This window comes from Haliotis asinina, chromosome 12, assembly GCF_037392515.1.
Source record: "Haliotis asinina isolate JCU_RB_2024 chromosome 12, JCU_Hal_asi_v2, whole genome shotgun sequence".
NCBI classification, from domain to species: Eukaryota; Metazoa; Mollusca; class Gastropoda; order Lepetellida; family Haliotidae; genus Haliotis; species Haliotis asinina.
Window position 1 is genome coordinate 49,186,736 of NC_090291.1, and position 72,089 is coordinate 49,258,824.

At 39.2% G+C, this 72,089-nt stretch overlaps 3 protein-coding genes and 1 non-coding gene across 4 annotated transcripts in view; 2 read left to right on the top strand and 2 right to left on the bottom strand.

Annotated features, from left to right (window-relative positions):
* Window positions 1–1,426, top strand: part of LOC137258345 (uncharacterized) — an 8,467-nt gene extending 7,041 nt beyond the window's left edge. The window contains exon 16 of the mRNA XM_067795993.1: window positions 1–1,426. This exon is cut by the window's left edge and continues 251 nt beyond it. The gene's annotated coding sequence lies outside the window, so the exon portion shown is untranslated.
* Window positions 1,427–11,112: 9,686 nt separating this feature from the next.
* Window positions 11,113–12,404, bottom strand: LOC137258745 (guanine nucleotide exchange factor MSS4-like). The gene is made up of 2 exons (XM_067796434.1): window positions 12,194–12,404; window positions 11,113–11,390 (listed from the first exon to the last, which is right to left on the bottom strand). The coding sequence occupies exons 1-2, from the start codon at window positions 12,332–12,334 to the stop codon at window positions 11,151–11,153; spliced, it is 381 nt and encodes a 126-aa protein (XP_067652535.1). The 5' UTR covers window positions 12,335–12,404; the 3' UTR covers window positions 11,113–11,150.
* Window positions 12,405–12,699: 295 nt separating this feature from the next.
* LOC137258818 (PSME3-interacting protein-like) lies at window positions 12,700–41,098 on the top strand. Its single transcript, XM_067796514.1, has 7 exons — window positions 12,700–12,773; window positions 16,357–16,503; window positions 17,675–17,767; window positions 19,255–19,375; window positions 20,481–20,627; window positions 32,721–32,761; window positions 39,068–41,098. Exons 2-7 carry the CDS (start codon window positions 16,371–16,373, stop codon window positions 39,283–39,285), a joined length of 753 nt encoding a protein of 250 aa, XP_067652615.1. The 5' UTR covers window positions 12,700–12,773; window positions 16,357–16,370; the 3' UTR covers window positions 39,286–41,098.
* Window positions 41,099–49,502: 8,404 nt separating this feature from the next.
* LOC137259088 (U6 spliceosomal RNA) lies at window positions 49,503–49,608 on the bottom strand. Its single transcript, XR_010954695.1, has one exon. It is a non-coding gene; the product is annotated as a U6 spliceosomal RNA (small nuclear RNA).
* Between the last annotated feature and the right edge of the window lie 22,481 nt (window positions 49,609–72,089).

Sequence of the window (72,089 nt, forward strand, 5' to 3'; positions counted from 1 at the left end):
AGTATTGTCAGCACCAAGGTGATCATGATAACCACTGGTGAATGAATATTTATGTCGCAGCAGTTCATAAACATGTGTGGGGCCAAGCAAAAATCACCATGACACAGAACCACTCAGATCACACACTGTAGCCACGTCTTCACCCAGCAATGCTGGACTAATGCTAACTCTCTGAATATGTATAATATTGATAGAAACAAAGAATTCTTTTAAATTTATAAACAGCCCCATTGAGAATGGAGATTCAGCACCTTGAGAAATCAGGACTATGAGACAGACTGCTATGACAAGGACTACAGAAACCCCAAATCTCCACTGAAATAACCATAACCTCTTTTAATAATTCCAGTCACAATTTTTAATTTATTTAGTGTATGTCATCTTAAATACACTTATCTGTCTACCTACTACACATGCTACCACACATTACTGCAATGAACGGAGTCCCATTGACTTGATGAAATGAACAATTCAGTATGGGTAAAACTTTACTCAAGTTTCAAGCCCATCATCAGGAGAAACTAATATTGGCAGCTGGTTCCGAGTAAGTCAAAGAAATGCAGTTGATACTGTTCCCAGTCTGACCAGAATACTATTTAGTCAGTGTGCACTGCTTGTTTTGGGACATCACTCCTGAGCAGGTGTTTGGCATATCCTTTCATATTGCATATAGCAATAGTGTTGAGTGACAGGTTTCACCGTCCACATGATGTACATTACAGAGTGAGTGTGTGTTTTAAATCAGTGATGACATTACCATTGTTTCTGTTCTAACTTATGGTTTACCTTTTACTCATAAAGATGTTTTTACATACTTATTTATCTTTGTTGAGAATCTATTTAATTGAATTTAATTATTTATACAGTACTTTCAATGTGAAATTTTTTGTCATGTCAAACTATTGAAGTTATGTGTCTTATACAAAATGTTATTTTTTAGATTTGTAGAAACTGATGCAATTTTTTTGCATAAATTATGTGATAATTGTTAAACATTGTAACTGGTAGCCATCCAGTTCTGTTGAAAAGTGCCATAAGTATTTATTTTGTATAATTATACTTAAGTTCTGAATCCTTTACCAGTCCTAAAAAGTGACCTTGAACTTTAATCTGTATATCTGCTTCACGTAAGTGTAGAGTTGAGACAGTTGCATGGCTTGGTTTGATTTCATGGAACTTAAAAGCATAATAAACTACAAATGTGATAATGATTTACTGAATCTGTTTTGGGGGGTAACTGTGTTTGTGATATTGTGCGTGATACTGGTACGAAAGTATTTTACATTTACCACCATATTTCATTATTTATGGAAGAAGAGAATGTGTTGTAGAATAACCAAATAACATCATCTGCTTGAGTTGATGCAATTTTTACTATCATATTCGTTTTTTAATGTATTTTTTATGAATAAACTGACTGAACAAAGCCTCAAGTCTTTGATACTTCTTGTTTAACCATGAAAACGTAGGAACCTATTTTATCATTTAGATTAGTTCAATTCACTGTGGAGTTTAGTTTTGCACCACTTTTAGCAATGGCAGGGGACACCATAAATGAGCTCCCGATATTGTGCCCATATCCAGAATCGAACCCGTGACGAGCCAACACTGTAAACACTGGGCTGCCCCATCATCCCAGTTTAATTCAGATGAAGAGAAGCACTACTACATCAGAGGGCACTTAGGCACTTAGGATGCATCTCAAGCTCCCTGGGACCTGTGAAGATCTGGTGTAGAATAGGTCTTCAGCAACTATGCTTGCCATAAAAGGCGACTATGCTTGTCATAAGAGGCGACTAATGGGATCAGGTGGTCAGACTTGCTGACTTGGTTGACACATGTCATCGGTTCCCTATAGCGCAGACCGGTGCTCATGCTGTTGATCACAGGATTGTCAGTCTAATACAGACCACCAGCATATAGCTGGAATATTGCTGAGTGCGGCACTAAGCTAAGCTCACTCACTCACTCACTCAAGCTCCCTGGGACGTATCCATCCCAAGCTGTCAGCAAGGTGTCACATTATCATTTGATTATTACAGGTACCCATTCACAGATAAGTAAAACTGTCTGTTGCCCTGGGAAACCATGTGCAACATGTGCTTCAGTGTTGGCCAGCATCGAAAACTCAGTAACTCTGAGGAGACAAGCATGGCGAGGAAGTTGTCAGGGAACTTTAAAATCAGATGATTCTAAATATTAATTTTAAAGTTCCCAATGGATACAAACTGTGGCTCTCAGCTCTCAGTGTGATGACTCCAAGCTTTCTGGGAGTCAAACAAGGACAAGTGCCACTGCAACAACGACATTAGCATTGTGATGTAATTGCGGTGAAATCTTATGACGTCATACATCTAATGGTATTACACTTGCATAATATTGCCATAAAAATATTAGACAGCAGTATCTTCCATGGGCAAGTAATAAGAGAACAAGCCATACATCGTCATATTGTGGCATTCAAAGTCTGTAAAGTGTACTAACATAACTAGCTCTAGCAGTGTCCTCATATCGTGACACAGAGAGCTGCCACAGCTGAGAAACAGACCCACTATTAACACAACTTCTTAACACCCCTTGACATTTTCTCTACCCAGAGTAATTAGTACAGCATAAATAACCATGTATCAAAGATGAGACAAAAACATCAGTATTTCCACAGGTTTAATGTTCTTGAGGTTTGGGACAAACAAACATGTTAAGTTAATCCTTATCAGTATATCTTCAACAAACAGGATGTACATTCATGTAGAAACTGTGGCAGCATTTATACACCCACAGGGAACAAGACATTAACTAGATGTAAATAAAGCATCGCTTTCCTCCTGCATACTCTCTACCTCTCACACCGAAACAAACACAGAGCAGCCCCTCCACCATTCTGTCAGTCATGGACAAAGGTCAGTCTTATCGGCCACACACCCACTTGTATGTTTCTTGAGTTAAGTGACTTGAATTAAGCACTACTTTGACTGAGTGAGATTTGCTTTATGTCCCAATCAGCAATATTACAGCTATGTGGCAGCAGTTTGTAAATAATTGAGTCTGGACCAGACAATCCAGTGATCAACGCATGAGCACTGATCTACACAATTGTGATATGAAGACATGTCAGCCAGTTCAGAGACCCTACCATTCAATCCCGTTAGTCACCTCATACGACAAGCAAAGACTACTGAAGACTAATTCTAGCCAGTCTTCACACGTCCAGCACTACTGTGAACAATAGTTAACATTGTATTATGGCATGTGACCTATATGACACTTCTTTAGACTTTAACTACTATTGTGAAACACGATGGCATGGTGTTAACAAACTAAGATAAATCTGTGACTAGGTCACAGCAAAGGGAGGCGACTCTGCAGTGAATTTTGACACTTAGACTGCATTGATGACGTGTTCTGTTTCCTCAGCTCACAAGATCCATGGGCTCTCATGTTAAAAATATGGACAATCTCTCAAATATCATCCTTCTTACTACAATATGCAAGAATGAAAGTCTTACATGCACAAGAATGAAGACAGGGATTTACTGGATGCAAATTCCTGCGTCCTATACGTATAAACATTGACAATGGACACTATGAAATAGATTAGCACATCCACAGGGATGTAGAAAAAGTCCAAATATGCCAAATGAGTGACTACTAGCCAGGTTATGATATCATTTGCAGTTTAATTACTGTACCGATCATGATACACGACAGAATAACAGTAACTGATTTGCAACATTATTATGACATAGTATTAATAATATTATTTATGTGACTGGGACCCCAATTTTGTAGTCCATGATCCCTGAAAACTGACAGTATGAGTACCAGGGGCCCTCAGCCACAGGACTCAAGATAAATCCCTGTAAAGGTCCATTACATTATTAATACAGGATGAAAACATGGTACATACCAAGAACTACGTACTTCTCCAACCCACTCCTCTTTCCGGTCATCTCTCAAGTCTCACTTGCAATTGTTCCACCAAGCATTTGGCTGATAACTCCTTTTCTTCCCTAGTGTAAACAAGGTATTCTTCCTGGAATGGTGCTATTAAAACAGACTATTATCATTACATTTCAACAAAAGTGTCAACAGGTTTAACAGTCTGTCTGTCTCAATAACCTGTCATATTTGCTTATGGTCAGTGGGTGAATGGCTAACTCTCAGAAATAGTGCCCAAACAAGGAAAAATGACTTGTCCCATCAGTCATGGTTTGTATCAAGGGGACAGTGAAAGCTTCCTAATGCTTTATGTCCATAATGATTTTGTGAAATCTGTTTTGATGTCTGCTGCTTGCAGATATGACTAGCATTAAACATCAACCACAGTTATCTCCCTTTACACATTACACTCAGTCACTTCTGAGACTGTCACACTTTTTATCTTGTGTTTGTGATTAAAATAGTCAAATAATGATAAAAAAGTCACAAATCATATAGTTTTGAGAAGGGTCTTTCATTAACCCAACATGGGCGGGTCAACTTGACATTCTGATTATCCTAATTATTGAGTAAACCTGGATACAACATCATATCAGGTGATACATCAACCTGGATACAACATCATATCAGGTAAGACATCAACCTGGATACAACATCATATCAGGTAAGACATCAACCTGGATACAACATCATATCAGGTGATACATCAACCTGGATACAACATCATATCAGGTAAGACATCAACCTGGATACAACATCATATCAGGTGATACATCAACCTGGATACAACATCATATCAGGTGAGGCATCAACCTGGATACAACATCATATCAAGTAAGGCATCAACCTGGATACAACATCATATCAGGTGATACATCAACCTGGATACAACATCATATCCGGTGATACATCAACCTGGATACAACATCATATCAGGTGATACATCATCATGGATACAACATCATATCAGGTAAGGCATCAACCTGGATACAACATCATATCAGGTGAGACATCAACCTGGATACAACATCATATCAGGTGATACATCAACCTGGATACAACATCATATCAGGTGATACATCATCATGGATACAACACCATATCAGGTAAGGCATCAACCTGGATACAACATCATATCAGGTGAGACATCAACCTGGATACAACATCATATCAGGTGAGACATCAACCTGGATACAACATCATATCAGGTAAGGCATCAACCTGGATACAACATCATATCAGGTAAGGCATCAACCTGGATACAACATCATATCAGGTAAGACATCAACCTGGATACAACATCATATCAGGTGATACATCAACCTGGATACAACATCATATCAGGTAAGACATCAACCTGGATACAACATCATATCAGGTGATACATCAACCTGGATACAACATCATATCAGGTGAGGCATCAACCTGGATACAACATCATATCAAGTAAGGCATCAACCTGGATACAACATCATATCAGGTGATACATCAACCTGGATACAACATCATATCCGGTGATACATCAACCTGGATACAACATCATATCAGGTGATACATCATCATGGATACAACATCATATCAGGTAAGGCATCAACCTGGATACAACATCATATCAGGTGAGACATCAACCTGGATACATCATATCAGGTGATACATCAACCTGGATACAACATCATATCAGGTGATACATCATCATGGATACAACATCATATCAGGTAAGGCATCAACCTGGATACAACATCATATCAGGTGAGACATCAACCTGGATACAACATCATATCAGGTGAGACATCAACCTGGATACAACATCATATCAGGTAAGGCATCAACCTGGATACAACATCATATCAGGTAAGGCATCAACCTGGATACAACATCATATCAGGTAAGACATCAACCTGGATACAACATCATATCAGGTGAGACATCAACCTGGATACAACATCATATCAGGTGATACATCAACCCGGATACAACATCAGATCACGTGAGACATCAACCTGGATACAACATCATATCAGGTGATACATCAACCCGGATACAACATCATATCAGGTGAGACATCAACCTGGATACAACATCATATCAGGTGATACATCATCATGGATACAATATCACATTAAGTGAGACATAAACCTGGATGCAACATCATATCAGGTGAGACATCAACCTGGATACAACATCATATCAGGTGATACATCATCATGGATACAACATCACATTAAGTGAGACATCAACCTGGATACAACATCATATCAGGTGAGACATCAACCTGGATACAACATCATATCAGGTGATACATCATCATGGATACAACATCATATCAGGTAAGGCATCAACCTGGATACAACATCAAATCAGGTGATACATCATCATGGATACAATATCACATTAAGTGAGACATCAACCTGGATACAACATCATATCAGGTGAGACATCAACCTGGATACAACATCATATCAGGTGAGACATCAACCTGGATACAACATCATATCAGGTGAGACATCAACCTGGATACAACATCATATCAGGTAAGACATCAACCTGGATACAACATCATATCAGGTGATACATCATCATGGATACAATATCACATTAAGTGAGACATAAACCTGGATGCAACATCATATCAGGTGATACATCATCATGGATACAATATCACATTAAGTGAGACATCAACCTGGATACAACATCATATCAGGTGATACATCATCATGGATACAACATCATATCAGGTGATACATCATCATGGATACAACATCACATTAAGTGAGGCATAAACCTGGATGCAACATCATATCAGGTGATACATCATCATGGATACAACATCACATTAAGTGAGACATCAACCTGGATACAACATCATATCAGGTGAGACATCAACCTGGATACAACATCATATCAGGTGATACATCATCATGGATACAATATCACATTAAGTGAGACATAAACCTGGATGCAACATCATATCAGGTGATACATCATCATGGATACAACATCACATTAAGTGAGACATCAACCTGGATACAACATCATATCAGGTGATACATCATCATGGATACAACATCATATCAGGTGATACATCATCATGGATACAACATCATATCAGGTGATACATCATCATGGATACAACATCACATTAAGTGAGACATCAACCTGGATACAACATCATATCAGGTGATACATCATCATGGATACAATATCATATCAGGTGATACATCATCATGGATACAATATCACATTAAGTGAGACATAAACCTGGATGCAACATCATATCAGGTGATACATCATCATGGATACAATATCATATCAGGTGATACATCATCATGGATACAATATCACATTAAGTGAGACATCAACCTGGATACAACATCATATCAGGTGATACATCATCATGGATACAATATCATATCAGGTGATACATCATCATGGATACAATATCACATTAAGTGAGACATAAACCTGGATGCAACATCATATGAAGATGAACATCACCTTGACCATGACATCACCTTGACCATGACATCACCTTGGGTATGGCATTATATTAATGCTGCGCATATACATTTCTCTGACAGACAACAGACAAGCTATCAATGAACATATAATATCTCATTGTATTCAATACTGGCAGTTTACAGGACTAGGTACAACCAGTTTACAACTGTGCCCACACAAAAACACAGCACTATCCTGAACAGACTTTAGGATATAATGTGGTCTAAACATCCAGCAGTTTCCCTGGCCTGCCTGGACAATTACTGGAACACTGAAGGATATTGTTCACTGCATGATTACCTCATTGATATATGACTGTAAAACACAGTAAAACGCTCAACCCAGGGCTCATTGTCTTAGATGTTAAGCTACTTGCACAAGGTGCAACCTTAAATAAAAGCCTAGATGCACCAGCCAAGTTCCAGTTGCACTTATTGCAACATGTAATGAAACAAGTGTGGTATTGAGATGATGTCATATTCATAAGTTTACTTACTAAAAAAAATGTTTTGCACATAATGTAAGTTAGACTAATAACTAGGTTGCATTTTGAAATATTAGGTTGCATCCCTGCAGGTAACGAAACACTAAATCGAGCCCTGCCACTTAATACAAGAGGAATGTCAAAAGTGCAGCAAGTCATTTTTTCCTTTGGTGAAGCCAAAGAAAAGGCATGTCGTACTCGTAGATACGGAATCATGATCAATGAGAAACTATTAACATGTGATGTGGGGATCCTGGCATGACTAGGGGAGGCAACTCAGAATTGCAAATTTCAATGCCCTAAAACTAAAATGCCGCCAATATCCAAGGGTCAGCAATATACAACAATTTATCAGTAAATAGAAACAGTTTTATTATCTCCCAGTTTGGTATTCCTGTTATCAGGGTTAGTTGTTCACAAACAGAAAAAAGCAAAACTGATTGGCACATAAAGAAGCATTTGGCAGACATCATTTCATTACAGATGGATGTTTATGCAAAGTACATAGGAAACAGAGAGGAACAAAAACCTCACTTATATTTCATAGCCTCAACTATCACAGCTGTCTTCTTTCACTAATAACACACCAGCAGAATGTCCATATTCAAGAAGATAATGCAAGTACACAGGAGGTGGAAAATGACTGACAAATAATCTTTACGGTCAGGCTGTCACTGTAATAATTTCATTGCCCACAACAGAATATAGAACAATACAAGACAGACTTTAGGCAAGTACCCTATTTTAAAATAAACTATATCTTATCCCTTTTTATTTCTTTTTTTTGCACTTAAAAACATCAAAACAACTATCAGCTAGCAGTATCAGAGAGGGAAACACTTCAAAATTTCCCACTAGACCACAAGACCAGTGAGTGGACTATAATTAGTTGTCCTGTGTATACTCCACTGGTCCAGAAAAACATTCGTAGATTTACTTAACTATCAATACAAAATTCACTGGCCACCAGCACCACTGCAAACTTATAATCTAGAGGTCCTGATGAATTTTCACTAGCCACGGACCACAGGATCTGTGGTTATTTTGCAGGCTGACTATAAGCATCAGAAATAGTTGTTTAATTAAAGTCCAGTGAACTTCAACAGTTTCATGTCTATCAGGTTTGATTTAGATGGCAGGAATGCCAAACTGAATCAGATTCTAGACATTCCTGATCTTCTCTCAACCCAAGAATATGAGCTGGAGTAAGGAGGACATAAAACATTTTATTTATTATTTATTTATTATTTATTTATTTATTATAATTTATTCGGATATTTGTTTGAATACTAAATGAAAAATTAATCTCAAAGAAAGTGTCTACACTTGCTAATCATATCATGATTATGATGAGAAAACCTTTTAATCAAACAACTGATTCTCATTAGGCATTAAACTGATTTATCATATGGGAATGATTTCACCTCTTACCAAACAAAACAGCTAATTATCATTAAGTACTATATCCACATATGTATAATGATACTTTTGAGTCTACATATATTTGATGCTTTCTGATACCACAATCTTCATTTCACTCTGCACCAACTATAACGTACAGGGGTATAACAAAAATAACAATCTCCATTTTGAGTGAAGTTGTACATAAACAAGAACACATTGTCATGGTGTTTTGAGGAGTAATATTAGGATGACATCATGAGGGTACTATACTGCATGTAAAACTAACATTTAATCCTTGATAATATGGAAATACTGTAACTATTGACATCGTAAGTTTCAAGTGATCTCAAGATAAACCTATGACAGTTGTATATTACCTTATACAGATGTGATCTACTTTGATGTAGGCTGTGAGTAATGACAGGTAAACTGCCTTATATATTTCAACACTTGTCTCATTGGTGAATAGCAATAACGTTGACCAAATCTTTGGTTATTTCCCTTATCAAAGTGTTATGTAATCAAATACCAAGAATTGACAATCTAAATACTGTACATTGAGATGGAACAGTTAAGAAAAAGCAACAAAAAATAGCTGCGATATACTTATGTGGTTTCAATGCCATGGGGTATAAGAAAATCTTGGTTGGAAGAGGCTTTCTTTCAAAGATCACATCCACTTCGCTTGTTGTTTGGGCGGTGGGGTACACTACCAGCAAAAGCATTCATTGTAATGCTGAAGACCTGGGTCTCCCTCCCTTCTAGATGACATCTCCATGTAGCTACTGTTTCTGACATTTCTGTGCTGCTATTGTCAATAACTCATGCTAATTCAACTGGATGAACAAGATGGTGTAATGGCACTTTTGTTTGGGTCCCAAGATTTCTTCTCAAATCAACCAAACCAGCAGTGCCTTTTCACAAAAACACTTATCAAATATTTATCTACCAAATTTCATTGTGGGAATTATTAAATGGAACTGAATTGTACCAGACCGAGAGCTGTGTACCGTCATACACATGGAACCATGGTATGACATGCCATTGCACACCAGGGATTATCTAGTGATCAATACCATGAGCAACTATCCACACTGTTGAGCATAAGCATATGCTATAAAGTCAACCAAATCAGACCACCCAATTCATTGTATCTTCTCATGACTGAAGCCTCTTCTCACCCAGATTTCCATGTGAAGATCAAATTCTCATATATTTGCTCGAGACAAAAAGCCTCAGGGCATTTTCATTCCTTTTACATGTCATTTCAACATTTAAAAAATATCTTTGCAAATTTGGATGACAATCACTTATCTGTATAAAATAACAATCTGCATTCCAGAAAAAATATATATTAAATGATAAAAGATATACCCTAATACATATAATGGAATAACCTTGTAAAAATTATACTGGTACAGTGGTAGATATGAAGCTTGTACGTGGACATTCCAAATAGTACAAGGCAGTGTCAAGCCCTTTAGTAGCTTCCGTTTTGCAACCAGTCACAAAAGGAAAACAAATGAAAAGTAGCGCTCATATTATTACGAATATCTGATAAGTTAATAAGTAAGGACAGAGAGGAGTAGTCTCAAATTAGACTTCTTACGTTCCATTTGTAATGCCCAGGAAAACTGATACTTCTTTATATGGTGACTGTCTTATAATGAATAACAGTGGATTCTGCATATGATGATCAATGAAAGTAGGGGAATGTATTTCATTTTCATCTTTAACAAGAGTAGACTTCATAATCTGGTTGTTCTTGTTGTTAATTCTGATTCAACAACAGTCTATTACACATGTTCCTAGTTCCAAGCTGGTGTTAAACATGTTGTACTCGGTCAAGTGCAATGTAGAACGCCTTCTTGTTGGTCAAGTCATGCCAGCCTATAGGTCCAATCTCACAGTCTGCACATATAAGATACTTGATGGAGCCCACAGTGTTTGAGAAACCCACATTATCGAAAGTAAACATGTCCTCCACCAACCAGTAATCAGTCAGGGTTTCTCCATCATGAGGCTGGCTTTCTACTTTCTTCTTATACATATATGGCAGGAAAAACTGAAAATAAAAAAAACAATAATACAGGTCATTCATAGTTCTAGAGTTCAGCATTACTGTATGTGCACATTTGTTGCACAACAACACAATTATTAACATGATTAACGTTACAGCTGTTTCATGGACATAGTGGCAGCCTGTAAATAGACCACACAATCCTGTGATTAATGCTACACTTAACTCCTCGATGACACTGATGACCGTAAGGCACAAGCCTAAGTACCTAATTCATTAAGCTGTCTCTTACTGACCATGATGGTGATTGAAAGGGAACACTTCTACCTTTGACGTGTATGAGTATAATATGCATAAGTCTCACTGCAGCACTGACCCTAACAGTTTTTGTGGAGCAGTTTAGAAACCTCATGGAATCAGCTTCTTCATGATTTACATAGATTAAAATAAATATCTGCCAGGCACTTAAAGCCTTTTCTATATTCAGCAGCATACACAGCATTAAACATCTGTCTGGTAGAAAAGACTCAGTATATTTATGCATCACTAAAGTTACCTTTCATTACTGAGAACACTGGAAATTCCCTAATCTGATTAAAGTCTCCTTTAACGTTGTGAGGTTACAGAAAGTCACAAACCGAGGAAAAAGTACACACAAACATAGATGTCTGCTATTACTTTTCATGATATTCAATCAAACCTGATTAAGGTGTATGCAATTGCAATATACAAGCAGTAAGATCTAAAAGTTCATTCTGTAGTTGTTCTGATAATGACATGAAATATAGCAAGAACTTCATGTTCTGAAAGAACATATACATGGTATTAAGCATGACAATACTGTTTACCTCTTTTTCAGTCAATGTTGCTTGCTTAGGTGAAAGAACTAAGCTTGGGCATCTTTTACAGCAAATCTTTGTCTTGTTCTTCCCGTTTTCAATCAAATCACCCTTGCTGCTTGTGACAGAGGATGACCCTTCTGCCATCATGAACGCTCTGATCAAGACTAAAGTATGAATTTATTATCGCAAATACATTCCGCTTCTTTTCATTGACGCAAACGGAAGTCGGAAGTGAAATTCACCTTGCAGCATTACACGCGAAACTTGGTGTTTGTTGATATCTAAAGTTAAGCAAAATATTAAAACGAATTCGATAATAAAATAACAAATAATATTGTGTTTGAGTCAATGCTTTATCAACGAGGTTCTGTGAATTTTGGATGACATATAAATTCTGACAAAGACCGTCACGTGAATATGACTGGATCTGCAGTTGTAATTCTTTCCCTAATATTCGATAAAATATATACCTTCTCGGCGCAGTCCACTACATGCTTCATTTTTTCGAAAGTGAAACCGCGCGAAATGTACTTCCTGTTGTAAACACGACAACGTTTTAGGGATTGTTTCGAAAGGCTGTTCACCGGTATTACTTTTTAATTTTTATCTATTCACATGTGGAGAAATTTGAGAATCGTTTGTAATAGTCACTGAAATCTTTGCTTCTTATTAATTGCGATGACTGGTAGAAACAAGCGCAATAATCTTATCGTCTGATGTGCGAGTGCCACTAGTCCTTGTGACTGGCTTGTCTGCATTCCCTTTCAACCGAACTTAAGGATTGCTAGTACTAGCCATGATATATCGTACATCTTGATATTTGCAGGTTTGCTATATAGGTTGCAATGGATGGACAAGCACTCCGCATTGTGTCCGTGTCCCCGAGGGTCATACTGATTTATCGTTTCGCCCCGAATCTGACAAAAATGATGTGTATCAAAACGTTTTCAAAACCGGTATCGAAAATCAGACAGTTTAGAACAATTATTTGGGGAGGACAGCACATTACTGACCACACCTTTTCAGTTTAATGACAGCTTCAGGGATTCGATGCGTTGCTGGATTACTGTCTTTTATTAATTAGTGACATAATTTGTGGATGATTTATTTCGGGACCACGAAGGTCATCACAGTTAATGAGTTCTTGTGTAACTGTTATTGTCACAGCAATGAGGCCCAAGAGTGAAAATTAAAACAAACCATTAAGCAAATTTGTTTTCATTTCTCATGAGTACAACCCCACCCCACCCCCACCCCGCACCTTTGTTTCTGGGACTGCTCTTACAGGTCCAGGATATGGCAAAATATGTTTCAATTGGATATAATCGAATTAACACTGTTCAAAGGTATGATCTAATCATAAACCCTCAGGATTCGGGAGGGTTGTTTGCCTCTTCCTAAGATGTTAGCTGTCAGCTTCCTAAGGATTGGACAGGGTACCAAACCCTAACCCTAATGACTGGAAAGGGTACCTTACTCTAAATCCTTACCCTACGGAATGGGTGCAAGCCTCTAAGTAACCCTTAAACTAAATTATATCCTAAACAATAACTCGAAGAATCATAAATGGTTCTTTGCCTCTACAAGCCACTGAAAAGTGCTGGATAGTGAGTCAAACAGCGATATAGGAAGACATCAGATGTTCCAAGAGGGCAGACATTGTGGCTTGGGCTGTGCCTAGTTAACTGCCTTCGACCTATAATTTTTTCTTTATCATATATCAATGAGATCAATTACATTTAATTTTTATCCATTTTATTCTTTTATTAAAAACAATACCGCCCAGTGTCATATCTGACATCACTGCCACAAGTCACATCAGGTTAACTAAAGGTGGACAAATCTAAATACATGCACATCTATCAAAAGACACAGACATTCAGACATCACCTTTATTGAGCAGTGTTGTTTTCATTCTTACCACTTTCATTGCTTATAGCTTAAATGCATAAAAAAATAAACATTTTTGAAACACAATTATGATTTATTGAAGACATATATACATTGTTGATTATGAAGAAACAAATAAACAATATCATTAATGTACAGTTGCAAATCAAAAGTGCTAAATTTTGTACTTTTCTTAACTATGTTAACTATGCTTGAAGCAAAGCACCGGGGATACTCGAGTGTAACGAAGAGATTTAGTGGCTGGTTCATTAGCTGAAACCCTCAGAACTCTTTTTTTTTATGGCATATAGTCTGATAGTTGATAAGGTCAAATTTCATGTTATCAGTGATTGAACATTGTGTATTGCGAAAAATCCATTAGCAGACAAGCAGGCAGACACATTGCTGTCAGTAAAACTGACTTTGAGTTTTGTCTGTGACAGAGGCTGCTTATTACAATCAACATGTAGTTTTTTTTGTAACAAGTAGATCATTTACTTGTTTGTGTACACAACCAAGATTAGACTACCATTGCTCATAATCCTGGCATCCCGCTTCAAACTTCGTGAACCTATTCACTGAGCAAGCGCTATGTACGCTGCAAGGCTGTTACACTTTGCACAGATTCATTGAATTGAACCATCGACCTTCATGAATTCAATTTGTTATTCGTGGTCACCAGAAGCAAATATTAATGAATATTTACAAATTTGTGTGTTTTTCTTGAACCATTATGTCATTTTCCAAAGTGAGGTAAGCAACAATGGCCTTGAAGTAGCACAAGTTATGTTAGTTTGCAAACGAGGCACTTGTTTGTTGGGACGACTTAACACTGAGTCTTCCATATTGTACATAAATCACTTAACTGTAATATATGGTATTTGTGAACACATATTTGTATTCATTACACAATATTCACGATACATATCATATTCATCAGATAGTGTATTCATTGCAGCCCTTGTGTACTGTGTGGTGAACTTAGTGAATCGTTTGAATTACAATTTCGCTGTTTTCTTTTTTCATCATATAAGTTTTCATCTTTGTACTTGAATTTACATTTTTGATAATTCATTACCATAAGTCCACACCAAAAGGTATCAGAATGTGCAAGGTTGTGTTTTTCATTGCATGTAAGCTTTAATAAAAGAACGCTCTAACAGTACTAAAAAATGTCTTCAGCGGTATACCTTTTTGTGTGAAGATCCCATTCTGCTCCGATACAACAGGATGAATAAAATATCCATGACAACATAACAGAATCTCCCTTTTTTTACTTTTAGAAGTTCCCAATTTTTTTATCAAAAAGTCAAACGTACATCATGCATCATAAGTCATAAGTGATCATACATCATAAGTCATGCCCCTGAACGCTTCCGATGTTCATATGTAAACAACCTCCAGGGGCATGATTTGTGATGCTTTTTTGCAGTGATGATCTTTTCCTAAAAAAATAATCTATAGCTCCGACAACACCTCATACCTCAGCGCATTCAACACGGATGGTCAAAGATGGATAATTATAAAAATGAAAACAGTAGAAACTAAAAACGAAACTCACGGAGACGGGTGCTCCTTCCAGTGACGCCATGTTTTGATGTGCGAGTTTCAGGACGCGACTGACAAATCACGGAACGGAGCTGAGAAATCTCCGAAGATGGCTGAGCATGTTTCAAGTATTACCAACATTGCTTCCGATGAGGGCGTTGTGTTTATGTTATTACCACTAAACTACCAATAACACTGCAATATGTTTCACGAGTGGGCTTCATTTGTTTACATTTGACTTGAGATGCAATTCCTTCAAATTTGCCGTAATTCCTTCAGTTACTTAGGGGGACCTGAGAATGAATGTGATGATTTCATGCATAAGCTTACACACCAAATTTATACATTATTCATATAGTAGGACAGCACACTGACATGGCATCATCAGATTGTTGTCAAGATTTCATTTAGCCCTGAGCATGCTGGAGGGTATATCAGCCTTTTGCATCTTGATTTGGACTCACAGAGTCCTTAAAGTCACCAACAGTTGCTACTATTTAAATGCTGCTATTCCAGATTGTTCCAGAATCATTTGAGTCCAATTTTGTACTGCTTCATACTTAGCAGAATAACCGTATTCCCACTCTAAGGTTTGTCTTTTTAACGATAGGTGTCTGTAAAGTTTTACTGTTAAAAATGGGAAATTCTGTAGGAAATGTTTGTGATCAGTTCATTATTACTATGAAACTGAATGTCTTTATGAAATAATTTATTTCTTTGTATCTTTTTAGGAATTACATCAACAATGAGTTTTGGCGGACAGAGTACATCGTCTGGCTTTGCTCTAAAGTCATTTGTCACAGAGGATGAAGTGGAGGAGAGAAAACGTATTCGACAAGAACAGTGGGAGAAAGTTCGCAAAGCTGATGACCCTCTAGGTATACGTCATGTACAGGAACTGTTAAGTCAGAATTATATTATAAATTCTGAAGCATGGATGGCGGGGTAGCCTTGAGAAGCTTTCTCTCATCACCTGGAACACCAATCATTCATTTCCAGTGTGGGAATACTTTGTTAAGCCCCTCTGTGGTGTTCAAGTCGCAAGTTTTGCTCAGTCAGTATAGCATCATGCTCATTGAATAACTCACTCAGTAAATGATGCGGAGGGTAGACTAAGCATGTTTGGGTAGAATATGCTTCCAGTGCCTTTTTGGCATACCCAGCTAGCATGATTGTCATTTCAAACTAGTGCTTATGTGAAAAAGATTCCTTGATTTGGGATACAACTACAAGTGCTGGAGCAGTTGATTGAATAATTGGTCAATCAAGCAATCTCACTAATGAGAGCAGTTATAGATTTTTGGGAGGCTGATCAATATTCATAAAAATATAACTTCAGGAGAAAATTTTCTTATTGTTATGTCATGGTTGAGACATATACAAATGATACAGTTTCCTGACTTATAGAATGCAGTGTAAACAACATACTCTCATGTTCATCTGAACAGTTGGTATCCTCGATCGTCTTGATCAGAGTTTTAAACAGTGCCTGTTCCACAATCTTATGCACCGGGGAAGATACGGGGTAGAGTTGGTCTTCAGTAACCCATGCTTGTCATAAGATATGAGTAACGGGATCAGGCGGTCATGCTCACTGACTTAGGTTGATGCTCATGCTGTTGATCACTGGATTGTCAGTCCAAACTCAATTATTTACAGACCACTGTCATATAGGTGGAATATTGATTGCTGAGTGCCGAAGGAAACAACAAACCAAACCCCCATCAAACCACAATGTTACGATTGTGTCCCATTATGGTGAAGGAGTGCAGATTACTGTTGCAATCTGTATCTGGTCCATTACTGAGCTCTGATTAATGCTCTGTATATGCTCTGTCCATTTTTGTGTCCAGACTGTTTGTTATTGTTCATTCATATCTCGTCTACCCACATGGTCAAACATGGCGATAATAACCATATCATGATAGTTGGAATAGTAACTCCTACCAATAGTAAGATAATGTTGCTATGGTTACCTACTTATTTAGAGTGTTTATTTGCTATATTGTTCAGTAAGAAAGGTGAATGATGTGTGTCTGATGTTTGCAGAATGTCCAGAGGAAGACACAAGATCACTGTACGACAAACTCCAGGAACAAAAAGACAAGAAACAACAAGAATATGAAGAGCAATTCAAATTCAGTAAGTCATTTTTAAATCATTTTTATTTTATTTATTTTTTGGTACATGTCTGTGATCTTTTCAATATTGTCTAAGTACCCAAAACCCAGTCACACTGAAGAGGATCCTGCTGCTGGAAACTCCTGCAGGGACATGCAAATGCATGCCATGTCAGGATATCACTTTTTTTTGCACATTTTGACTGATCAAAGTTTTCTATTCAAAATTTTTAAACTGCATAAAAGAAATTTGTGAAAGTCTAATACATGGCTGAGGTTGTATGTCTATGAGTGTGTTATCTGTGTTAGGTGTTTATTGTATTGTACGAGTTGTACATCCCGCAATTTTGAATACACCACTTTGAAGTGCCATTGTTTTTCTGCATCTAATATATACCCTGTTCATGTTTTTGGATTTGTCAGCATCATAACCTATTCTTGTGGGCTTCACCAAGGGGTAAACATGTGTCACCTGCATCAATTTTGTCATTGCTTGCAGATCAGTTGACACAACTTGATATACCGGAAGTCACTTGAACATTAGATACTGTTGTATGCCAGGTACTAGCATTGCAGATCTTATTCCAGCTGTCAGCTGATTGTGTATATGGAGGATCTTTAGGAAAATATCACTAATTGAATTTGGGAATCTCTACATCTCAGTTGATAAAATGTGATAACAGATGGACCCTTCTGGCTTCAGTTTACAGCTTGTTCACCTTGACCCGAGCTACTCATGTATGCATATGTACATATGACCTGGGAAGTGAAATGGCACTGACTGCATTAAAATGGGGGAGCAGAGAGTGTTATTGACGTTGCATTTGTGTGAAATATGTGAAATATGCATACATCAGAAACATGAAATCAACTGTAGCATCGTCTTTAAAGAAAGACAGAACATTGCTGACAATTTCTCAACACTGAGAGTGAGGTGTCAAACAGCAAACTTGTTTTGGCTGTTCGGATATGCTGACAATCAGTTGACAAAGGTGCACCCCTTCACCATAACAGACCCAACCTGTTATGACACAGTCACACAGTGTATTAGTATTCACTTGATCAGGTCAAGTTGAACAAGCTGTAGTGCTTTGTTACTTGCACTGGTGCAACCCAACACTACAAAGTTATTAGTATACTAGTGACTTGAAACAGCTAAATCAAAACAGAATAAATCAACAATAAATATATCATTATAAGCAGAAGTATGTCAGGTCATCTTTATTCAAAACTTTGAATAGCTGTGACACTGAAACATTGCTATTTATAGACCCGTTTCAGCTATGACAGCTCTTATAAACAGGGATCAGATTCGTCTCTGTGGTGCTATGGTTTCATTGGTACTGCTTCACAGAAATATATTTATGTGCACCAAACCTGACATTTTAATACACTACACTGCCACTGGAATTTGGCTGGTGCAACTATTTTGTTGTCTTAGGTTGCACCTGGTGCAAGAAGATTAACATCTCTTAAACATTCATTCAGAAGGTAGAACACTGTTGATAGGTAATGCCGTGAAGGGTCTGGAGGATGATGAAGCAGAGTTCCTTGATGAAGTGTCTCGGCGCCAGATGCAGATTGAAAAGGAGAGGCTAAATGAGGAGACTTCTATATTCAGGGAGATGAGAATATCCTGTATTTAACTGACCAGCTTTGTCAGGATTGACAGTGCTTGCGGTTCAAAAGCCTGATGAGCACCTGTACTGAAATCTATGCTTGTAGGTTTAAACAAACTATAAAACTTCCACAGTTTGCATGTTCTCTTTTTGCTTTTCATCTACATTGCCCTCAAACATCGTGAAATACTTTTCAAATTTGTTTAAGCATACATTCCCTCACATCCTTGTTAACTTGCCAGAGTTGTGTAAAGCAATGTTTTCACAGAGTTGTTCCCCTTGGACTAAGTTGGGCACATGCACTCAGCTCATGTCCTATGACCGGATTTTAAAGTTAATAACTTTTGCTTTGCCATGATGCTAGTGTCACAACACAACTATTAACCAATACCTAAAATGGTTTACAACCATTCATTAATCTCAATATGCGATGAATCATGAGCATTTTCAATATGAAAGGTAACACTGTTTCTCAAATTTATACCATCAGTGGATAAAGAGGATTATAGCAGTTTCAGATATGACAGCTAACATTAGTATGAGAAGTGGTGAACTGTGTTTCAGCTGACAAAATACTTAGAAAGAAAACCTGATGAAAACTAACATCATAGAGATGTCCGTGATGTACACTGATGCATGAAAACTTTCTTTTCATGCTCATGTCAACCCATTAACATGGTAAGGATCCACATTACTGAGTTACTTTAAGCAAATGATGTTGATCTCTCTTTCTTTGATAGAGTGGATCACTGTTCTATGGATAACTGTCGGTGATATTAGAATCTTGTCTCATATTGACCGACCTGTGAAGATCTGGGGTAGAATAGGTCTTAAGCACCCCATGCTTGCCTCAAAAGGCGACTATGCTTCTTGTAAGAAGTGACCTACAGAATCAGGTGATCAGGCCAGCTGACTTTGTTGACACTTGTCATTGGTTCCCAGTTGTGCAGATGGATGCTCATGCTGTTTGTCATTGGATCATCTGGTCCAGATTTGATTATTTACAGACCATGCCATATAGCTTAAATATTGCTAAAAGCAGTGTGAAACTGAACTCTCTTGCTCACTCTGTCACTGTTATTATTATTTCTGAATGTGATTCCTTGACCAACTGTAAGATGCAAATGTGGCCAAACTCACAGAGAAGGCTTCAACAAAAGATGGAGAGAAGTCAACAACGGCAGCAGCAGCAAAGACTGCAGCGATGTCCTCCAGCAGAAAGTCACAACAGTCCTTGTTGTTGGGAGCTGTTAAGAGGAAAAGGTATGTTTCTTCCTCTCAGTTACAATAGATAATACTTATCTTCATTTATTCCAAAGAAGGAAGCAGGTTTAAGTTTTACAACGTTTACAGGTTTGCAGGTAATTTTCATCAGATGGGATAATTTTCATTGGACACTTTGCAGTCTATGAAATATAGCTTATAAATTCCAGCTATTTAAAATGTATATTGTAAGTGTAGGTGTGGTAGACTCGCATTGAAAACATTCACCTGGATTCGAATCCTCCATAGATACAGTGTGTTAAGCTCATTTTCGTGTCCGTAATGACAGTGATAAACTAAAACTATAATCTCTCCACAATCCATCTATCCAACCCTGATCTGTTACATTTTCTACAAGGGACAAAGGGGTAGCCTAGCGGTTAACATAGTTAAAGCATTTGCTCGACACACAGAAGACCACTGTTCAATTCTCTACATGAGTACAATGTGTGAAGCCCATTTCTTGTGTCCCAAGTTGGGATATTGCTAAAAGTGCTGAAAAACCCCCCTCCCTCACTCTACAATTGCCCTGCATCTCATGACAACACCCAAACTTTCCATATCTCTAATCAGTACTCCCCATCACCGGATTATGAAGATGGCTACCATTACCCATCATCAACTTGACTCTAACATTCCCCTGTCTTACGAAGTTCCAGTCATGTCTCCAGGTTGACCTCTAAACCTATGGATCCACTGTCTTATGGAGCTCCAGTCTTGGCTCCAGTCATGTCTCCAGGTTGAACCCTAAACCTATGGATCCACTGTCTTATAAGCTCCAGTCATGTCACTAGACTGACCTTTAAACCTATGGATCCTCTGTCTTATGGATTCTCTTCGTAGAGAGGTTATTTGTCACATCTTCCTACGAACCTTTGTTCCAATACGGCCCTTGAATGGTGCAAATGTTCAGGGTAAGTGATTGGTTGCAATCAGATTTAGTTACCTCTGTTCTAATTCGGCCCTTTCATGGACCAAGCGTTCGGGATTCGTGGTTGGTTGCAATCAGATTTAGTTGTGCAGTCAGCAGTGTTGTTTCAAAAGTGATCCTTTGCTTGGTAATATCTGTATGATTCCAGAAAACAGTAAACTCTTCCCCAGCACAATGCACAAACGTTCCTTTTCGACAACTCATTTGTGTAATTGCGAATCAATGGCATCTCCATTGCCTTCGTTGACAACGGGCATTCTGCTTTTAAATGTCATGTGTGTCACATCAACACATGTCCACGGCAGAGGAGGAATATTTGTGGCCCCAGATTTGCTTGCAATATAGTCAAGTTGGATCTAAGTCGATGTGACACATGCACACTGATTGGATGGAGAGAAGGGAGATAATTCATGTTGCGATTTTTTTACCACTTGGGAATTTTTCAAGAACCAGGAAATATGGCAGTATTAGAGTAGAGTAGTCTGTCGTACAGACCCTGAAGTACATATATCCAGGAAAGGCCACGCAAGTCTAGAAAATGTGGCAAGTCTAGATTTCCATAGGAAAGATAGTAATCTCTGTGGGAAAAGAATGTGCCCTATGAAGCTCCCATCAATTTAGCTAGTCATGCCTGGAACCAAACCAAAAGGGTCGAATAAGTCAGCCTTAATTACAAAGGTTTATGAAGGTGTCTGAGGATTTTAATCTCTGGAATTACATCCAGGCATAATTGTGCAGACTTTTGACGGCTGCAATATCACAGAGTGTGGCATTTAACAAACTAAAATTAAATAATTTTTAATATTATTTCCACCTGAATTTACTCATAACTGCAGTTGTCCATTGCTGTTACCTATCATGTTCAATTAACTACTGACTTCCCTTGTTAAGTGTCCACCTGACTTATCTTATCATTGTTGTTCTCACATGTTCAGACATACGCTCTTTGCATCTTCGCTTTCATTCAGCTGATAAAGGAATGTGCTCCAGAACTTCATGTTTCTTAAAATACAGGAGTTGACGTCCATAAACTTTTCCCCTTTATGGGTATCTCTTCTAAATGCCATGCATGTTATATGCATATCTTCTTAATACAGGAGTTGAAATCCATACATTTTCACAAATGAATGTATGCAGTGTTGTTATTTTGCTGAATGACAGAAATAGCAGAAATGGCATTTGCATTTGAATCGTATGTCAGCCCATGAAAACCTGTGTCACTCACAGCAGCACTGCAGCTCAGTACCATGAGGCCATGCCTCCAAATGTGATTTCAGCGCTTAAACATGGACAGTTTGTGCCTCAAACATGCTAACCCTGTCTCATCCCTGGAATGTTAACCCCCTTGCTTGCTGTATCATACGTTTTAGCATGCTTCCATTTTTTTGCTCAATTTAAAGTTTAATTTTGGTCGTACATTTGTGATTGCCTGGTATTTTTAGTTTACTTGCCAATTAAAATCATGACAAAGTACTGGCATGGAAATAGGGAATTCACTTTGATAAAGAGAATTTCACTTTTATTTTAAGTCCGCTGTTGGCAAAGAAAATAAGTAAGCTCAAGGCAAAATTTGCTGTAAGTAAAGTCGGTACTTTTTTAATAATCAGTAGTGTAGGTAAAATGCAGTGTTGGAAAAGTCAAAGCCATTGAAAAGTTAAAACGAGGAAGACAAAGTGTACTGTAGACAAAGTTAGTTAGTGCTGTTGGAAGACACAAAAGGTAAAGTAGGTACTAGGCACAGAAAGGAAGCTATACACAAAAGGTAAAGTTGGCACTTGACAAAGAAGGTAGGGTTGACTCAAAAGGTAAGGTAGGCACTGGGTAAGGAGGGAGACTATACACAAAAGGTAAAGTAGGCACTAGGCAAAGAAAGGAAGCTATACACAAAAGGTAAAGGAGGCACTAGGCAAAGAAGGTAGGGTTGACACAAAAGGTAAAGGAGGCACTGGGCAAAGAAGGTAGGGTTGACACAAAAGGTAAAGGAGGCACTAGGCAAAGAAAGGAAGCTATACACAAAAGGTAAAGGAGGCACTAGGCAAAGAAGGGAGTGTTGATACAAAAGGTAAAATAGATACTATAGTGAAAGAAGTAGGGGTCACACAAAATGTATTATTGTAAAGCAAGCACAAGGCAAAGAACGGCAGGGATACTCTATAACAGGGATTGGTCACTCGCTTGCTTTCCTTACCATTTGTACTAATTAACGTGTGCCTCGTCATGCTCCACTGCACACGTCGACTTGGTTTGTTCTCAGCGCAAATCAGCTGCGCTTAACAGTATTTCAACCAGTTTACTGTCGGAAACTATCGGCATCTCCCGGAGTAATACTCGGTAAATTGGAGTAGGCTCCCCTGAATGTTGTCACAACAAGCTGGTTACACTTCCTGTCGCCGAATGATGCATGTGTGGATTAATGAGAGGACTTGAGAATGTGTTTACACATTGCCTTGTTCAAAGACTCTCTGTTTATGTGACAATTTTGATACAGCATTCGAAACGATCGCCAGCCCAGAGGCCCAGCGTCGGTTGTTAATGTATCAGGCCAACAGTTTCAGTTATCTGCAGGCCCATGTGGTCATCTGTCAATTAGATCTCATTTCTTTTCAACTAGCATCGTGCCATAATTTGTATTAATGTTCAGGAATTATCCTTGAACCCTCATGTTAGGATAACTTCCAGTTTCACTTCATAGTATTATATATTCAGTGCCGCATAGGAATGTCAGCAGTCTATAACTAATGTAAACTTCTCTGTGCTCCATACACTTCACTAATGGATTTTGTAGGGACTGTGAAACTCTCTACAATGAAGACTATTTTGTTTTCATTGGTTTGATTTCAACAAAATGGGTATGCAGACTTTAAAGACTGCAAGTGGCAGCAAGCCCTGATGGCCAAATGGCAAACTAAAGGTTATTATGTTATTATATGTATGTGAAATGACCTGTTACACAATTAAAATGTCTCATTATGTTTCAGTGGTTTTCTGTTTGTGTGGAATGCTTAGGCTGCATAAAAATATGTTTCTCAGGCACATTCTTTTCAAAAGTGACGAGTAAGACTTTGATTTTTAATTTTTGATAGACAAAATGTGACGAGGGAGGAACACATTTTTATTTCTTTTTCCTTCAGGAATACAGTTTGGAAAGTTAAGCACATGTTAATGAGTTGTAGATTCAGTCACTCTCATTCTTACAGACACTCAGTCTATAATGGACAAATGGACGACCGTGGCAAAGTCGAAATTATTTTTTTTAAGAGGGCAGTTAATGAAGATGACCAGATGTCTTCCTGCATGTGCGCAATTGCATGGATACTGACAGAATGTCAACTGACACAGTCACTCCCCCCTAAAAAAACAGAAAGTTTAAAACCATCACAAAGCGTTAAAAAGTCCTTTGCAGTTTTGTCAAATATCAACAATAGTTTCAGAACTAAAACATTCAAGCATCAAAGGCATCCATGGCAGATTAGAACAGATCAGATATGTCATACCTCACACTTTCACCAGATAGAATATTCCCCTCAATACTTAGAGGTGTATTTGAAAGAAATGAATTTTAGGACGACTAAACACATTCAAACATTGGCTTGTAGTAATGAGTGATCAGATCAGATCAACGATATGTCATATTTTTCACACACATGAAATACTTGTGAATGTATACACCCTACCAATTATTTTTTTAATTCATAAAATCATCACTATTACTTCCAAACACCTCTCACCAGATGGAACTTTTTTCCCTAACAGAAATTAAAGGTTTGTGTGAAAGAAGTTTTTTGAGCAATAACTAGAAACACTCAAAAAATGCTGTGTAGTATTTCAATGGCGGATCAGAACAGATCAGCGAGATGACACGTTTTTCACACACATCAAATAAATACTAACAATATGTTTAGATTATCAAATTATAAATATTACCTGCAAACACCTTTCGGGTCATTGTATATTCCCCTCATAAATATTTAAGGTGCATGTGAAAGAGGTTTTGGAGCAATAACTAGAAACACTCAAAGTTATACTATTTCAATGGCGGATCAGAACAGATCCGCGAGATGGCACATTTTTCAACACCTCAAAAACACCCTACCGATTTTTTTTAAGTTATAAAATTAGCACTATTACTTCCAAACACCTTTCACTAGATGGTATGTTCCCCTAATGGAAATTAAAGGTGTATGTGAATGAAGTTTTTGAAGCTGAAACAAAAGCACTCAAACAACGCCGTGCAATATTTCAATGGCGGATCGGATCAGGTCGGCGAGATGGCACATATTTCACACACCTCAAGTACGTCCTAACAATTTATTTTAGATTATGAAACTATCACTATTACCAACAAACACCTTTCGCCTGATGGTAAATTCCCCTCATAAAAATTAAAGGTGTATGTGAAAGACGGTGTTGAGCAATATCTAGACACACTTCAAACAACGGCGTGTAGTATTTCAATGGCGCATCAGATCAGATCGGCGATCTGCCACATTTTTCACCCCCACCAATTAAACCCCAACATGTTTTTAAGTCACAAAACTATCACTATTGCTTGCAGATACCTTTCAACTAAAGGTATAATTTCCTGCTAAAACATAAAGGAATGTGTGAAAGAAGCTTTTATTGACGAAACTCAGTCTATCTTCGCTGTGTACCGATAATTGAAGCCAGAGAGTTACAAGATGCCGACTTGAAACTTTACTACAAACATATTTTCTTATACTGACACTAATTACAAATATGTGACTAGAACTGAAATAACAGAACAGGTGACTTATGTTCTACGTGTAGGATCCGAGTTGTCACAACACTCAGCGAATGTAATCAGCTGTTGAAAATGAACCGAGCTCAATCTTTAATACTAAGCTGCCGCCATATTGTCTCCACTGGTCACGTGACAAAGCGAGACATACGTTCAGCGGTTTTTCGAGGAGTTTCCACTCCCCTCTCTATATAGGCTCCCTGAGAATGGTAAGTAAGCACAAAGCTATGAAGGCTCCAGGCAAGGTGCTCAGTAGAAACTGTTGAATTTTAAGCAGGAGTCCCCAGACAGACATAAAATAGTGGGTAATTTCAAGGGCAAATTTCAAGGCCCCCAGGGCTCCCCTAAAGTTTGAACACTGGGATTATGTTTTGAGCCAGTTTGTTCATTGCCTGTTATTTGACACCAATGTTTTCACGTGGCTGGGAAGAAATAATCACTTGCATATGCTCAGCTGAAACAGTAACTTGCATATACTCATATATTTCTTCACAAGAAGGCGCCAGAAATTGTTTTGGATTACTTTTGATCTTATTCCTCACGTTTATTGGATAGCATCTGGATTAGCAGATATTTATGGGTAAAAATGTCTTTAATGCAAGAGTTTCTGATAAGGCTTTATTGATAAGTGTTAAATATTGTTGCTGAATCGCCAACAGTTTTGAGCTTCCTGGGAATATATCTATGATGAATTCTTGCCAGTGCAAACCAGAGATGTGGCATGGTTTAAAGTGATCCAGCAGATGTTTTGCTGCTCTTCCAATGGAAAATGGATCTATCACTGACGGTGTGAGCAGGTGCTTGGCTACAAGACTGATAAGGAGACCTTTCCATTTAAACCACAGTGGCAGCAAGCAAAATTCAGCTGGATTGTGAACCTTGGGAAATGACACAGATATGTGAGACATCGCTGCTTGCTATGATACCCATATTGTTTAAACATTACAGGCTGTAATCAGTGCCCACATCCAGAACACAAACCAACACATTTGCTCAAAACAAGGGTTGCATTGGTTTGTATATCTGCAAACCATTCCTTTCGCCTAAAGCTTATTGCTCCCCACCGCAATTCAGAACGGGGGCTATGTATTCAGCAGCATCCCAAATCTTGTTAACGCGATACCTCATGAACTGTTGTACCCAGTATGTTCAAACTTGGTAACAGCCTACATTAAGGGATGACAGAGACAGCAGTCAATTTTGGGTGACCTTGACCTTATTTTCAAGGTTACCACGACCCTTTGACTACTTTTATGACTCTTGTTAAGGCGATATCTCCTGAGCTGTTATACCCAATATCGTAAATTTGGTGACAGCCTACATTTCAGGATTATGGAGACACCAGTCGATTTGGGTGACCTTGACCTAATTTTCACAGGTCACCATGATTATGACCACTCTTCTAATGCTTTTTGACGTGTAAACTCATTAACCGTTGTACTCAGTGTCTTCATATTTGGTGACAGCCCACATTTGGGGATTGCACAGACACCAGTTGACCATGTCACCATGACTCTTGTTAACGCAATGTCTCATAAACTGTTGTACCCAGTGTCCTCAAATTTGTTGGCAGCCTACAATCAGGGATTACACAGACATCAGTTGATTTTGGTGACCTTGATCTTGTTTTCAATGTGACCACGACACTTTGTTTACTTTCCAAACTTGTGTTATCACAATATCTCATAAAACATTGCAACCAATGTTTTCAATTTTGTCAACAGCCTACACTGGGTGATTATGCAGATATCAGTCATTTCACACATCTTGTGTGTGACCAAAAAGTAAAAAAGCAGTGAATAGGTTATAAATATTACAGTCTTAGTGGTGACGGATACTGCCGCATTGCCACACTTGTTCTGTATTCACTGCATTTTAAACAGACTTTAAGACAGTTTGAAGCATTGTAATATCTCAGTACTGATGAAGGTGTGAGTTAGAACTGATCTTCAGTAACCAATGATTGTTATAAGAGGCGACTAATGAAATTGTGTGGTCAGACTCGCTCACTTGGTTCATAGATGTCATGGGTTCCCAATTGCCTATATAGATGCTCATGATGTCAATCATTGGATTGTCTGATCCAGACTCAATTATTTACAAACTGCCATCATATAGCTGGAAAAATGCTGAGTGAAGCATTAAACAACAACAACAAAAAAGCCCAGTGGTTCATACTTGTATTAGTTGTAATGATTACTTTACTATGGATTGTCAAAGAACAAGGTTTGATTCCCGGTATCAGGTACAATCAGTGAATTTCACTCACTCACTCAACTGCTCAACATCTCACTCACCCAACCACTCACTCACCCAACCACTCACTCACTCACCCAACCACTCATTCACTCACCCAACCACTCACTCACTCAGAGTGGACCTATTCGCTACCCTGTGCAAAATTTTCAAGTATCTGCCTGTAGTTGCATCCACACTAAAATATCAAGGAAAGTCATTGCCACAGTAACGATATTATGTCAAAAACCGTTATGCAATGCAATGAATCCCGGCAACAACATCAAGTCATACACGGCAAGCTATGCATCATGTTCAGTTTAAAATGTTTTGCAGAGCAGCAAGCTGTTTAGAATTTTTGCTCACATTCACACACAATTTGTACAGGAAGCTTTTTAAACCATGTCTCAAGCTTCCACAAATTAACAGACTAGTCTCCAAACGCTGCTGGATTTGTCCTTTGGCTGTAAACTCTGCCAAGCTTCTATAGACCCATATGAGTGATGAGCTCTGTGTAATATAATTACAACTTGCAAATTAATGAGAATCAGCAAAATAAGATTTGAATCTTTTTTGCATTAGCTCACCTGTTAAAAAGTTATGTTTGGTTTTTATCATTGCCTGGTTCAGTCATTACCAGCCCTTTATGTGAACTGAAATTTGGAATTAGTGCTGAGGCTAAGTTCATGTGTTGTTGAAAATTATTTATGCACACAGTTCAGCCTTTTTGGTTCAAAATATTGTGTAATGTAATTGGTACTGGTTAAGTACGTTGTGGGATTGAACACATATATTCTACTGGGGTTTCTATATTATTCTTGTATATATTCACATTTTGAAATTTGACCCTTTTTCTCAAATTTAATACAACCACCGCCATATAGCTGGAATATTGCTGAGTGCAGCATAAAACTAAACTCACTCACACACTTAAATTTAATACAAACGCTTTAAGCATTTTCTCCCCTTAAGCAGCAGAACTGTGACAGGTATGTTTCCATTGTAATGACATTTTGTGCAAATTATTAAAATATTAAAAGTTTTGTTTTAATTTTTCACAAGCTTTTATGCACAATTATTGGTAGTTTCATTGATGATATGAGCATTTGTTGTCCTCTATTTTCAAGTGAGCTTCAGTGCCTTGGTTGTATTTTTTTTTTTTTTTGTTTAACATTTTTCGAAAAGCATATGTTCTTATCACTTCTGTTTTAACTTGTTTTTAGAGTTGAAAATGTTCCAAATTAAATTTGTAGAACCCAAATCAAGATAACTTGATTATCCATGTTGTGTCTGATCTGTAATAATCACAGATTATGACCATATGGAAGTGGTGTAACAATGATTAGAACTGATTTGCTGGGTCAGATATTCCCAGCCTCCAGTGCTTTAATAATCTGCCCAGGAGATTATTTGTGTGGACTGGCTGGTCCATCAACACAGAGCTGCAACATCCACTGTGTCCTCAGACACTGTCGTCATAAAACCCACAATCAGAAACATGTGCTAGGAAAAACACTTATGACAGATAACCGTGAAAAACTGTAATCATACACGGTTTAGAAAGTGGAGCAAGACCTACTTCAGGGTGACTGCACTGATGAGATTACTGGGTAATTTTCTCTAATGACTTCTGTGTAGACTTAATGTATCTATTACACAGAGATAAAACCATGAAATGTGAATCAGTTGATAAAAGAACAGTTTCCACTATGAAACCGTCACTGTACCTGACTGACACGTACTAGCATAAACCTAGTTTCGTATGCTAACCCTGGTTTTAATCTAGCTATGGAAACTACTTTGCAGTGAACAGAAAGTATCGTTTGTAAACTTTGAACTGATGGTTTGTACGATGGTATGTTTCCATTATGAATTGGGGATTTATACAGGATTCTCAACTTAATGCCTTTGGGTGGTATTTTGAGAATGTGTTTTTGTACATTATGAGGAACTGATTCAAGCAATCAATTTTGATGCAAAGTGGGAATTTTCTGCAAACTTTGAATATCATCCATTGTGCAGATTTAGATGAATCCTTGTGAACATTTGTGTTTGAGATATATTCTTGTTCTCCATCATCAACCTTAAATATGATGTAGATACCACAATGTTGCGAGATGTAGTCTTAACATAAATTTCTTGTTGACATACCAGTGGGACCAACACATGTCCAGGGTAGAATAGCCCTTCAGCAACCCATGCTTGCCGTAAAAAGACTTGTTAAAAGAGGCGACTGATGGGATGGTCAGCCTTGTTGACTTGGTTCCCATTTGTGCCGGTTGATGCTCATGCTGTTGATCACTGGATCATCTGGTCCAGACTTGATTATTTACAGACCGCCACCCTATAGCTGGAATATTGCTGAGTGTGGCATAAAACTAAACTCACTCACGCACTTGCTTGTGGAAAGAGACTACATGACTAGGTCAGGTGTTAGGCGTAGTGGCTGTGTTGTGTGATCTTACCCCAGCAGTTGGACACTGCTTGTAGCTCCAACCAGTGTATGAATGAGTGTGTTCAACATAGGAGCAACTTGCCCATTGTACAAGGTACAATTGTTTTATCAGTATGCTTCCAGCGCACTGATGATTGTATGAAGGGACATATGCATAAAGCATCTTCAAACACGAATGTTCATGAGACTACACCTTGTAGTGTTGAAAAGAATGCTGAAAGGGTTTCTCTGACTAATCTTAACCTATTTCCCTGCAGATTGAGTCCTTACACCCCTAACACACACTGGCAACAGTCAGTGTCACAGTGATATATATCTTTAAAACTGGCACATCTTTAAGACTCTCAACACAACTCAAGACAAAGGTGGCACAATACAGACAGGACATAGATGTTTGATCTTGGTATTATATATGACCATCTTCTTCAGTTGAAGAATAAAATCTCCCAACTTCTGCTATGTTATTTATTATTGGCAATACTTTAATATCAAAACTATGAAAACAGACACTTGCTGGGATCGTAGGTTGAATGAAGTTGATTTACCAGTGTCATGCTGCGGAAATATAGAGAATCACAGAGTTTAAAACAACACTTGTATGTAGACAAAGAAATCTTTTGACGTATTCGAGAACGTTGGCAATAGGCCATTTTCAGGATTATTAGCCATTTTCTGAATTTAGAATGGGCCACTTCAGTGGTATCAATAATAATCTTCCAAATTTTAATGGACCATTTTTCATTCTAATGTGCAAAATGACCCATGGCCCCTGCCTTTCCCAATCCCTGATATTCTCAGACAAACTTGAACTTCTTTCAGTGGTGTTTGGAAATTGGAGTACAATGGAAGGAAGGACAAGCTCCCCATCTGTCAAAATCCTTCCAGCATCATTTAGCATCATGTATCGTTATCTTTGTCATTGAGTAGTTAACTGGCTTCTCGAACTTATTCAAACCCAAATGCAATAAACACATTATACATGTATATGTGCCTTTCAGTTCATACTTCATGAATCACTTGCTTAATAATGGTGTTAGAATCTGCCCATTGTAATATAAGTGTCCATCCACATATTCTTATCCTTCCTTACTAAACTTGAATGTTTTCTGTCTTCCTCTGCCATCAGCCTTCCATATATTTCTCAACCCATCCAAACCCCAACCCACCATTCATACGACTGTCCATCTTCTTACCATTTTATCACCATCTATCATTCATCCATCTATCATTTCCTGATTTTTCACAACTTCCATCTTCCATCTAAGTTGCTATTGTCATGCATCAATTTTTCACTTATCATCTTTTAACCATCCATATCATCCGACCCATGAAGGTCCGGGATAGAATAGGCCTTCAGCAACCCATGCTTGCCATAAAAGGCGACTATGCATGTCATAAGAGGCGACCAATGGGATTGGGTGGTCAGGCTTGTTGACTTGGTTGACACGTGTCATTGGTTCCGAATTGCACAGATTGATGCTTCTGTTGTTGATCACTGGATTGTCTGGTCCAGACTTGATTATTTACAGACCGAAGCAATATAGCTGGAAAATTGCTGAGTGTGGCATAAAACTAAACTCACCCACTCACTCACTCACTCCATATCATCCACCTTTTAACCATCCATCAGTTAGCCCCTGTATGATCTATTATCCATCCTGTCATGTCAACCATTACACATATATACATATATTTGTCTGTTTTTGTTGACAGTGCTGATACACCAGATGACAGTAAGAAACAGAAAGTAGAAGGTGAGAACCTGACATCACTTCATTAGAAGCATTGGCTGATATTTGCCTTGGTGTCTCTTCCTTCATAATGTCTGATCCTGGTATTGCCACAACACAGAATGAGGCTTATTACCAGCGAGGGTGTTTTGGGGTTCACATTTTCATACGATACCCTACAGTCCATTTGTCTCAAAGCAGAAATGAATTGCAGCATGTGAAGGTTTTGGAGAATTTCTCCTAAAAATAAAATACTTGTTTAACAAACTATCATAAAAATATTGATGCTTTTCACTGTTTGTTACGAGGGAGAAGTGCAGCGAAAAAGACAGCCAGCTGTTCGAGAAGCACATGCACGACTGCCGACAAAGCTGTTGATTCATTAACCTGTATGGTGTCATCTCCTTCCTTTCTAACACACATGGCTGTCCCTTACTTTGCACTCCTCCCTCGAAACAAATAATGACCTGTGTCCTTGTTTTAACATGTTTAATGAGAGTTTGTTAAACAACTGTTTTATTTTGAGGACACAATTTCTGATGTTCAGACTTCAAAGAGTTGGTCTGATGTTTTGATTGTGATCAACATGTTATTCAGTACTATATGTTTAGTAGCTTTTGAGTAAGAATGCTAAAATGGCTGTTCATCGGTCTGCTTTCGAGTCAAAGGGACTGTAGGGCAAAATATCACATTGTCATGGTGACGTGACGTAGTGAACAATGCCAGTAGCCAGCCGATATTTGAAAGTACATTTGGGTTTATTTTCCTCAATTTGAGGACTTTGGTAATAAATGCAATATTATATTCTTGCCCATATCATACTATGGATACAACCTAGATATCAACATTAAGGCATTCGCGTCATAAACATAGTATGGGCACTCATAAAATCCTGTATATAATGCCTGATTCATGACGCTTGCACAACATGGAACAAGGCATAATGCCTGATTCTAATGCTTGCACAACATGGAACAAGGCATCGTAATGCTTATACAATAGGGAAAAAGGCATAATGCTTGATCGGCTTGCACAACATGGAACAAGGCAAAATACCTGATGGTAATGCTTGTACAACATGGAACAAGGCATAAATGTTCTAACTGGTAACAGTTCATACAGTATCAGCCATACTGATACTCAATATTGAAAAATATTATCTATGTAGTGGTGTTGTTTTTAGAACTTTTTTGAAGAAACATGCTCAGATGTCTGGAACTTCAAATGCACTTTAGGGAACCATGCAGTCATGCACCTGTGCATGCACACACTGTAGTTCATTGCTTTGGGGAGAATAAAGTAGCAAGGGTACAGCATATTTATCACTTCAAGGGATAATGATATAGTGGTTAAGTTTGTTTGTTACATTACTTTAGGTAGGAAAAACACATCAACTACAAACAACTGCAGACCTGTAGATAAACTGCATGTTAAGATAAAGTACACAGCGTAAATAACGTTACCCAATTAGTTTTGATTTGTTTGCATTCAAACACACCTGAATGTCTTTTTTTTAAAACAGGCTATCGCAACAATAACCCTAATTACTCAGTATACTTTCTTACTCGTCAGCTTGCATACCAGTGTTTCTGATGTATACAAGTATTTCACATATATGAGCTTGCGGCAGTAAATAATGCACCTTCCTGTAGAAACAACAGCAGTGGCACAGAGTACACCTTCCTGTAGAAGCAAGGGCACAGAGCCCACCTTCCTGTAGAAGCAAGGGCACAGAGCCCACCTTCCTGTAGAAACCACAGCAAGGTCACAGAGCCCACCTTCCTGTAGAAACCACAGCAGGGGCACAGAGCCCACCTTCCTGTAGAAACCACAGCAGGAGCACAGAGCCCACCTTCCTGTAGAAACCACAGCAAGGTCACCGAGCCCACCTTCCTGTAGAAACCACAGCAAGGTCACAGAGCCCACCTTCCTGTAGAAACCACAGCAAGGTCACAGAGCCCACCTTCCTGTAGAAACCACAGCAGGGGCACAGAGCCCACCTTCCTGTAGAAGCAAGGTCACAGAGCCCACCTTCCTGTAGAAACCACAGCAAGGTCACAGAGCCCACCTTCCTGTAGAAACCACAGCAAGGTCACAGAGCCCACCTTCCTGTAGAAACCACAGCAGGAGCACAGAGCCCACCTTCCTGTAGAAACCACAGCAAGGTCACAGAGCCCACCTTCCTGTAGAAACCACAGCAGGGGCACAGAGCCCACCTTCCTGTAGAAACCACAGCAAGGTCACAGAGCCCACCTTCCTGTAGAAACCACAGCAAGGTCACAGAGCCCACCTTCCTGTAGAAACCACAGCAGGGGCACAGAGCCCACCTTCCTGTAGAAGCAAGGGCACAGAGCCCACCTTCCTGTAGAAACCACAGCAAGGTCACCGAGCCCACCTTCCTGTAGAAACCACAGCAGGGGCACAGAGCCCACCTTCCTGTAGAAACCACAGCAAGGTCACAGAGCCCACCTTCCTGTAGAAACCACAGCAAGGTCACAGAGCCCACCTTCCTGTAGAAACCATAGCAAGGTCACAGAGCCCACCTTCCTGTAGAAACCACAGCAAGGTCACAGAGCCCACCTTCCTGTAGAAACCACAGCAGGGGCACAGAGCCCACATTACTGTAGAAACCACAGCAGGAGCACAGAGCCCACCTTCTTCTAGAAACCACAGCAAGGACACAGAACCCACATTCCTGTAGAAAACACAGCAGGGGCACAGAGCCCACCTACGTCTGAAAGCCAAAGAACACTTGGCCCACTTTCCTGTGGCAGCTGTAGCACTCAGTGATGTGAAAAATACTGTAACATTGCAGAACAGTCTTCTCCCATTTGAAACTAATGTTGTTGAAAAATGATTGATATTTCATAAGTTGCAAACTGCACTGTGTTCAGCAAATATGAACCACATGTACAAAGTTGAGAATGTCACGTCCAATCCATGTCTCCCATGGTAGGAAATAATTTGTCAGGGGTAATTAGTGAATGTAATTTTTGAAATAGTTATTTAATGAGTTGAAATTATGTCAGAGGGATAGAGTATTCAATTAAAATGTAATCATCTGTTTGTTCTATATATATATTTATATATATCCCCTGCCCAAATATGGAATGTGCTGTATCAGCACATAGTGCAGTTTTGTTCAAAGGCTGAGCTTGTGGGTGTTATTTGGTGACCTGTATGCTACTATAAGGCTCATATTCATAAAACAGCTGTATTAGCGAGTGTAAGAAGCTTAGCAGAATATCTATGAAGTCAGGGAAAACATTCAATTAAGATTCCCAGCAAAAATCCCATTAGTAGCCACGTATAGGTACCTGATACTATTCCCATAATCCCAGCCACTTATAGAATGGCTGAAGAATCTGCATGACAAGTCAAAAAGCATTATTTTACGATTAACATACCACATTACAACATACAGGCAACAGAAGTATTCAATGGTATTCTTACACATGCAACATGACATTACAAGAAGTATTCAATGGCATCCGTACACATGCAGCATCTGACATTACAAGAAGTGTTCAATGGCATCCTTACACATGCAACATCCAACATTTACAGCTCAAACTGTGGCAAAAATGATGAGTTAGCACTCTTATGTTCAATAATTATAATTTGTATTTATTGAATTGTTGCTGACTTTGCTGTAAAACTCCATTTTAAACTAGATATTATTCAGTATTCAGTAAAAATGTTTCAAACAAATACATAAGTCACTGAGGGTAAGTTTTTAGTCAATGTTCTGATGTTCACTATACAGGCACATTTGTATCATTGAATGTGTGTGTGTGTTTGTGTGTGTGTGAGAGAGAGAGAGTGAGTGAGTGAGAGAGAGAGAGACCATGTTAGGCACCTTTTCAGGAACACCTGGTGTCATCACTATTTCATAGTGATTCATTAACACATGCTCTGTCATCATTCGCTCACTCGGTCAGTCATTGAGCCAGGTTGTGTGACAGGTTCAATGTTAGTTCCACTCACTCACTCTTTCTGATTAGCTTAACACTTTTTAAGCATTCTGTAACTTGAACCACTTTTTATGGGTTTCCTTACATTGTCTGAATCTGAAACAGTTACAGTATGATATATTTGATACATAGCTATGAAGTACACTTCAGGCATGTCCCACACAACTTGTCAATCTGACACTAAAACTCACTGTATCCTATAACACACACTGTGATTATGACAACTGAGAAAAGTATTTATGGTTCCAGAATAATAATTTATGGTTTCAGCTGCAGCAACTGAAATCTGAGTACTTCACATGCTGATAATCCCAAATACTTCGTCCTTTTTGCTTATTTTACAAACATCAGCAGAACTGGTAGAAAAGAGTTGATAAGCCATGAAAGATCTCCTGGAATGAAGGAATATGTAATTTGTCATTTATCATAATAAACTTGTGATATATGAAACGTAAAGTTTCACAAGCAAATTCTTGTGGTGATAAATGAAGTTTGTCTGTTTGGAGGTTACTGAGATAAGAATAGCGTAAGTACCTTGTATGACTACTGTTTCTTATTAAACCCTCTATCAGTTATGCTCCTTGTAAGAGGTGACAGGGCGCTGTGGAAGCCAAGTGGTTAAAGCATTTGCTCGTCAGCCCAAAGACCTGGGTTCGATTCCCTACCTGGTACAATGTGATGAGCCTATTTCTGGTGTTCCCCACCCTGATATTGATAGAATATTGCTAACAGTGTTGTAAAACTAAATTCACTCACTCATCCATAAGAGGTGTGTTAGTGAGTATGGTTTTGTGCTGCATTTAGCAATATGCCAGCAATAACACCAGAAATGGGCTTCACACACTGTACCCATGTGGGAATCGAACCTGTGTCTCCAGCTTGACAAGCTAACCCTTTAACCACTAGGCTACCCCACTGCCCCATAACAGGTGACAACTAGGACTACTAGTTTTTTCAGGCTGTTTTCAAACAACTGCAAGATTCAACAAACAACATGACATTTTAACAGTGTTGCATGGTCATTTCAAATCATATCCATATGTTAACCCAAAAATGGATTCAGAGAAACGTCTGTGGGAAATCAGTAAGTGGCCCCTCTAGATTGATAATGATCAACAAATTAGATTCTAACACAGAATATTAGGTTTATAATGAAAAGTAGGTACCAGATCACTTCAACTGGTCCAGATGTTCAACTTGAAAACTTTCTGGGTGAAACTTTCCCTGTGCTTAGTACCAGATGATAAGAACCTCTTGATAACATAATTATCTCTATAAATAAGACTTGAGTCTGTAGGCTTATTTTACTTCTATTTCCAGCAAGTCATATATAATGTAACATAAATAGAATGTAATAATCCCAGCTGTGTCCCATTTTCATTTATCATGTATTTACACAGATGTACATTGAAACAACTATGAGTCTTCGTGTTAAGTGAAACCACTTCCACATAATTTATCTACTTTGCACAAAATCCTGCTCTGAGGTTTTGTAACAACAGGATATGTTTGAAATATTAGTCAAGTGGAGTCTATTGGCAACAGTCTTATGAGAATGTACCTGTTTACATCAACTCTTGTGATTGGATTACTGACAGAGCAATCATCCAGTGAAATTACAGAAAAAAATGAAATGCTGCTATTGCTGATCTAAATATACCACAGCTGTCATTTTTAGCTTAGATTGTTTCTCAAACTTAAACTTAATGACTCGCTTTCATTTCATACATGTGAGTGAGTGAGTGAGTAAGTGAGTGAGTTAGTTTGGTTTTACTTGGCACTTAGCAATATTCCAACTATATGGCAGCGGTCTGTAAATAATCATATCTCTACTAGACAATATGGTGATTAACTGCATTAGCATCGACCTGAGCAGTTGAGACATGATCACATGTCAACCAAATCAGTGAGTCTGACAACCCGATCTCGTTTGTCACCTCTTACAGCATGTATGAGTGTCTGAAGATCAATTCAAATGTGGATCTTCATGGGTAGTTTATACATGTATATTGAAATTAACGAAGTATGTGAATTTTAGTGAACTGTTCTTTACAAGTACTTGCGTCATCAAAACTTTACTCAAGTTTTGCTGAATCTAACCAGTCCCTGATTCTGTGACCTTATGAGTAGACATAACACATGTACATCTAACCCAAAAGAAACAGTCCCATCCCCAAAGTTCTGAAATGAACGCACCTACTATTCTTGTTAACAAATAATCAGGGGAGTTCACTCTAATCAAGTGCTTCTAATAACAACATTCAACATTGCATTGGTTTTCACGGGCACTACAAACACTACACACAAACCAACAAGTCTAACATTGCTACATAACACAATTTATCATCCATTTCAGATGCAGACAGTCCCACAGTGGACAGTTCTACAGAGGAACATCTACCACCCAGACAAGTGAATGGTGTAGCTAAGGTCATTGGCATATTGCCTGGAATTGGCAACTACTCTGATGACAGTACTGACTCGAACTCCTCAAATAGTGACTCTGATCTCGATGAGTTCATGACAAGGCCCAAAGTAAAAAGAATTGTTATCCAGTCAAAGGAGGGATGTTAGCTTCGTCTTCCACAAGATGCTTCACCAACATATACCAACATAAGTTCCAGGACAAGACTGTGGAAGGTGTCACCATGGGTGAAAGAAGTGTTGATTTTAGTTATGTACACAGATTTTAAGGAGCAATGTTAACAGCAGCATCAAACCAGCATATAATGTACTGGTTTCTGGAATAAAACCATGTTATTAAAGGAACCTATTGAAACATACTACTCCACGCTCGATAGGGATATTCTGGATATCTAGGATGGGCTTCATTTATTGCTTGCCAAGGAGATATTGTCAGTCAAATGTCCCATATGGCTACGTAACTGGGTCCCGTTTCACAAAACGCTCGTAGCCTAAGACCTCGTAAGTTTTCTCGTAGCCATTGTGCCTCCTGTACTGTAACACAGGAGCTATGGATGCTACGAGAAAAGTTACGAGATCTTAGGCTTACGAGATAGCCCCTGGACTATGTTCATGTTCACTTAAAGTTAATAAGGGCAATTGCAAATTTATGTACAGTAACTCTGTATTTCTAGTTACATAGCAACATTAAATATCCAAGTATTCTTCTCTAAGGTTGAGTGGTATATTAGAGCGACTTGGTTTTGTTTACTCAGTTAGGAACAGCTCTAATAAAGTGAAGAATCAGGAACAAGGTAAAATATGTTGTTTTCTTCTGACAGAGGAACAATAGCCCAAAGCCAACTAACAATATCATTTTTTAATTTAAGCATATAACTCGGGTTCCTTGACTTGTTTAGAGGTAAATGGTCAGTGGATCCTTAGGATCAAATACTACAGCGACAACCTCAAAGACAAGAGGAACTGTGGGGTACCTTAGTTGTTAAAGCATTCACTTGTCACACGGGGTACATTCACACATGGACACATATTGTGAAGCACATTTCTGATGTCCCACACCTCATATTGCTGGAATATTGCTAAATGTGGCATAAAACTATATTCATTCATTTGGACGCACCAGGACATTGCAACGAGTTCAAATGCCAGAACTATGTTTCTCATGCTTGAACATATTCACTTAAAGTACAAATGCAATGTATCTATAAAGGTAACTTCAGTTATATACTGGACAAAAATAGTCAGGGATATATGTGAATTTTGAAATTATGAATAGTGATGCATTTATCCATTGACTTAATGACAAAATATCAGTCATAAAAATACCAATATCCCTTACTTATTTTGTTCAGGAACTTCCCCCACACCTACAAAACAGTGTGTTCCACATACTCATATAAGTCTATACATCTGTAATAGAAAATACCTTATTTTTTCAAATATTAAATGTTTTTTCATACCTTCAAATTGGAGTGTTTTACAAGAGTTTTGGTCAGGTGGTACCCAGAGAGTCTGTAACATGTGATATACAAAATCCTTGCCCTAGGTATAGTTGTAATAAGTGCCTATTTAGTTGACATTTTCACTCTGCTAATTAGTAAGATTTAACTGCAAAAAACGCTGAAAACTAAAATTTGATTTCCAAAAAAGATTTATTACATGACTTATGTGTAAAGGACTGCAACAGAGCCTAGACTTCCTCCACCACAATGTAATATTATTATAGCCTGTAGGGAACTATGTTATAGGGCTTATAGCCGGACACTGAATATAATGTTATAATAGTGGAATGCTGCAGATGGGGACTGGATGTACTAGTGTTTGTTCATGCTGTTCATTTTAATTGTACAGGTGCATTATCATTGCTACCATCTTCATTCATTGTAACTTGTGTTGATATTCAGCTTATTTTGTTGAGGTTGCAAATCATTAAATATTCTGAAATAAAACATCATTATACAAACATGTTTAATTCTTTCTTTGAAAATCGAAGAGAAAGTGAAAATGTGTCCTAGCACTGTATTTGCTAGAACAGGTTTAATTCTTATGGCTTTGGTGAATATAATATTTTATCATGACAGTTTGTATATTGAAAAGAATAAAAAAATAAATTAAAACAACAGGGATTAAATAAGACCCTTTGAGCTTAGCTGTAGGTTACAGAAATATATACACTCCCCCATCAAAAGTTTAGAATCGCTCACAGGCAATCAAAATGTGTTATGTATGTATGTGCACGTGTGTATTTGTCTATGTCAACTGCAAACTTTATGCAGAGCAATTGCACAAGGATCATGCATCAAATTGATGAAAAGTATGTGCAGATATTGTGCATGTGAACAGCTGAGTTATGGTGTGAAGTTTTGTTAAGAATTCACCAATTTTCACTGATTTTTATCTTTTACTAAAATCATGACAGTAATATTTTGAACGTCCAATTTATTACCTTAGTGAAACCCAGGGGCATTAGTGAAGACGAGCCTAAAAACAATCAGACTGAACCAGGAATCAACATGCAGCTGGAAAATTGCTGATTGTGGCATTAGAGGCACAATGATTACACAATGCCATTTAGAACTTGGTCAAATGTTACATATATCATATCTGGGATATAAAGTACAAATTCTAGTACTTTTTTGGTTGAGTCTCATCCGGGATTCGAACCCGCACCCTAAGGGTCAGACACGTAATCGCCAGTTGCCATAAAAGGCGAGTATGCTTGTTGCAAGAGGCGACTAACGGGATCGGGTGGTCAGGCTTGCTGACTTGGTTCCCAATTGCGCAGATAGATGCTCATGTCCTTGATCACTGGATTGTCTGGTCCAGACTCGATTATTTACAGACCGCCGCCATATAACTGCTATATTGCTGAGTGCGGCATAAAACTAAACTCACTCACTCACTCCCTAATCGCCAGCACTCAAAGTCGGTCGCCTAAACCGCTCAGCTACCGCGATTTCCACCAAAATGAAGGTCGGACAACTGGTAGTCAAGACTAAAAACTTAAAAACAGGGGAATCCCCTTGAATTCTCTCGTATTTGATCAGATTATGCTTGCGAAATCATGTTACCAAATTCGTATATGTGTAAACACGTGTACATTATGTATTGTGTGTGCAGCAATTACGCGTACGTCCTTTTTTCTGTTCTTTTCTTTTTTGGCAGGCAAATTCAGTTTCACACAACAACAATTACCTCTCCAATCTTGTCATCCATTACACACATACATATCTGCAATAACACGTAACGGGATATGTATTTTCCGAAGAAATAATACTTTAATTTCCTAAAGGTTACATTATCGGGTATCAGTTCCTAAAGGTTACATTGTCAGGTAGCATGGAGATGGTTGCTTGTAACATATGTTATATTTCGGATTTCATTTTCTTAGAAAAGTACAGATTCTAGTACTCTTGTTGGGTTAAGTCCTATCCGGGATTCGAACCCAGACCCCCAGAGTCAGGACTCTACCCAACAAGTACTACATCTGTACTTTGGTGACAAGAGGGTAACATAAATAAGACAACATATATTACATTTGACCACTTTCTTAATTTCACTATTTAAATGAAAGCTGATCAATTGCATGTTTCCGGATCAGTTTACGAGAACATGCACACAGTAATCTGTACACCTGTGTATGAAGCTATGCCAAGCAGAACAGAAAATATAATGGTAAACAAGTGATAACTCAGATTTCACTAAATCCTTTTCATTTTGTTATCTGCTGTTTATTAACATGTCTCTGAAGGGATACTGTGGACTTTTTCACTGCGCACTGTTGTTTCACTGTTATTCACCAATAGTTTCTCGCTTTGAATCTTGCATCGTCTATGCATTCATCAGCAAAACACACATGCCATCATGACTGCACCTCTTTATTGTATAAACTATACCTCTTTGTCCGTTTTGATAAACAGCTTGTCATTTCTTCCGCAAAAGCATGTCACTTCGCACAGCGCAACGAGAATAGCACTGAACCCAAGTAAAACTTGTCGAAATTACAGCACATAATACTCATTTTTTTCAGAAACTACGAATCCAAATTTCAACGCTTTCCAAGTTACCTGTTTTCTTTCCCTTAGTAAAATTTTATTTAAAACAGAAGTCAATGACATCCACAGTGGTGGAATTTGCCAAGGATGAGCTCGGAAATATAATGCGTGGTTTAATGAAACAGTTTTTTTATCCTGTTATTTGGGGGCAAGGCCGTTTTAAACTTTAGGGAGATGGAGTTAGATTGCAGCTCTCACCCTTTCTCACCATCTGCATTTATGAAAAAGTTTACTTAAATGTGAACGGCATATTTGCAGCACCATGTGTCTCAAGGGTACAAATATATATACGGAGCCTTGACATTTTAGAATAAACCAACACTTAGAATTGTTGAAATGCATATGACACGTGGTCTGTTTTGTCCCAGTTCCATAAAGGTCAAACACGACAAGGTGTAGAATGAATGCACACACACAAATAAGTTTAAATTATTCAAGAATTTGAGAGGGAGAAGAGAAACAGAGGGGGTATATAATTCTCATAACACTCACTTACTCTAGATATCAGATCTAACATGTCTGGGGTTGTAGTTGCTTACCTTTTTTTTAAAATTCTAAACTAAGTTAACATCGTTCTGATTAGGCACATCCAGCCTATCTCTGCACGCCATAAAACATCTTAAGTCTACTCCGACCTCGCCTCGAGACCGTTTTTCTTTACTGACATGAATCTGAGGATGGCATTTCCCTGTCTACGAGCGCCATATCGTTTCTGCGGTATAAATATTTGGCGTTAAACAACCTTAGAAACGAGGACCCCACTTTTAAGAACACCTCCATACTTATAAATTCTACAGTGTGTCTGTATAATGCGCTGTCACTTCTTACGTTCTCTGATACGCTTGTCTCTGATAACGTTAGTAGGAAGTGACATTCACAAACAGTTTCCGTGTGTGTGTTTCTTTGTATGAATCGTCTACATATTCCATAAAGAATGAAGCTCTGTAGATTCCTGTCAGATTGTCTGTGTTCTGCCAAAGTCAGTTGTGAAGAGGTCATGCCAGGAAGCAAGACTTACTTCACCTGTTTGAGTTGGTGGGTTTCTGTTTCGCTGAATTCGGGGTTACTGCAGCCAAACCATGCTGACCCAGTCGAAGTGCTGTGGAGAGTTGCGTCCCTTGGGCATGTGAGCATGATACGATCACTGGTTCGAATCCAAGATTCTCTATTGTCTCTTCACCTACGCTGTGGCTTTCGCTGTGGTGAAGATGTGACTACATGCGTTACTCCCGGTTTCCCTTTCGCAACAAGATATATAGGGATTTCGGAATATACATGTTCAGACACACATGCTATGTCTGTGACAGAGAACATTAGAGTGTTTTCTGATACGTAAACTATCAACTAGCAGACGAACGTTCAAAATCCGTTTTTCTGACCTTTTACGTTATATTCTACTAGTCTTGATAGACCTCATGTCTGAATATTCGAACGCGAGATTCGTATTTAGGAAACTTCATTCCTTCAGGTTTATATATAGCGTGAAAACCGGTGTCTTGCTTGCAAAAAGTATAGATAACCTGAGAGATTATCTTACCGTATATATTCCAGTTATAGCACGTCTGTATCGCCAATATCAGCTAAGCTCACCAGTGATTGACTTCATAATCATCCATCCACGGGGTCACGGTGACATGACACCAAGTCACAGAATGTAACCACTGAACATTCGTCAAATAGATCTTTTGAAAAGCACAAGTTTCTCGACCCCGTTCCACAAATGTGTAGCGGGTCTCCGACAGCGGCTTCAAACATTCTCATAGACGTACGATAAACGGCGCTACGACAATCTAACACCTTTAGAATTCAGCAGCTTATCTTCTAGCGAGGATGTTTTCTGTCATAGGCCATTAAGACATGCAGCCAGTTTGTGACAATCCGTCGGACGCGAACCCGCGACCTTCGGATTGTTAGTCCGAGGTACGTCCACACTGTTGCCCAATGTGCAGATTTATCTAGTCATTCCAAGTGACGTTACGGAACAGCACGGAAAGAGTCGAATATATAGGTCACCGACAACTACGAAGGTCACGGGTTAATCTACAATGTCACCGGGCACACCCACCGTGTTCCGCAATCTGGATGACACAGTGTGATGTGGGATGAGCCGATATGGCACGAACTGAAACCGGTTGTTGACGTCAGGCGTCAGACGTCGATTTCACGGTGCATGCAGGAATGACGTGCATTTTATAAAAATCATCGGGTGATTTTGTGATAGAAAAGAGTTGTGGAGAAAACTTTAAGGATAATGTAGCTTGCGCTAAGAATATGGGGGAGACGTGAACGTGTCTAGCTAGCGACGGCACGTGCGTGAATTTGTCTTTCAATCATTACTCCACAAATGCAGCGTGTGAAAGTGGCTTGAGTGCAAGCTCCAGGTCAACTTCCATTTGCCGCAAAATTTCTACAGTAAACCATTTTATCACGAAGAATGGGGACATTTTCTGTGGATATACAACATCTTTTATTTCGTGAAGGCGCCGTTTCGACATAGACTCTAAAGTCATTTTCAAGCAGCTGATCTTGAGTTAACATAGAGTGTATGTAGTCATGAGTTGCTGTTACAGTAGGTTGGGCTTGTTGTACAATAAATGAGATTGGCGTAAAACTCTTGTATAGGAGATGAACAATTTGATTGGAGACCAGTCAGGTGACATATATACTAGGGTGAATAGAGCTTTCACAATGATAAGGAGCCAGATGGATGTTTATACTATTGATGAATTATGTGTCATGTTGTGTAGATACAGATGATATGTACAAGAAATATAATTATGAATTATAGATGATTACTTTATGAAGTGATGGTAGGCTTTAGGAATGTAGTATCCTTCATCTGTGTTGATGGCGGGGGCTTTCTTCTTGTACTGCTTCCACATTTTGTACCCTGACTGGTTTCTTTTTGTGATCTTGGTGTTGTCCCAGTTGATATAGTGTCGTGGGTTTTGGTGTGGTCGGCAATGGTGGATTTAGAATTGTTGTTTCTAACTTTTATCGTGTACTTTTGAGAATTGTTGGTACCCGTTTTCTGCGTGAAATCATTATTGAAAATGCAAAAGGGAAAAACAAAAAGTGGTCCTAATCCATTAAAACGGACATCCACCTAATATAGTGGATTAGGTCCCTCACTTTATATGAACCCTAAACCCTCACAATAACCCCAATAAATAGAATACACTGACCGAACAGGCACGAAAGTGATATTTACCTTAGAGTATAAAACATCTCACCACTATTAAATGTATATGTTCCTATCAAATTGCACGGTTTTCCCATACCTTTTGTTTGTAGTATGTAAGACCTAAGGACACCATAATACATATATATATGAGCGTAGTGAATAACGAAAAATATGTTAAACTGGTGCTTGCAAAAGATTGAACACTGGCCGGTAAACTGCTCGAAACGCTCAACATTGTTTGACATTTGCAATGACTTAACTGGTAGTGATGAAACATCAGTGAGCGGAGCTTTTGCGCATTCGCTGAGCTGGACAACATGGTTGCTATGCCGGCATCTTAGGGCAATACTTCGTGGATGTGCTTAGGAACAAAATCACATAAAAGTACGCAAAGGAGTATTATGACGTATGTTTAAAGCTTGCGGTGCTGCTTTCAAAAGGCAGACCCATATCTCCACTCAGAAGGGCTTTAGTCGAAGCAGTATGATGAGCGGGGTTTATCACCCACGCCCAAGGCTGACATGCATGTAGGTGGAAACATAAGGCCTGTATTCCTTATCTGACCAAGAACACAGCACTTCTTCCTGCTTTGAGTTCTTGCTTCATTCATCGTATATACATTATTGGCAGTGATTCTAAAAATGCATTTGGTTTAAAATATGAGATAAATCACACACACACCCCAACATCCAGACTTTCCGTTAAATCCGGAATATCTCTTCTTCATGTATACAAATCAAAGTTTGCTAACGCACACGGGTTTTAAAGGTAAAACCTATGGGCACTTGTGTTAGAATACTGCAAGATAACACTGCATGAAAACGTGTTTCATGACGAGTCGAATAGTCGATACAGCTGAGGTCAAGTCACGTGGTTGGCCACTCACTGGTCTCCAGAGGTCTCTTGGCTAAATTAGGCATCAACCATTCTGGCACGATTAGGTCTTCCGCATGGTCTGTGGCAATGCAGTTCAGTCCGACTGCACAAACATCCCGAATAACACTGTAATGCACATCTGTGATCGTGCCCCTTTGTAGAACGTGGAGATCGGATTTTCAAGCCTTACCGATCCCATCCTACTTAATGATGGAGACTTCTTCCATAGAAGCCAAGTTCAGCGATACAGAGTTCAGGGATAGGAAACGACGATCAGTGGAGTATAGACAGCAGCAGAGTTGACAGTAAGGTAGCCCAGTTTTGGACCCAATCCCCGTGTGAGATTTGTGAAAACGGACGTAATTCCGCGGTACTCACAGAGAGTATTTCGAAGCATTTGAGTGGAACAAGTTCCGCAGGTCCTATTTGAGTATTGTGGCAGTGACGAAGTTCTCCTGTGAGTAGAAACCAGGGTCCTTATTCTCGAAACGTTCGTATCCCTGAGAATTGTTGACTTTTATCGTAGCCAATGTGTTAAGGATGGACTTAAGGAATTCGTAGGGCTACGAACGTTTCTAGCATGGTTGGCCCGTCCCGTCATCCCGCCAGGATTACGTCATTTTAAACGTTTTGTCACAACGTAATGGCAGCGATACCTTATGCTTTGGGCTCCTCACAACGTTATCACAACGTTTCCTGCAACAACGCGATAGTTTTCTGAAAAACCTTTCACTTTGAGATTCTTTCTTCACTATTCAGCTACAGCTTCAGAAAACACACGAGTAAATGACGAATGAACATTGAAGTGAATTTCTCTTATGGTTCTTATGCACTGTTCACTTCAAGGAAAACTATTTAGCTGGATTAACGTTATTAGATAGAACGTTAAGACAACGTAAAATACGTTAGCATCCAATAACCTAACCTTGCGGCGACGTAAAAGACCTATAACAACGTCATCCCACAACGTTGTGACACCGGAAATGGAAGTGCACAGGCTAACGTTATAACAACGAAAGCATAGGCTCTGACAGAGTGAAGATAGATAGATAATTTATGTTTTGAAAGGTGTTCGGGCAACTAGGCCCATTTACACTTTGCCCATCACAAAAGTTTGCTAATTTCCTAAACGTTTATAAAGTATAAATAAAACTTCCACAAGCTTTAATATAAGCAAGAAGGACATTCTGAACATCAAGGTGGGCGATATTCCGGGAACACAACAGTCCACGGCAGTCAAGGAGATATCAATATTGAATGATGTAAGTGATTCCATCATCACCTTACGTTGAGTGACATACTTTTGGCAATGCAGTAAATAATGGGCCCCATTATCTAGCTGATGACACACAGTGCAATTTGGAGATTTGGAGAAATATCTTTATTAATAACATTTAGATAGGCACCAAGACCACAGTGCCCAAGACGAAATCTGGTTAATATCACCTCTTCTCTACGGTTGCCTCTGGATAATTCTGACTTCGTTAAAAAAAGGCTCGATGCCATAGAGATGGCGTCCTTTTAAGGATGAGGACCATCTCTGTTGCCATTTCGCCTGAGCACAGAACTTACTGATGGTGCATAATTCAGCAGGAGATGGCAATAAGGACTGATCCTGTTCCGATCCATAAAAGTCTAATGCAGGCTTTTCCAATCTGTCAGCTTTTTCTTTTCCAAATATCCCAACATGAGCCGGTACATAGGAAAATTCAGCGTCTAAAAGATCTTTACTTAAGTCATTAACGAGATCAAGTATAATATTGATCAAATCTTGCGTGGCTGAGGAATGACCTGTCCGAATTGCTTGTAAAGCACTGACAGAATCACTAGAAATGACCACTGATACAGGTCTAAAAAAATGAATCCAACGCAAATCTTCAATAATGGCCGCAAGTTCAGCAGAAAATACTGACAAGTGATCAGCTAATAGGAGAGAAATCTCTCTTTGATCAGTAGCTATGAAGATACCTGCACCAACATGACCGGACACTTGTCACTGAGATCCATCAGTGTAAATCTGCATAGCATTAGTCCACTGTAGACTTCGGATATGTTCCTCAGCAAGAGCTTTGATACGAGGAGTTGGCTCAGATTTAGATGCTTGTTCCTGGACTTCAAGATAAATGGATGGAAGTTCAAACAACCAAGGTCGCTTCTTAGACATAACACTGACATCATCTATGGCAACATCACGTACTTGATGATGTAAAGCGCATCATATAAGGCCCCATACCGTTTTTCCAAGGATCTCCCAATACAGCTGACGTCGGGTGTTGTTGCGTGTCATCCTTGCGCAGAGGCCGTACTAATCGTCTCTGTATCGTTCCAATTTTAGTATATGTACTGCGTTAGCAATACTAAAAAGTGAAATTGGTAGCTGGTAAACAACAAATATTCTTGTGCTTTTTGATAATAATTCTCTCACAATAAACCCTAACGCAGGTTTCCAAGAAGCAAGTGCACGTTATCCACGTCTCCGTGTATCGTGAAGCCGAGGTCCCACAAGGATTACCCGATCATTGTGTATCTTGATATTCCGATTTCTGTTTTCTGGGTAAAGTTTTGAACAAAATGACCCCAAGCAATCTTTAAGTAATATAATGTCATATATACTCATATGAGAGTATTAGAATGATTTCTACAACGAATGAGTATGGATTTATGACAATCTTTGCGAGATTTGTACCCAAGGGGAGATGTTGAATCTTGGTCATCGTGTGATGATTGAACGCTTGAACCAAATGGCTACCCCGCCGATATTACAAGGTCGGGAAAATGAAGTTATTCGTATGTTGTGTACTGAAGGTCTGAGCAGCAATCCACGCCCCAGACACGATGACACACGACGAGTTAAGTCGCAGAACTTGTCTGTCGGATCTGTTTTAGTCCGTTCTAGAAATAATTGCAAGAAATACTCATTAAAATCCCGTGGTTGCAATAGTCACATATCTATCAATTTTCAATGATACCTTGGAATTTGTTTTCCAGGCCAGAGAACCTCCCAGCTGAGATCTCATCGACAGCAGTTCCACCACGTGAAGATCAAGATGACCCTTGGGATGACCGCGAATCAGATCATCGCAATAAGCCATCTGCCATCATGGAGTGTAACAGAAAGACGGAAGCGTGTCCACATGGCGAAAACTTTAAAACACAACATGACTATAAGCAGTATGACTGAGGAAAACGTGTGTATACTGCACAACACGTGGGGGAAACCTGTGTATACTGCACAACACGTGGGGGAAACCTGTGTATACTGCACAACACGTGGGGGAAACCTGTGTATACTGCACAACACGTGGGGGAAACCTGTGTATACTGCACAACACGTGGGGGAAACCTGTGTATACTGCACAACACGTGGGGGAAACCTGTGTATACTGCACAACACGTGGGGGAAACCTGTGTATACTGCACAACACGTGGGGGAAACCTGTGTATACTGCACAACACGTGGGGGAAACCTGTGTATACTGCACAACACGTGGGGGAAACCTGTGTATACTGCACAACACGTGGGGGAAACCTGTGTATACTGCACAACACGTGGGGAAACCTGTGTATACTGCACAACACGTGGGGGAAACCTGTGTATACTGCACAACACGTTGGGGAAACCTGTGTGTACTGCACAGCACGTGGGGGAACCTGTGTAAACCGCACAGCACGTGGGGGAAACCTGTGTATACTGCACAGCACAGCACGTTGGGGAAACCTGTGTATACTGCACAGCACAACACGTTGGGGAAACCTGTGTATATTGCACAACACGTTGGGGAAACCTGTGTATACTGCACAACACGTTGGGGAAACCTGTGTATACTGCACAACACGTTGGGGAAACCTGTGTATACTGCACAACACGTTGAGGAAACCTGTGTATATTGCACAACACGTTGGGGAAACCTGTGTATACTGCACAACACGTGGGGGAACCTGTGTATACTGCACATCACGTGGGGGAATCCTGTGTATACTGCACAGCACGTTGGGGAAACCTGTGTATACTGCACAGCATGTGGGGGAAACCTGTGTATACTTCACATTGTGTGGGGGAAACCTGTGGAAACTTCACAACCTGTGGGGGAAACCTGTGTAGCGAGTGTGTTACCGTCGCATTGTGTCCCAGTACACCCAGCTGTTTATGGGTACCTCGTTAGTACGAGAAAAGTACAGTAACTCGGTACGCCTAGTGGCTGCAAGAGTTGTATACTCCCCAGGGAGTTGAAATTGATGATACGATGTGCTGTTGAGACTGAGACATCCAGGAGAAAAATACCAGTGCCTTGAGCATGCACTAGTGCGCTATATTAATATCATATATCCTATCCTATCAAATATTAGCCTTTGACGAGCATATTGCATAGTTTTGGTTCCTAACATGTGGTATTGATGATATGGAAACACGGGCGGTTAATAATCTCTATCATATGATGTCATACTTAAAGTTACTCTAAGATAAGAGGCAAATCGTTCGTAAAAATATTGAAGAGAATCGAGCATTGCTTAGCAATGTATACTACACAACAGGACATAAGGATATTGATAGGGCACACTAAATTTACACTTTTAGAAACCCTAAAGACTTTGGAAGAACCTTCTGCGTTAGTTTAATAAAACTTATTTCATGTAACGTCAAAGGTGAAAAATCACACCTCAAACGAACCAAAAGGCGTGATATAGTGTTGAACGTTGAAATGTCGGGCACCTGCAGACTGTGACGCCCCAACTTCAAGGCGGCGACGGTTCGACTTGGGGTACTCGGTCGTGATATGACTTCCTCTTTTCCAGACAAAAACGAAACACAAAATTAAATACAACGTTCATCCTTTTTAATAGTGATCGAGGTCGCATGCCTTTCTGCTTACTTGTTGTGTGTGCGTTTTGCTTTGCATATTTCCTTGGTGACGTTTTGACGTTTTCTCCAACCGCCTCTATAAGATGGGGCAAAGTTAAAATTACCGCGTTTTAGCGCTGAAGCTATGTGCAATCACACAGAAGTGACGCTTTGGAAACCCTCGTCAATATGAACACGAACAGAACAGCAGTAAAACCAATATGACTTCAAGTGAAGTATTCCAGTATTGTTTCGAACATCGCTGCATGGATAAGTTGTTATTTGTTTTATAGACGTGACAAGTGTTAAATACTTTAAAACGTCATCAAACACAAATGCAGCACTATATCATGCTTGAACATTGCCCTTTAGGGTCGGCGTGATCTGTAAAAGTTCAAGTAGTTTAAAACCCGGCTTTGAACAGTATTTCGGTGTTATCAGTACCCGATAGCTTATCGAGGGCGGTAAGCCAAAGTTTGTGAAACGCAAGAGGACGGTATGGGACTAACAAGACTGACATTTAGGACCAGAAATAACGGTATCTTCATTTAAAACACATATCTCCACAAAAATTCCAGTTGGAGCCACGAAGGCTGTGAATAATGTCAGGTTTATTCAAATCAATCTACACTTTAGACTTGATTTTTTTATATGTATTTCAAGTGTCTCGAAAACATAAAAAGATGGTTGCTAATCCGGGTCGTCGTCATATTGCAGTGGAACGTCCATACAGGCCAGATGCTGACAAGATAGAGAAGAAACACAAAAGGGGCGACCGGGGTTCGATTTTATTGTTATTTTTTTCGTAACTAAAAACAATTACTCTTTATGTTGTTTTAGCTATCCGCGAGCTTAGTCGTTAGAGAATTCACAAATGCACGTGTAAAAGAAAACGGTCATAACAAAATGATCAATGATTTTCCTCACAATGTAATGTGATGTAATGCAGCAACGTTCGTCTTGGATGGCTCATGACGTTGACAGTTGATTCGAGGGGTTATTATTTAATAGGTCTGTAACGATGCATTCAACTATCGATGAATAACAATTGTTGAGTCTCCGAGAGCATGTGCCCAGTGGTAGAAACAAAACTATCGATGCTTTATGGCGGAAGTCTGTAAATAATCAAGTCTGGACCAGCCAATCCAGTGGTCAACAGCATGAGCATCGATCTACGCAGTTTGGATACGTTGACATATGTCAAACAAGTCAGCGAGCCCGACCACCCAGAGCTGCAGATAAGGCTGGTATTTGCGTATTTTACTCAATAAAAATCACATTTACTCAATTACAAATGTGGCGCAATAATTCTACATCTAACTGATGGTAAACGATGCTTGTATATACACATAGTTTCATAACCGAAGCCACTGTCCGAGGTTACTCTAATAGTCACATGACTTCCATGTTGAGTATTTAGAAGTGGCTGCGAAATGTTTGGAAATATGACAATTGCTAAAAACTTTGAGTCTATTGAGATGCATTTATGTTTACATATTCAGAAGAGTTAGGTGCCCAATAAGGATAAGAAACTCTGCGCAAATGTACTCAATTCATCTTAATAGTGGGAGTATGCAAAATCCAAGTTATTCCTAAAAAAAATGCAATTACTCACACACAGACAATGAAGTAAATACCCAATTGTTTTACAAATTATCTGGAGCTCTGTGACCCGATCTGTTAGTCGCCTCTTACGACAAGCATCGCTTAGTGAAGATCAATTCTAATCCGGATCTTCACGGGTTACTTCCGCTGATAAATGCGTAGCGCAAAATACCGAAAGTACCAGATTCGTCACACTGACCTGTTACCTCCTAAGCAAAATTGACTATTTACTTGATCTGGGTTTCAGGTTTCTCGATAGCTATAAAATTAAAAGACTGACACTATTTCAGCTTGCTTTTATATCATACACATGTAAACTATACATTCATTTGGGAAATGACTTCAAATGAGACAATTCAAGGAGCCAGAAGCCTTGTGATAGTTGGTCGCAACAGAGTATCGCTATCGCTAGAGTGTGTTGCAATGTTCCACAAATACCACAATTTGGCGCATAAATAGTTTTCACATAATAAACCTATTTGGGGAATCGAACCCTATTCTTCCGTGTGACGAACGGGTGCTATAACCATTGCTCCAATAGCACAATCTGTCACTGACGCCACTACGTAAAATATTTCAAGGCCCCGCCATCTATGGCGGACAAGTGAGTATGAGAACCGGTGATTTTGGAGAAAATGCCTGCTTACTGTCGAGGAAATGCTTTGTAGATGTTGCAATAAGATTTTAGACCTGTGGAATGCTGCTACCGATCGAATTTAGCCCTTCACAGGTGCTGTCAGCGTGGCTGGAATGAATACATTATGTACAGGATTTGAAAGGTGAGTTGTCGTTGTCCAGTGGGAGATTCATGATTTTGGCGTAAAACTGCGGATCTAGCTGTTTTCGATGAGTCGTGGCGTATAACTTTTGAAATAATGATGCGATTGTGGCCATCTATAGCTCATTTTGTACAGAAATCATCTAGCTTGCGATCTGTGGGCCTCGGTGGGACCTTAAAATGTTTTACGCGGCGAAAACTAACTTTGATTGAGGAGAGGGTGGTTTCGTCTGTGTTGATAAATCAGTACCTTCCTTACAGTCTATGGTCTCTCGTTCTGGCACTATAAACCTGCACAAACGATATCCCATGCCGGTATTGCTGACTTAGACGACGTCGATGCCAAAACATTATCGCGATCCGACTGAGAACTGGTCGTCAGCAGCCCATATACTTCTTATAAGGGGCGACTAACGGGTCAGGTGGTCAAGGTCGCTGACATGGTTGACACAGGTCATTGCATCCTAGTTGTGTAGATCGCTGACATGGATGACACAGGTCATTTCATCCCAGTTGTGTAGATCGATGCCCATGATTGAATGCGTGGTCCAGGCTCGATCCCGCAACCTGGTGGGTTCGATCCCCAATTTTCGTTATACCAAAAGGCGTTAAAATACGGTACTTGTTGGTCCCTGTATGGCGTTTCACATTAATGAGTATAACAAGGACTGGTCGGTTCGGAGTCAGTATAATATTTCTGAGTGGGGTTTTCATGTTTAATTGCAGTTAAGTAAACCATTGATGTTTAATACATGTTCATCAATATTCCACCCATGGATATAGTTCGAGAAGATGATACCGGGGACCATATAATAGATTGTATGGTTTCTGATGATACAAACTAGTGGCTGGTGTCACAAGGGATGTGCACGGTGGTCTGGGTGAACTCTACATGTCGCCTGGATACCAGATCCGTTTTATATATCATCTTTTTCAATTTTTTTTTATCACGCCTGATCACGACTTATCCCGGAATCCCCACGTGATCATGACTCAGACTGGGTCCCGTGGGTCTGCTGCACTAACGCTGCAACACTTACCCCGGCAATGTCTACGGAATGGCGGTCATCACAGCCTGGCCTTACGAGTGTGTATTTTCTGTATATGTTTTTATTAATTAAGTAATAATTATGATTGGACCACAACGTTTAGTGTTTTGAATAATAATTATGATGGGTCACATTTCGTATAATAGATGGTCAGCACTTTTAAGATTTTGGCAGCAGGCTTTCCGGAAGTGCTTTAGAGTTACCTCCTCTTGAGTTTGTTTTGATTATTTGCTGACTTCCGGGATACTATTCGAGGGCATTCCACGTGAGTGGCGATGGTTGTAGTGCTCGAACTTTCAGGAAATGACTGAATATACTGGAGTATACATCATCAAGATCCGTCAACGCCTGATCTACTGCTGCCTGACCACTCGCTGTGTTACATTCTGCATAACTGTCTCTCTCTCGCACTAAGACTTTGGTGAGTTCGCTATATATTTTGTGACCCACTGCCTTAGGTTTTGTCTCATTTGTATTGTATTTGAAATCGGTATTGTGAAACTGAATTGTGACTTTGTATAACTTGCTCTCTTTGCTAAAGAATACAATATTTGAATGTTTAAGACTTTCTTTGTTCTGTTTTGCTGGTTCACATAGGATTTCTTACACCTTTAGTCACGGCAAACTTTTTAACCATAACACTGGTTCCAGGGGTCTGCTCCGACACTTACCCCAGCAATGTCCACCGAATGTGGAGTAGAAGTAGTACTAGACTGAAATGAGAATCCCAGAAACATATTTGGAAAATTTATTTTAAAAACTCATTCGTCCAAGTATAACCCAGAAAAACACTTTCAGGAGTTGGGGCAATCTTCACTTGCCTTTCATTCTAGACTTTCGTAGGACTGCTATTGAATATATTCTTTCAAAACTATTCTCAACAACCTGCCACTTGTCCACTGTTGATAGAAAGAAGACTCATATTTCCGCAGTGTAGTGTGTGATCATGATGTCACCCGACCCAGATTCCATGAGTTTCTTTGTAAACGGGAAAAGGAAAAGTTGATAACAATCAAATTGACATTGCGGCCATATCTTCCGGAGAGACACTCAGTTCCTCATCTTTTAAGTAACACTGTTATTCTGCTGGTTGGCGCCGCGGTCAGCAGCGTATGGGCGATCACCAAATGATCGACTCTGAACAAGCGATCCAGTGGTTGAAATCATGAACATGATACAGCGACACGAATCAAAGAAGTCTGAGACGCTAACCACCTTATCCCTCAGTCGCCTCTTACGACAGGCAGAGGCTACAGACCAATTATCAAAACAATCTTCACAAAGCAGCATGTAGTTTGGACCTGACTTCATCTGAAACATCATGTCCATATAAATAACCCCCAGTTTCATGAAAACAACGCGGTAAGGTCTTTTAACAAAATGTCACTAGACCTATTATTTTTTTACGTTTCATGGTAGTCTTAATCGTGTTCGTTTCTTTTATTCAAACGTTTCTTCCATTAAATCTTTTAAGGACATTTAGAAGTGGAGCAAGCATAAGCTCTGAAACGTCGTGTTATTCACAATAAGAAGCACACATCCATATATCTGGCCTTTCGTTTCTTCCATATCTAGAGAAATTCTACGCATATCTCATGGTAACTCTTCACTACTTCGTTTTTAAGCTGCCAACTATTTTGTTGCGGTTTTACGATCGGCCTTCCCACGGATATCTTTGTATTGGGATGCAGGATGAAGTCAGTGGACTTACGTTGTGAGAATTGTTATAATATGATACCTATGAAACGTTAAAATAGGACTATCCAGTGCAGACAATAATGGCTGTGAAATATTTACTCAGATGAGCATCGGATGCAGTCAATAGTTGGTTTCTCGGCCTCGTTCCTCAAAGGATTTTAACGTTACGTGAATCGTGAGGTGAAATATGTTTCTCATATATTGCACTGTAATGTGGCGAAATGGCCAGCATCTGGCGCTGCTGTCGTGCCAAGTCGACGTAGAGATATTCAGGGTGATTCTTACGGTGTGTAAGTGAATGCGTGGGTTTGGATTTAATGTCACAATTTACGTAATTTCACTTCCTGTCAGTTTAGAAGACATGTGATGACGGTTTAGATTTTGAACCGTCATGGTAAAACCAATAAAAACGCGTTTGGCACTAGGAAACCAACAAAAACAGAAAGATCGGAACGAATGTTCGAATGGACGTCCATTTCTTAATTAGTTTTTGGAGAGAAACAAACTGCATTCCTTTTCTGCAACTGTATCAATTTTACCATTTAGGTTTTTACCTGTTGTTTTATTACGTGTTGTGTGTGTATGTTTGGAATTGTTTTCGTTTGGAATGTGGTAGGATCGTGATGGGGGAGGGTGGTATAGAGTGACTGAAATTAGACAAGCTGTGTGTTAGTGCCTTATTGGCTCAATATCCCTATATTCAATTTACATGGAAACATATTATACTTTCCTGTATTTGAGAATTGAGAATTTTAACAAGTGTACAGTTTCTTCATCCCCGTTGTACCACTATTTCATCCCTTGAACCTCTTGAACCGCTTTATCATTTCATGGTTCATAAGTAATTGGCTAAATACGCTTTCATGGATCGAATGAAAATAGACTCAGTATGTCAGATGTTTGCATGCCCTTACTCACACAACCTTTTCTTTATGCAATACTTATCCTAATACATGTAAGCCTATATGAACGTAACATAACTGAATCTTTGGTGTTAGTTTCCAACAAAACTAACAAATATTTAACTATGGACTTGACATACAAATGCGACCGTTCTCCAGAATTACGTGGTGACATAGCTTTAAATTCGTGTACGGTCGGAATCCGATAAAAACACCGCTTAAATCTTGTCATCCCAAACCGCAGTGTGAAAGATCCCTGTATTTTCGTATAGCATTTACCTACCTCGTGTTTCACACCCAGTCATCGAGCAGTTTTTGTTGACCAGCTCGGCTTAGCCAATTAGCAGGATCCTTTTATAAATATTTCACCGCCTGACATTTGCGGGTATTGCACACGATGTTTAAAACGTCTTTTCAAATCCAAATTATTTCCTTAAAGCTTCACCCTCTTCACAACAACACAGTAACTGTGTGTGACCCTGTACTGACCATTCTTACGTTCCATGCTGTATGCAACAAGACCACTTACAGGACAATCAGTATCAAGGTATATCAACCCAACTGGTTCTAATGGTAAAGTCTGCAAAAAAGGTCATTGCTATTTACTTGGCCTTTCAATGTCTGAAAATATTTATTTCATTAACTTAAGGAGAATCTCATTTTGAAAACGTGTTTTTTAAAGGTTCGTTTTATCTCAAACTAATTTCCTAATGTTTTTTCAGCTGCAAATAGAACCATATGCGTACGAATAGGTCTGTCTTACCTATAATGGAGGTGCACGAATGTCACGATTGTTTGTTTTTTCGACGTAATAAACACAATATGTGCATATTGTCATATCGTACCATGGAATAGAATGTGGTTATTTTACATTTGGTTTTGGTTTGTGAGATTTGTAACAATGAAGAATTGTTGAGTACTTCATATTTTTCCGACGTCGTCTTTGTAGAATTCCCCTATAGAGGTGATTTTAGGCTGATTGTACGTGATTTGAGGCTGGTGAAAAAAAATGTTATTTTCGTCCGGACAGTCCAAGGCTTTGATGTAACATTGTCAAAATTGTTTCCAAGTTTTCGAATTTCTCAATATTCTTCGTTCACGGCTGGAAGACGGTTATGCCTGGGTTGTGTCATCCCAGTGCAACGGCCGTTACGGGTTGGGGGAACGATTCAGCTAAGCATCCTTATCGTTGAGAATAAAATCAGTATTTGTAGCACGTAAGCCAAACAATGGACGGAAAGAGGTGGATTCAGACATGGTATAATTGTCCATATCCCCTCGTTATAACGCCCAGTTTTAACTAGCCCGTAGTAAAACGCTAACGTTTTTATTGGAATCGGAAAGATGTCACACATGTGGATTGTATGTGTTTGATTCTATTGCGATATATTTCAATATCATGGTATAAACCGATATGGCGTTATATCGAGGAAGGTATTTCTGAATAGAGAAGGTGTGAGAGTGCTGCGGTTTTCGTTAGTCGAGTTATACGAGGGCTTCCGACCGTCTCATTGATGAGCATTACCCCATGGCTGTACCTGAGCAGTTAAGATACTTTTACACACAGATATTGCTTAAACCCAGGTAAGTAAAAACATAAGTAATTCTTACATTCGTACATACACCATCACAGAATGGGTGGGCACATTTTTGTCAAACAAATGAAATACATGATGTTAATCGAGATATGTTAGTCACCAAATGTCGACGCTCCGTTTACAACACTGAGTATGTAAGTAGGTGGGAAACGTGTTTTTCTCTTGTTGAATATTTGTCTCTTTCTCATCATCATCATTGCCACCGTTAATAGCATTATCGTATTCATCATCGTCGTCATCAACATTATTATCGTCTTCTTTCTAATCATCGTTATCATCAAAATACAGTCATCGCTATCCTCCTCCTCTTTGACATCATCATCATCATCATCATCATCATCATTACCTTTTCATTTTCATTGTCATCAGCAAAGTGATCTAAAGAGGGGTTTTGAGGCTCCGAAGTTTACAACTGATCACTCTTCACTAAAGAATAACATTGAAAAGGGAATTCTATAAAGAACAATATTCCCAGTCACAGTATCGTTTATTAAGCAGGACCGAATATGAAAGATTCAAAATTCATCCAAAAATAGACGGATATTCCTTACAACACGGTCCCTTTAATGGATGAAAGCGCTGTAAAACCGTAATCAGTAACACTTGATTGGGTCAACACCTCCTACGAAAGGTCAGTCACCCCTAAATGGGTGTTGACAGATACTGCAAATATAACGTATCCTAGATGTATCACTTTGTGTCTTTATATGCTCGTTATCTCCCATTTACGCAACATTAACCATATCGTCTCGCTCACAAGCAGGTGCAGAGTGCTTTATCACTAAATGAGACAACGTAACTGCCGCATATATACATGTATATCGAGGGTCAGTCAGATAAAGAGATGCACACTGCCTCAAACTTACATTCCTGAACTAGGATAAATACTGTTTATAGCACATAGTTGTATTCAGTCCTAATTATTTCCATAGTGGTGTAGGCCAAGGGCGATCTCTTTTGCCTATTTTATTAATAAAACTTGCATATCCAAACATGCTTGTTTACAGGTGTGACAAATATGACATATATATTCCTTACAACATAAAGTTTTTATAAAAGTTACATAATATACACAGACATGTGTAGATTGGAATTATTGTCAATAACGCCTATTACTCTCGTTTCGTCTGAGATCAAAAGGCTGTTGATATCCACACAAGAAGCATGCACAGGGGATCCTGTTGTGCATTGGTTCACACTCATGTCATATGTATTGAAAGCAGGGGTAATAAAGACGAAGTATTACAAGCACAGCATCCGTGATGTTGACATAAGATGTCTCTCCGACCTACCACACGTCGTCATAATCGCGGTTTACAAAATGTAGGTTTTGCTTGATATCAAATAGTATGTGTAGCTTTACAATTGTGCGACAGAAGCAAACAGCGCAAGAAATCCTATATGGTCGGTCTTCTGTATAATCTGCCTCCATAAAATTGTTCATTTTATTTTTTAAAACGATGTTACACTGACGCCATAGATTGATACTGTATGTAATGGGATGCGAATGCTACACCTATTCATGTACACTGATCCATGCATCTACATGGGTGTTCTTGTAGCCAAGTAGTGTGTTCGACATCACTGGTTTACTGGTTCCACTGATCCAGACTGAATGAAATCCAAGCTGATCTCTCCTCATAATGTCAATCACTTTATTGTGCGATCCAGACAGAATTAAATCCAAGTCGATCCCTGTTCATGCTATCGACCACCTGATTGTCCGATCCAGACTGAATGGAATCCAAGCTGGTGTGTGCTCATAATGTCAATCAGTGGATTGTTTGATCCAGACGAAATGAAATACGACTTGATCCCAGTTCATGATGTCAATCACTAGATTGTCTGATGCAGGCTCTAATACTTACAGAACATCATAAAGATGCAACATCGTGCGGATTTGAACAACAAATCACCAAAATAGCAAAACCAATCCACTTTTCCCCACGATTAGTTACCGAATACGCCCAGTGGATTCTGTTAAGATTCTGAAAACCGAGACCAGTTATTCTGTCTTTGACATCTCTGTATTGCTGTATTTCAATGTATTAAGAAAAGTCATTTAATGCTAGAATGATGTGTCACAAAATTTGACCTAGCAGGCGAGTAAAACGCGCCCTGAAACTGGCCAGCCTGTCAATTAGACCCCAACAGAGACACCCTTTTAGCTTAAAGGCCAAGCATCTCTGACCTTCAATGTCGAGAACCAACTTGAATATCAACATAATATGAAAGTTCAATTCTTTCTTAAACATTTTGTTGTATAACCCCTTCAAGTGGAAAAGTAAAATACACATAAATAATTCTGTCATTGTTGACGTTATTTTACCTTTGTCATGAAGTATCTCACACAAGACTGCGCAATCATAATGCAACTACGAAAGCGTTATTTGAATGAGAAGCCCCACCACATACATGAAGCCAGCGATATAAGCGCTGACTGTTTAAACAGTTATCCTGGAGATCGGTCCATGCTCCACCTGTTTGATCCACTGTGTATGGTCGTCCTGGTGTGTATGTTCTGGGAGCTAGGGATAAAGCCATACCACACGCAAACCGGCTTCACGCAGCCAAGCATACGGACGCTGCTTGCGTGATTATTTAAGGATAGCTTAACTCGAATAAGATGGGAGCCTCCATATACACATCGGTTAGGAGACTGGTGCGCTACCAGTCTTGCTAGAGATAGTTTATGGTCCTTTAACAGTATCCGTGTGACTGACTCAGTACGTGGGACGATGAGTGAGAGCATGATTCATTCGGAGTGAGTGAGTGAGTGAATGAGTTTAATTTTACATAAATTTCAGCAATACTCCAGGAATTAATCTTTGTGTTCAGAATTAATTTCGCTGCTGCAGTACGGAAGTTACCAATCTTAATACCATCCCACCTATGAGTGTGGAAACGGAATGTTGTATTGAACATATTTTGTTCAGTGTTGAAAGGGATTAGGCCCAACTTATTCTGTTTATAAAAGCGCGCTCCAGACAATTACATCGAAAACTACGTGTAGTGGACAACGAACAGAGACAAGACATACTCAATATACATTGATTGAAGCGTTTACTATGTACAATAAATTTATGGACGTGACTAAAATATTTCATTTTTAGTTTGTGGCAGACTAAGGCTGTCGTACTGAATGGTTTTAATATCCTAACTAACATTTAGGATTTCAAAGCCTTGTATCAGATCGACCAGGCAGCTGACATCCTTTAGACATTTTAAAAGAAATGATTGCCATCTTCAACTGGAGCACCACAATGGCATGCATTACTCTCAGATTAAATGATCAGCATTTAAAGAACTAGATGAATGTATTACCATAGTGTGTAGAATATTAATATTCCTTTCCAAAAACGAAATATTGAGGAATTTTATCATTTTTATGATTTAGGTTTAAATGGTGGCAATGAATTGGTACATTTTATTGTAGCTGAGTGATACATTACATGAAAAAGCTCAATCATAGATAAATAATTTTGCAGAAATGCGTCTCCAAACTTTGGAAGAGCCAAACAGAACTTGTAATACAAACTGGAGTGGGTGGCGATGGGATAGCGAAGTGGTTAAAGCGTCCGTTGGTCACACTGAAGGCCAGGGTTCTACTGCCCTCGTGGGTACAATATGTGAAACCCATTTCTGGTATCCCCGTGATGATATTGCTGGAATATTGCTAAAGGAGGCGTAAATCCATACTCACTCACTCACTCACTCGGAATCTTGAGGTTAGGAACAGTTTCTCACCTGAAGGTATGCAGGTAGAGATATGTTGAAACTTTTCACACTGCTTACAAATCCCGTAGTCAAACATTGTTTAGCTGTGTTTTCGGTTCGTTGGTCAACTTAAATTTAGACAGATGTCTGTTGAATTACTTTAAAAGGACCCTATGCGTTCAGTTCGTCAACTTTTAGCTTTAAGAAGCACGTCGTATAACAACTCGTATTTAAGAAGTACCTAAAACTCCATGCCCTTGTGTGTCGAAGATGAACCATTTCGCCTTGTCCGTAACCTACTGACCTTGACCCTGACAGTACATAGACATCTGTATGTAGCAGCGTGTTTAGACCGTGCCTTGTGCCTTTCTTGAAAATTACGAGGCTGTTTGCCTTCGGTGAGAGTGTGCAATCGTTTCCAAAGTGCTATTTCAAGATGCACTGTCAAAGGCGTTTCTTCCCTACTACAAGTGTATTGTTAACATAGGTGTTCTTTGATCATCCAGAAGTTTGTTGGGTTTTGGCTTCTTTTTGTGAAAACATGCAAAGAGTTTGATCTCTAGGGTTGCAACCCCCGGGGCGTGATCCGCATGACTCCTTTGATTTAAGGAATTGTGCTGCGATGGAATTCCTCCTTTTAAAGGTAATACGTGTTTCGTTTTTAGATGTTACAGAAATATTTCTAGGCAACAAAGATGGAACTCATAGAATCTGGAATTTATGACAAGTGAGTTCTTGGGAGAAGTTTCAATGATATCACGGTTGTGTGCACTTTAAATCAAAAGTCAGTTTGGAGCAGGATGCAGAGAGAGATCACGTGACTTCCGGTTTGCCAAAAGCATCCGATTCAGTTAGTAAGCAAGCAAAGTTTTCATGTCATAAATTTTAACAGGGCAGTTGGTCAAGGGAGATAACTCTATGAACCCCATTACCCTTTGGACCATACATATTTGCGTTTTTCATACTGGCTTCCAAACCTTTAACCGTATCGCGCGCCTTACGCAGTGAATAAAGCCATGCATTTCATTACCTTTGATGTGCTCGTTACAGGTAAGTAGCTGAACCAGAGAAGTCAGGTAACTAACGAGTCTGTTGCAGCTTTTGAGTTGTTGTTTTATTTCCTTTTTTCTTTGAAAGCAATGCCTGAATTTTTTCTTTACTCATGGTTGTGAATCGAAACAGATGTCATGCCTTTGAGGAGAGCCTTGTTTCTGTCAATACGATTTCCCATGAAAGAGTGCTGAAAGTTTAATTGCATTTTTTTCAAAATTGATTTTATTTGCTCATACTGCAGTGAACAGGTGAGGGGCCACACGCGTGTTTTGATATAATTCTCACTGGGACTCACACACGCACACGCACACGCACACGCACACGCACACGCACTCACTCGCACACGCACGCACACATATACGGACACATATATTTATACACGTGACTTTGTAAATGACACCTTGGCATTTTAGTGTGTTACCGAAATAATCACCCATTGTAACGGTGTTACTTCTCAGCGCATAGATCACCTGCTCCTGTTTGTATAGGGGCGGTGGGGTGGCAGTTAAAGCGTTCGCTCGTCACGTCGAAGACCTGGGTTCGATTCCCCACATGTGTACAATGTGTGAAGCCCACGGCTGGTGTCCCCCGCCGTGATGTTGGTGGAATATTGCTAAAGGGTGTATAAACCTTTAACTCACTCTCTCACTCTTGTTTGTTCACATACAACACGGTGCCATTACGTTATAACGTCAGATTATCTAAAAACTACTCATGTGACAGGTAAGTGCAACTGATCATGTTCCAGGCTGTTTGCTGCTCGCCTTTTAAAGTCAGCCCTAGGTATATACTTATACACCTTTCCAACCCAGAATATACGTTTTGTCAAAACACAACTTCACACACGCACTTACAAACTGTATTTAATCCGGTCCCTAAAACCTCGTTTAACCGCGCCGCCATTCCCTGTACGTTATGCAGGACTCCACATTCACCTTTTTCATTAAGGGCTCTCAACATGTATATTTAATGCTACATTTGCGAGCACATTGTCATATGGAATACATTTGTAACTTAAATCAAATATGATCACTTTGATAGTAATACGTCGCCCTGCACTTTATTGAAATGGAAATTTGAGATCGACATCCCATCGCTCCTCTAACGCTAAACAAATGCCGTGGAATTGTTCGACCTTCGTGACCTTTCCAAATATCCAAATATCTGGTTTTCATCAAAACTAAGTCCGGCACATTAACTCAAATTACATTACATGCCGTCTTTGTAAAATGCACGTGTAATTATTGACGTTTAGGGTATGTTTCCATGCCCATGGTCAGGGCACGTTCACAGTCACTGTCAGCCCTTACCGAGTCTCCAGTAACGCTATTCCCTGATCTAGACGTATAGTGAGCTCTCACAGATGCTGTCAGAACTCACAAGATATATATATAAATATATTCATCACTGATGTATTAAGAATAACACGGCGTATTCTTTACATCCGAGCCCAGCACATTGTACAGAAATAACCCAGAACGAAATCTGAGCCGAACACGTAATAAACCAATGCCAAAAACGAGAAAACGAGAAGTTTGCAATTTAAAGACGATTCGTGGCATATTGAAATTGTTTATTTATTCGTGTGAATGTATGTATTGGCGTATGTCATTGAGAGAAGAAGGGAACGCTCCCTGGCGCACTTGTTTAAGCTAAACTCTGTAAGAGAACTGACACTGTATACTCTGATTATGTGTTTAACCTATAAACACACGAGTTTTGTGTCATTTTCTTTATCCATCTATATAGAAGATGTATATTTTATAATCTCACCCCAGTTACAGAGCCCGCGACTGCATCGCCTGCTGTTTCAGGATGGGTTACAACGTCAACGGTTTATATGCGTTACCTGTCTATAGTAATTTTCCTGATTTATACCGTTGTTTGTCACAATGCCATCAGTTGCTTCAGTCTTAATTGCACCTCTTATGGGTTATTGTGGTGGAAAGAAAAAAAACATTTCGAGATATCAAAATACATTTATATCACAAAGGTGGAATTGTCATTAATCTTTAAAATAAACTCTGTTCTTGAATTGTTCACCGTATTTCATGATTATAATATACGATATGTTTATGAGAAGTGTGTGTTCATGTGTGATATACGCTGGGTGAAATAGAACACTACATGGGTGAAATAGGATGCAGCATGAGTGAAACGGGATGCAGTGTGGTTGAAACGGGATGCAGTGTGGGTGAAGAGATACAGCATAGGTTACGGGGGATGCAGTTTTGGCAAAGGGGGTATAGCATGGATTAAGTGGGACTCAGTTTTGCCTGAGGTGCTATAGCATTGGTTAAGTGGGATGCAGCTCAGGTTAAGGGCATGCAGCGTCGGTGAAATCGGATGCAGCATGGGTGAAGGGATACGCCATTGGTTACTGGGATGCAGCATGGGAAAAGGGCGATGCAGTGCTGGCTACGCTTAAAAATAATACAACGCTTCTAGGGTTTACGGCGCAATAATGTTTAGGCGCACTGAGAGAGGAAACGCAAGACAGATTAAAGGGAACTAGAAAACCATAAACGCGAAAGGAGATACTGCGCGTTTAGATCGATGCAGTTCGGGTAGAGTGGGATTCAGGGGAACGCAAGATTAGTTAAGGGATGCAGCACACGTTTATTGAATGCAGAGTGCCAGTATAAAGTAATAATGACTTATATATTATAGCCGTTTGTTACTGACCACGAGTGTAAGTCCGTGTTGAAGCAGACCATCTTTGAAGAGGGTTTGTTGAATGGGACTTCCGGAGACAGTTACAAATGAACCGTAAAGCACACGAAGGCCATATAACCCCACACTTCTTCTTTCCGTGACACAAACAGATGTTCGTGACAAGATGATGGACGGCCACAGACATAAATCACTGTCAACCATGTCGCACCGGTCTCAGGTCAAGGTCAACTAGGGACGTTCGGAAAATAACATATACCTTCAATTTGTTAGGCATCGACCGTTTAAAACCTGATTGTGATATTTCTTTCAATAATGAAAGTCTTTGCTTATTTCATATTGTTTACATTATATTGTCGTTCAACAGTCATTACTGTAGCTTGCAACTGGCCTCTCCACGTGTCCTGATGACTGCAAGCATGGTACTCAACAAAGTCAAACTTGTTTGGTTTCATATTGGAGCAGTCAGTGGTTTGTTCATCTTGTAACCAAGGCTACCACCTAATGTCTGAAAGGAACCGTGGAAATGTAGACTTGGCACATATTCTAGACTTGCATGGGCTTCCTTGGTGCAAGGTCTGTATTACCCAGTCACTGACTATTTATAACCCACTGCGAAGTGTACTAAATCAAACGGTGGATAAAGTAACTAAAAAAGTACAACACGCATACCAACTAACTCCGGAGATCGTTTTTTTTTTATAAATGATCATCAGTCATAAAATTAAATGCGATTTGGTTTGTGGAATATACTTGTTTGTATCGGCTTGTATCATGTATACTGGCTTTGGAATGTAGACATTCGGTAATATGCTTGTTTGTATCAATCATACTGGTTTGAGATTGTTGACATTCGGTAATATGCTTGTTTGTATCAAGCATACTGGTTTGAGATTGTTGACATTCGGTAATATGCTTGTTTGTATCAAGCATACTGGTTTGAGATTGTTGACATTCGGTAATATGCTTGTTTGTATCAAGCATACTGGTTTGAGATTGTTGACATTCGGTAATATGCTTGTTTGTATCAAGCATACTGGTTTGAGATTGTTGACATTCGGTAATATGCTTGTTTGTATCAAGCATACTGGTTTGAGATTGTTGGCATTCGGTAATATACTTGTTTGTATCATGTAGACTGGCTTCAGATTGTTGACATTTGACATTACAGCACTGCCAGGGGCGTGGCTCCCATTATTAAAAAAACAAGGGCTTACACAGGTTGGGCACGCCCTCAATACTATCTAAATAGTAGGATAGGGATAATGGACGAGGATATAATATATTACAGACGAAAATACAGTAACTGTTTCACCTGAACTATCAAAAACACTTATGCATCGTTTGATGTGAATATAAGGATCTTAATATAATATAATTATTTGACCTCCGGAAATCGCCAATTAAAGTTGTATGTATGATATGGACTGGTTTAAGTTTAAATAAATATTTATATACATTCGGCAATCATAGTGAAGTATAGTTACGATGGTTAAGCACAGTACGGTTGCTTATATTCTCAATAACGGCGGTGGGGAGTCGGATGGGTACTGTGTCCACTCGTCACGCTGAAGACCCGGGTTCGATTCCGCCACATGCTTAGAAAGCGTGAAGCCCATTTCTGGTGTCCCCCGTATTGATATTGCTGGACTATTGTTAAAAGCAGCGTAAAGGCATATTCATTCACTCAGCTGCGTCAGTGGGGCTGCATTCGAGTCGCCTCGAGTTTGCGAGGTTACAGGTTAAGCTGAGTGCAATGACTTTCTCATACAGCCTATTGTATTGACGACTAGATGTCAAGAAGATATTACAATTCAGTCGGGCAAGTCTTTAAATCGTTTAAAAGCCAGAGTACATGACCCAGGATCGCTCTCTAACAATTTTCCTCCTCAATACCTGACCGTCAGTCGTAGGGTTCAAATTACGTCATCACCGGTCGATTACGTCATCGAGGGTCGATTCAAACTGTTTTTATTTTGATCACACCGCTATGAAACTGGCAAACGAAACGAAACGAAACAAATCTGAAGTTGACCATGACAGATGGGCGTTGTGGGCATTCTGCATCGCCATCCCTATTGTTATTCTGCGGGTCGAGCACTTAGTGCAGTAATGAATAAATTCAAGGTAGTTTCAGGAAATGTATGAACCCATTGAAATGTGACTCTGAGAAGGCATTGAAACCTCATTCAAGATTAGCTGTTCTGATAAGATTCGGAATGAAGCTTGCCGCATATTATCAAAACAATAAAGGCCTCTGATTTGTGGGAAATCGAAACGTGGGCTTGTTGTCTTGCGTAAGTAAACAATGAGGTTAAAGATTGGGATTATCAGCTTTTGGAAACAAACAAATGCTGGTCCCTCAGATGCCATAAATCATGGGACAACCGTCTCATCAAATGATGTCAAAGTTTACAAATCTCATATTTAGACACCTTTATGAAAATTAGATGACGCTTCCTGATTTAGGGAACCTTGCGTTGATAGAGGGATATTGAATAAACATGAATTGAGAAGGTAAATATGTTTAAAGATGGAACGCAGTGTCACAGAAATCAAACTGGTTTTCTAGCAACGTTAAGGCAAGAAACTGAAACTGGTATTACACCCTTACCTAAGAATATTTATAAGTGTAATCAAATTTGCGATAGAAGATTACATTTTGTTATTCATTTTGTCTAATCGTTAGCTATAAGATCTCGTCTTTGGACATTGTGCTCATACGTAATGTCTGATTATTGACATTAACACCCTGAGACTTGTTAGTAAATATATTAACAAAGCTTGGTGATTGCTGCGCTCTCGTTGCAATATATACCAACAAAGTAGTAACATACTAGTACATCATATCTTCATTCTCCAAACTGAATTTCAACATTGTCTATCTGTTAAAAGTGGCAGGTTGTAAATAAATGTATTTAACACGTTGTTGTCACATATTTTGGGCATGGTTGGTACTGTGGAGGCATATTTGGGCCACAGTCTAATTGTTTTATCACATACATAGGAGATACTAGGGACGGTGGGGTATCCTCGTGGTTAAAGCGTTCGCTCGTTACGCCGAAGACACGGGTTCGATTCCCCACTTGGGTACAATGTGTGAGGCCCATTTTCTGGTGTCCCCAGCCGTGATATCGCTGGAATATTGCTAAAAGCGGCGTAAAACCAAACTCACTCACTCACTAGGAGATACTTACATCTACAACTCGCTTTCCCCTTTTTCTTTCAAACCGGAGCAATTAGCTCATGCTAATGATGTTGGGAATCCTATATCAACACATACATTCTTCTGATTTGAAACAAAAACAGAATTCAGTAGTATGATATTTCAAAGAAAAACATTTCGACATTTAAAGTAAACAAAGTTAGATGTTCTGTGATGCACATTAACCAGATGAGATGTAAGACCAAACACTCGCGTGCACCACGGCAACACCACGTCGTTTACGGCACGTTTCGAAAACGTTCTTTTCAGCCCTCAAAGACCACCCGTTGTGGGGCACCATTCGATCCCTTTAAACAGTTTTTTCCCATGTTTTTCGTCTATATGATTAACCCTTTTCTTATGTGCCTTCTCCGATCAACAGAATCGGAAAACCGACAGAAGTACAAGGGTTAAGTCATTAAAAGCACGTGCGGCAGATTCTTCCGATTTTTTATACGGATGTTAGGGTTTCCATGATGCACATGTAAACACTGCACCTCTACGGATTAGATTTCTATGAGTAATTAGATAAAAGCCTGTCTCATCCATTGTTAAATGCACCCACACCGACAGCTGACACAGCAAGGAACTTCCCTTGTTACGAATGTTATCAGTTTCTCCACAGTGCCATCAAGCACTGCTAAGGTGTTTGTTTTGATGTATGGATACTAAAGCGCAACTTGTGCTGTGATTCTTTCAGGAACTATTTCCTGACACCTTACCTTTCCATTATCAGCTGTTATGTCAGGTGTGACAGAGTGTGCTGTTGTTTGAAATCTTAGCTGCCCCGCTAGAACCGATTATATTTTGTACATCAGAGTACTGAGTTAACACTCTTTTAACGTTGATGGTACCCACCCCTACCCCCAACTATTTAGAACAGTTAACTACATCCCTGTATTGATCACAGGAGTGTCTGGTCCATGTTCGTCTATTTACAGACCGTCACCATAGGGCTTGAATATTACCGTGTGCGACGTTTACCAAATAAACAAACATATGATAATATGCAAAATCCGTTTGTTTCGGACTCGAGTCTAATTTCTACACGTGTTATAAACCCTTCTATAGCAGTGTCTAAACTTCATATCGGTTTAACTTGTATCTTCCTTTGGCTCAAATGGCGACATTCTAATAGTCAAAAACGTTGCAATGAGGTCATGCACGCCGACATCAACTATTTCTCTCATATTACATATTAGGCCAGTAAGTGAACGCTGACGCCGGCTGGAATCACCCACTCACTCACTCACTCCACACACGGCCAAACTCGTCGAAATAAGGGACGTGTAAAACTTATAGATATACCGCCTATGTTGTTTTGTCATGTGAGCTGTTATTCAACGCAGCACGCAGCACGCAGCACGCAGCACGCAGCACGCAGCACGCAGCAATATTCCAGCTATATGGCGGTTTTTTTGTTTTCTGTAAATAATCCAGTCTGGACCAGACAATCCAGTGATCAACATCATGAACATCGATCTACTCAATTGGGTTACGATGACACGTCGCGTAAACACAAACATGAGTAAACATTAATGAAATTAATAAACTCCAACCAAAGGTTTCAGGCATTTCATGATTGGAGTTTACTGAGGCATTCGCTTAAGGAAACATTTACGGTATTTCCATTCTGAAGTTAAAAGCTAAATGATATTCCTGCTGGCCGTAACGTCTTTGAGGCTTGAAGTACAACTCCATAAGACTTGAAAAGTTAAATA

What these genes read in the sequence shown, in the direction of transcription:
- LOC137258745 (XM_067796434.1), bottom strand. Translation starts at nt 12,334, where the DNA reads ATGATGGCAGAAGGGTCATCCTCTGTCACAAGCAGCAAGGGTGATTTG. An exon ending in CAACATTGACTGAAAAAGAG is followed by an intron (nt 11,391 to 12,193) that starts GTAAACAGTATT and finishes TTTTATTTTCAG; the next exon opens with TTTTTCCTGCCATATATGTA.
- LOC137258818 (XM_067796514.1), top strand. Translation starts at nt 16,371, where the DNA reads ATGAGTTTTGGCGGACAGAGTACATCGTCTGGCTTTGCTCTAAAGTCA. An exon ending in CAAAGCTGATGACCCTCTAG is followed by an intron (nt 16,504 to 17,674) that starts GTATACGTCATG and finishes TGATGTTTGCAG; the next exon opens with AATGTCCAGAGGAAGACACA. An exon ending in TGAAGAGCAATTCAAATTCA is followed by an intron (nt 17,768 to 19,254) that starts GTAAGTCATTTT and finishes CACTGTTGATAG; the next exon opens with GTAATGCCGTGAAGGGTCTG.